This window comes from Mercenaria mercenaria, chromosome 18 (genome assembly GCF_021730395.1).
Source record: "Mercenaria mercenaria strain notata chromosome 18, MADL_Memer_1, whole genome shotgun sequence".
Classification (NCBI taxonomy): Eukaryota; Metazoa; Mollusca; class Bivalvia; order Venerida; family Veneridae; genus Mercenaria; species Mercenaria mercenaria.
The window spans coordinates 29,411,469-29,477,269 of record NC_069378.1 but is presented as its reverse complement, the minus strand read 5'-3'; the positions used below and the strand labels follow the sequence as shown (position 1 = coordinate 29,477,269).

General features: G+C 34.9%; 3 protein-coding genes across 3 annotated transcripts; 2 read left to right on the top strand and 1 right to left on the bottom strand.

Annotated features, from left to right (window-relative positions):
* Nucleotides 1-518: 518 nt before the first annotated feature.
* On the bottom strand, nucleotides 519-2,836 carry LOC128550469 (uncharacterized). Its single transcript, XM_053529617.1, has 2 exons — nucleotides 2,477-2,836; nucleotides 519-1,931 (listed from the first exon to the last, which is right to left on the bottom strand). Exons 1-2 carry the CDS (start codon nucleotides 2,605-2,607, stop codon nucleotides 611-613), a joined length of 1,452 nt encoding a protein of 483 aa, XP_053385592.1. The 5' UTR covers nucleotides 2,608-2,836; the 3' UTR covers nucleotides 519-610.
* Nucleotides 2,837-13,862: 11,026 nt separating this feature from the next.
* Nucleotides 13,863-28,509, top strand: LOC123538927 (neuronal acetylcholine receptor subunit alpha-3-like). The gene is made up of 7 exons (XM_053529753.1): nucleotides 13,863-13,877; nucleotides 20,591-20,700; nucleotides 22,254-22,359; nucleotides 23,270-23,394; nucleotides 23,747-23,862; nucleotides 24,428-24,628; nucleotides 25,608-28,509. Exons 1-7 carry the CDS (start codon nucleotides 13,863-13,865, stop codon nucleotides 25,982-25,984), a joined length of 1,050 nt encoding a protein of 349 aa, XP_053385728.1. The 3' UTR covers nucleotides 25,985-28,509.
* A 3,537-nt stretch (nucleotides 28,510-32,046) lies between these two features.
* LOC123539380 (neuronal acetylcholine receptor subunit alpha-2-like) lies at nucleotides 32,047-51,850 on the top strand. Its single transcript, XM_045323946.2, has 9 exons — nucleotides 32,047-32,382; nucleotides 33,466-33,611; nucleotides 43,666-43,710; nucleotides 45,313-45,422; nucleotides 47,513-47,618; nucleotides 48,841-48,965; nucleotides 50,023-50,138; nucleotides 50,955-51,155; nucleotides 51,362-51,850. The coding sequence occupies exons 1-9, from the start codon at nucleotides 32,319-32,321 to the stop codon at nucleotides 51,730-51,732; spliced, it is 1,284 nt and encodes a 427-aa protein (XP_045179881.2). The 5' UTR covers nucleotides 32,047-32,318; the 3' UTR covers nucleotides 51,733-51,850.
* The last annotated feature ends 13,951 nt before the right edge of the window (nucleotides 51,851-65,801 follow it).

Here is a 65,801-nt window from a genome sequence, read left to right as displayed (position 1 = left end):
AAAGGTATTTGATTAAGAAAGTTCAAATGTAACATGTGTATATTTATACTTTTGTGTGCCTTACATGTTAAACTGGTTTGAGCAGGAGGTATCCAAAATCAAATGATATTACTATCAGGTCGCAACGTATTATACTTTACAACTCCTGTTTAAATTTTTTTATGAAATTCTTGAAGGAGGTTAATTAATATCATGAAGGAGGCAACTTCAAGTAAATAGTAAATAAAAAATGAAATTATACATTTTGATTTAACTGAAAAGTTCATATAATATACCAATTCTTATATGAACACCAAATCACAGTCAACGCGTTAGAATAGGAAGCAGAGTCGTAAAAGTGAAATACATGTAACCGAAAATTCATTATCTTTTAAACAATAACATGACTAAATTATTCTGATGCTGAGAAATTAAAATAACTTACAATTTACACAAAACCGCTTATTAGGATAGAGAACCTTCACCAAACATTAATACATGTACCATTTTTGTTTGATTTAACCATATTTTATTGCCTATATATACGTGGAAATAGATATATTAAATTACAACAAAACAGAAGCAAACTCGTGCTACATACTACAGTAATTTCCTGTAAGTACTAAAGTATTTATTTTCTAGATAATGTGTACACGTGAATTTCATTTGAACTGCTTCCTATTAGCAGTTTAGAGTGTTTTCTGTCAAAAGCCAAAGCATACGGATTTTTTAATTGCTCTGAAGCTCCCAACAACTCTCCAAATTTTCTGCCATCTTTGTCAATCTGTAATACGTTCTTTGAACCCATCCCACTCGCTAAGATAATATCACCCGGCAAGACACATACTCCCCAAGGTCGTCTCAATTCAGAATCACTGAATGTCCAAATGACCTTACCGTCTTTTGACAAGGCGGTTAATTTTCCATTTTCATCGGTCACGAACATAATATGACTGGATACATTTAACGCTAATTGATTAGCTGACGTAAACAACCTATCACCATTTTCGTTCTTTTCGTATGTTCTTAACAGCACTCCAGACTTTGTGTAAATGGAAACTTGATTACTGTGACAAACAAACAATGAATCTTGCGCTGCATCATAGGAAACCCCGACTGCTGAACTGCCGACATTAAATTCTGTTTTCAGTTCCATTCGTCGTCCAATAGACACAAACTGTATCTTATTTATACCATAAGGAAGTGAAGCAACCTCTTTCGGTCCCACCCTGCACACTGAAAACGGGTTTCCGCTAACCTTAATATGATCTCGAACACCGAAGTTTCCGTCCAGCCTCGTAATTTGCAAATCTGTATAATCGGCAATCACATATGTCCCATCATCCATTGTACATATACTTGTAATTTCACAGCGCGTCGGATTTATCTTGTACCTTCCATATAAGATGGCTCTGTATTCTTTAACATCTTCAGCAGTAACTACAAAGCCCATGCTTGTTAGGTTTTCTTTCATTTCTCTATTCAATACAAATTTCAACCTTTCAGTTTTCTTTCCTGTTGTTTGCTCTCTCAAAAGTGTTTCACAATCGTTGATCGATAACTTGCTTCTTTTTACATTCACAAACAATTGGGATTCATTTTTGCTGGAAAGTTTCTGAAGATTTGTCTTTGTTGTTGAAATTGCAGTACCAAGCGTATCCAAAGCGGACTGTTCGTCTTTTCTTATATCTTCATACTTAGATGATATTTGTTGCTTTGAAGTTTCTGCAAGCTCTTCGATCTTCTTGATAAGCTCATTCTTGAAGTTTTCTATTTCTTCAGATAACTTCTCCTTTTCATGATGAAGCGTCGTCAGTTTACTTGTCTTAATTTCTTGTTCCTGTTTCATTTTTGTCAGAACATTCTCGAGTGCTTGTCTTGTGTCGCTGAGCTCCGCACTCTTCTGTATTCCTTTAGCAACATCAGGCAAGTAGTCCACATTAACACATGCCCTGTAAAGGAAATGAAAAAAAAAACATTAGCATTTGTTTACGTAGTATAATGTTAACTATTAAATGGCTGATTTTCTAGACATGCATAAATGACCCTACACTATTACAATGACATACCATTATCAACAGGAATAAGTTACTACACACGTATAAAAGTACCTCCATTATTTCAATGGCATAACCTTATCAAAAGGAATTATTTAGTAGTATGTTTCTTCATCCAGTCAAAAGCTACAGAGAAGCAGGATTCATTTTTTATTAAGGATAATTGCTATTTTGTTTATGTCCTGAAAGCTGTATTGCTTAGGCCCAGGAGCCTGTTTTACAGTAGATAATATTTATCCTTATTTCTCTCCTGACTATCGTCTTTTAAAACGCATATTTTAGTTCGATATTAATAATACGAAAGTTAGAGTTATTTGATGTACATTTAGTAGTTACTCAGCTTGATAGATATGCAGTTTGAAGCATAATAGTATACGTATAGAAAAACTAGAACACATGATGACATGTCTCTATATGTATTTATATTTTGAACTACGTACCTGTGATTAATAGCTATACAAGCTGGACAACAGACTTCGTCGTGATCTTTACAGAACATGTCGACTAATTTCCCGTGATGAAACTGCACATCTTTCTGTCGGTAGGCCCGCTGCAGCTCCGTCGTTGTCATTTCGCCCGCTTTGTCCGGACTTGTCTAAAATCTGGTGCGACCTTAACGCCGGAAATTTGTTATGATGTGACAGGCATTGAGTGCAAAAATATGATCCACAGTCAACACAGAATTTATCCGCTTCTTTTGTCCTTCCAGATTCCAAACACGGTGAACAACACGTGTCGAAACTCTCCTCTGATCCTTCAGCGATAGATTTTGTTAAATTGTCACCGGTCGCCATTTTGTGGGTGTATTGATTTGTTTTTCTACACAATGTACTTGAAACATGACCTGATAGTATTTAAACTTCCTTGTGGATGTTTTACAAGGCGCAAAATCTTAATTAATGTGCATTTTAAATCACATATTTTTGCATGTAATAAAGATTTAAAATTTTAGCCCTTTACATCCATTTTTCAGTATAAATTTAGAAATGGGAAGCACTTATCTCCAGTTGCAGTCGTTTTTTAATTGCAAGGTGCATGTGTGCATTTTGTGTTTAAATCTTACGCTGACAGTATTTGGCAAAATGGTTCACCCTAGGAAGGGATTATACAGATTATCCCAGTGGTTATTTAAAAGTTCTGTACGCTGGACGTTTCAACAGTTAATAAAACGTTAGAAACATGTGTAAATATTTGTAAATATGAGATTTTGTTTTTGTTTTCCCCGGACGGCGTAGGGGAAGGGTTAGGGTTAAACTCATTTAATTTGTAAACAAAATGAAAATCATTTCTATTCAATTGTAACACCATATCTTGATGGGAAAGTTTTCTACTGGCTACTACAAATGTTATGTCTTTTTAAAGTTAGATTTAATCTTACCTAAACACTGATGAAAAGTGTTGAGGATGCGACTACGCGCTACAGGTCAGTAAGATAATTGCTTAAATTTCAGGTTCAATATTTGATGCCGAAAAAATATGGCGCCGAAAGGTCCACTTAATAACCATATCAGCTCGAAAAAATATCTCGTGCGCTTAAAACCTTATCTCGAGCCCACGACATGTTATCTCGTGCGACCGACATCTTATCTCGTGCGCACGACATATTATCTCGTGCGCACGACATATTATCTCGTGCGCACGACATCTTATCCCGTGCGCACAACATCGTATCTCGTGCGCACGACATTTTATCTCGAGCACATAACATCTTATCTCGTGCGGCCGACATCTAATCTCATGTGCACGACATCTTATCTCGTGCGCAAGATATCTTATCTCGCGCGTTCAACATTTTATTTTGTGCGCTCGACATTATATCTCGTGCGGACGACATATTATCTCAAGCGTATGATATCTTATTTACATATATTAGTGCTCTTTATTGTATTTAGATCATGAACGAGGTGATAAATAGGGTCCTGTCTATTCAGTTGTTAAACTTCCAACAAGTTTATCACATCGTTTGGGAGAACAGTGCACAAAATTGGTCATCCATAAGTTGTCATGCTCACGAGATAAGATGTCAAGCGCACGAGATAAGATGTCGTGCGCTCGAGATAACATGTCCAAAGCACTAAGAAACATGTCGTGCGCACGAGGTAAGATGTTATGCGCACCAGATAAGATGTCGTGCACACGAGATGATAGGTATTTGCTTGAGTTTATCTTACGTGTTCATACGAAAGAGTATTAGTGCCACGTGCTTGTTTGTTTTCTTCACTCGAAGTTTCAAGATAGTATGTCGAAAATTCGAGTAGAATGAGTCAAACTCTTGAGATTCGTAAGTCGAAATTGTCTCAGCATTTTTTAAAAATTACTCTACTATACACATGTTAATCCATGTATTGCCTATGTTAGCCTCTAGAGCTACTGCAGATTTTAAACTGTACCTATATGCCCATGTGGGGGCCTCCTAGGCCAAGTGGTTAAGGTCGCTGACTTCAAATCATTTGCCCCTAACCGATGTGGGTTCAAGCCTCACTGGAGGCGATGAATTTTTCATTAGAGGAAGCCATCCAACTGGCTTACGGAAGGTCGGTGGTTCTACCCATGTGCCCATCCTTAATGAAATGATGCACGGAAGGTCACCTGGGGTCTTCCTCCATCATCCAAGCTGGAAAGTCGCCATATGACCTATAAATGTGTCGGTGTGACGTTACACCCAACAAAACAAACAAACAAACATTATACAGGATGTTTCCATGTAAAATATGGATATATGTTTCCGTCTTAGTGGGCTTGAACTAAACTACTCGGCCATCTTCTACGACCCTCTATGGCCATCGAAAGGCAACCCAAGGTACCTAATTTCAGCCAGAACATATACATCTACCGTATATATGGCAGTACGTAAGCCGAAATTTAGTCTTTCGAGGAAGACAGTCGAAACGTTAATTAATAAGATGCACTTTTCTGAAGCAAGTTAATGTACTTAAGTCAACTGACAAACTAGGGTTTGAATTATTTTCTGTAAGGACACAATACGGTCGATTTGCGCCAGGCTGGTGGTTTTATCCGGGTGGTCGCCTGCCTTGAGGGACCCAATGGTCTTTCTGAATGAGAAGGCATTTGAAATTAGCTGGTAATGTTATTAGAAGCAACAACAAAAAATATAGAACAAAGACTGGATTAATGTTTTTAATGAAGTTTCATTATGAGTTACGTGTACGATATTTGCACATTTTTACACGATATTTTTCATATTGATAGAAGATGCTGCTGATTTATTGGAATGTATACCGTCTGTTAAAATTCATCAGGTATATTTTACATACTTTCCATCAAAAATCAAGTATAAACCAATAAATATCATGAAAACTCAGACATCCATAAACTGCTCCGTTTATAATCTAAAACTGGTGTCCTTGATACAGTTACTGAGAAACCTCCACGGTTCACTGGGTTGTCTTGCCCTACCTTATGTTTTTACATGGTGATCATGCAACAACATTAATGTATCATATGTTTCAAGTAAAAGGTGACTTAAGCTTTCAGGAACTTTAATAAAAAATTCAAAACATTTACAAATGTTTATTAAATGATACGAAAAGTACAATTTTGTCCTCGTCTTCAGGGATCTTGTAAAATTTTCAAAGTATCCAAAACTCCACAGGAACCTTCATACAAATATGTGAAATATGATTTTCAACTCTATCATTTCTTCCATACGTTTCATATAATCCTAACTTTCTCTACACAGAAGAATGATACACACTTTTAATGTTCACAAACTTAAATGATTTGTTCGTCAAGATTCACAAATGTTTGTTTCATGAAAAAAGACAAAGAACGTTCCATCGGTGTATTGCCCCTATTTTTTCTGACAGTGAAAGCTAACACTAGGAAATCAGGAAACACTTAAGGACATTAATATATTTCTTTTTGTGGTCCTAAAGCCTAAAAGACATTGATATATCCAGCAAAATATCTTCTGTGCAAATTTATATTTCTGCATGCCGTTATGTTTTCAAAGTGTTTTTCCCCCCTGTAAAACATCACTTTTTGAAAAATCAATATATTGAATATATACATTACCAAAAGATAAATATAAACATATTAAATATAGAAAAAAAAAAACTCCTTTACATTTGAAATTTCAAAAAAGAGAGAGAAAAAAAACATGCATAGGCAATACAGACAAAAGAAATGGTATCAAATATAATGGTCTCCCTGATCTCCTTGTATGTACTAAACAAACGAGGAGGAACAGATAGAAGAACACAGCTGCACACCGCATTGGAATGGTCAGCCACAAAGCCTTTAAAACTTTAAAAACGCCGTCCCCATGAAGTATCGTGTACGATGCAACCAGTCTTTCAACAAAAACATGTACTATCAATTATTTATTCACTGTATGCCAAGATAAGACATTAATGATAAATGTGCATATACATGTTTCTATTTTCTAGATAACGAGTACACCTGTATTTCATTTCAACCATTTCCTTCTATAAATCTATAATTTTTCTTTTCAAATGCAAGGCCAGAGGATGTTGTATCTGTAGAAACAAGCCAATTTTCTTTCAACTGCTCTGAATTTGTAAGCCGTTATTTGAACCAAAATCGCAAACTAATATGATATCACCAGAAAGGACGCAAACGTCTTTTTGTTCGTTCAGACATGGGTCACTAAATGTACAAAGCAAAAAAAAAATGTGCTTATATATTTTTCTATTATATAGATAACGAGTTTCCTTTACTTCATTTGAGCAGTTTCCTACTATAAGCCTATACTTTTCTTTGTCAAACGCTAGAGCGAGAGGGCGTGGTATCTCTAAAAATAGTCCAATTTTCTTTCCACTGCTGTCAATTTGTAAGACGTTATCCGAAGCGTAATCACTAGCTAATATGATATCGCCAGGAAGGACACAAACGCCCGTTGGTTCCTTCAACTCTGGGTCAATAGATGTCCAAAGCGCGTCGCTGTGTTTGGTCAATGCTATCAGTTTTCTGTTCTGCCTATCGGTGACAAACATAACATCATATGATGCACTGAATGATAATTGTGTTGCGAACGATAATAGAAGTTGTTCGCCATATTCGTTTCTTTCGTATGCTCTCAACAACACTCCCGATTTCGTAAAAACAGAAACTTTATTTTGGTTACAAACAAATAAAGCATCTTGCTTTGCGTCGTAGGAAACCGATGCTGCTTGTCCATCGATATCAAATGTGGTTCCGAGTTTCATTTTCACCCCAACATCTACAAAAAGTACTTTGTACTGGAAGCTCAGCCAGTTCCATTGAATGCAAAGAAGTGTAGCAACTTGGTTTGGCCCTACTTTGCATGTCGAATACGGTTTTCCCCGAACATCAATACGACCCTCGACTGCGAAGGTTTTGTTCAGTTTCTTCAATTGCAAATGTGTATTGTCAGCAATCACCAATGCCCCGTTATCCAACACACATATTCCAGATATTTCGCAATATTTTGGGTCAGTAAGGAATCTTCCATATAATGACGCACCGTATTTCTTCACAACTTGTGCTACCTCATCAGACGACTGTACGAAACCAAAAGAAGTAAGGTTCCTTTTAATTTCGTAATTCAACACAAATTTGAACTCTTCAGTTGTTTTTCCAGCAGACAGGTCGTTCAAGAGTGCTTCACAATTTTTTTTATCAATTCTTTACTTGTTTTAACATTCATAAACAACTGGCATTCGTTTAAGTCTAACAAATTTTGCATATTCGTTATTGCTGTTGAAATGACATTTTCCAGCATATTTAAATTTTGTCCTTGCATCTTTGATACTGCGAACAAATTTGCTCCTTTGAAGTTTCAGAAAGCTCATGTATCTTTCGAATGAGCTCCGTTTTGAAGGCATCTATGTCTTCTAACAATTTATCCTTTTGCCGTTCTATGTTTCTAAGTTTACCTTTTCTTATGTCTCTTTCCTTTTCCATTCTTGTTAGTACATTCTGCAGTGAAGTTTTGGTATCTGTATACACCTGACTGTCCTGTATGCCTTTAGCTATGTCTGGCAGGGTTTCAACATGTTCACAAGCCCTGCAAATGAAAGCTTTGTATAATTTGTTAATATTTACATTTACTATGCATTTTGTATGGAAAGAAAAACAAAACGTTTATTTTCGTATAATGATTTCATAGATGCACGCACGCGCAGTCTGGCTTCATTCACGAAAAACATGAAAAAATCTTCGAAAATTCTTTCAAAATAGGACGCCTTAATTAAAACAACAACAAAAAATAAAAACAACAAACTATTAAATTATAACTTAAACTATTTTTCTGACGCTAACTAAAACCGTATCCACTCGACTGCATGTTTTTTTTTCATTGACTTCGTTTCAAATCTTCTCTGACACTTTTACTTTTTAGGAGATTTTCCAATGGGAACTGAAGCCGGGGACATAATACGCCTGTTAAGAATTGTGTAATTAAAACAAATGGCTTTAACTCACGCAGTATCAAACGAAAACCTCAGATTTGCCAACCCAACTGCAAATAAGGTAGCTATGCACATTTGATAAAACGGAAGTCATGACTTGATGTAATTATTACGGATAAAACAGAATAAATCCTGAACTCGTCGTACGGAAAGGAAAATTGTTCTATGTATAAATCTCGTGCTGTGTGTACATTTATACAAAACGGCAACGCTACTTTCTTCCAAAATATTGACACATGAAATGATTTCACATGATTCCTTCAAATCTGCTTTAGATTTCCAGATCTCTTAAATTATGGACACATTTCGTAAAAACATGCACACAAACCTATATTTCACTGGAATACCTACAGTATATACTACTCGAAGTGTCGATTTATAAGATTTATAATTGTAAAAAATCCGTTCTATTAGCAAAATGTCATCAAAACTATGTATGAAACCTTGTAGAGAATATGATCCGAACGAGCAGAACTAATGATGAGGATTTACGACAACATTAACGACAAACAAAATATTCTTCATCGCAGCATCTGAACGCGAAAGTTGTTTGCTTAATGCCTCATGATCACTCTACTTTCAAAAAGGTCATCATTCACCAATGTTAACATTGTACTAGTGTTTCATTTTTGTTACCTCAGTGAAATCAGAGGTTCAATGCATGGACGTAAAGAAATAGTAAACCATTTTTGCACTGATGTGACAACTAGACATGTATTTTTCATTTGTGCTAATGTACTCAGAAAGAACTATAAAAGGGAGATAATTGATTTGATCAGTAGGTTAAATATGACATGGAACTACATTTTGAGGGGTTACATGGCCGATTCGGTGCACTGGTTAGGGCAGGGTGACGGTATCAATTCGGAGTAAAATCATATATTTACAGAGCAAATGTTTTCTATACGCTGCATATGAAAAATAAGAGATACGGTGCTGGGTGATTACTTAGAGCTGTCACAAAGCTTATCCGCATAGGACTCAACGTAAATGAGGACCCCACACGATATTGAAAGCCTTAGTAAGTCGGGCTGCTATGACCTAAGATATACGCCAGTGGTCAATTCGTTTCAGCCTTCCGAAAGCGCAGCGGTATACGAGTCAAGGCAGGAACGAAAATCGCATTACAAGTGTGTTTTAATGTCCGGCTGCTGTGGCTTATGTGTCTCTCCCTCCCAGATACGGATGGTATACCTTTGAAGGCAATGTTCTGATCTACATTTTGAGGGGTTACATGGCCGATTCGGTGCACTGGTTAGGGCAGGGTGACGGTATCAATTCGGAGTAAAATCATATATTTACAGAGCAAATGTTTTCTATACGCTGCATATGAAAAATAAGAGATACGGTGCTGGGTGATTACTTAGAGCTGTCACAAAGCTTATCCGCATAGGACTCAACGTAAATGAGGACCTCACACGATATTGAAAGCCTTAGTAAGTCGGGCTGCTATGACCTAAGATATACGCCAGTGGTCAATTCGTTTCAGCCTTCCGAAAGCGCAGCGGTATACGAGTCAAGGCAGAAACGAAAATCGCATTACAAGTGTGTTTTAATGTCCGGCTGCTGTGGCTTATGTGTCTCTCCCTCCCAGATATGGATGGTATACCTTTGAAGGCAATGTTCTGATCTACATTTTGAGGGGTTACATGGCCGATTCGGTGCACTGGTTAGGGCAGGGTGACGGTATCAATTCGGAGTAAAATCATATATTTACAGAGCAAATGTTTTCTATACGCTGCATATGAAAAATAAGAGATACGGTGCTGGGTGATTACTTAGAGCTGTCACAAAGCTTATCCGCATAGGACTCAACGTAAATGAGGACCTCACACGATATTGAGAGCCTTAGTAAGTCGGGCTGCTATGACCTAAGATATACGCCAGTGGTCAATTCGTTTCAGCCTTCCGAAAGCGCAGCGGTATACGAGTCAAGGCAGGAACGAAAATCGCATTACAAGTGTGTTTTAATGTCCGGCTGCTGTGGCTTATGTGTCTCTCCCTCCCAGATACGGATGGTATACCTTTGAAGGCAATGTTCTGATCTACATTTTGAGGGGTTACATGGCCGATTCGGTGCACTGGTTAGGGCAGGGTGACGGTATCAATTCGGAGTAAAATCATATATTTACAGAGCAAATGTTTTCTATACGCTGCATATGAAAAATAAGAGATTCGGTGCTGGGTGATTACTTAGAGCTGTCACAAAGCTTATCCGCATAGGACTCAACGTAAATGAGGACCTCACACGATATTGAAAGCCTTAGTAAGTCGGGCTGCTATGACCTAAGATATACGCCAGTGGTCAATTCGTTTCAGCCTTCCGAAAGCGCAGCGGTATACGAGTCAAGGCAGAAACGAAAATCGCATTACAAGTGTGTTTTAATGTCCGGCTGCTGTGGCTTATGTGTCTCTCCCTCCCAGATACGGATGGTATACCTTTGAAGGCAATGTTCTGATCTACATTTTGAGGGGTTACATGGCCGATTCGGTGCACTGGTTAGGGCAGGGTGACGGTATCAATTCGGAGTAAAATCATATATTTACAGAGCAAATGTTTTCTATACGCTGCATATGAAAAATAAGAGATACGGTGCTGGGTGATTACTTTCACAAAGCTTATCCGCATAGGAGCCAACGTAAATGAGGACCTCACACGATATTGAAAGCCTTAGTAAGTCGGGCTGCTATGACCTAAGATATACGCCAGTGGTCAATTCGTTTCAGCCTTCCGAAAGCGCAGCGGTACACGAGTCAAGGCAGAAACGAAAATCGCGTTACAAGTGTGTTTTAATGTCCGGCTGCTGTGGCTTATGTGTCTCTCCCTCCCATATACGGATGGTATACCTTTGAAGGCAATATTCTGATCTGCATTTTGAGGTGTTACATGGCCGATTCGGTGCACTGGTTAGGGCAGGGTGACGGTATCAATTCGGAGTAAAATCATATATTTACAGAGCAAATGTTTTCTATACGCTGCATATAGTCAGGTGGTTTTACTGACAAAAGTGCTCTAGAAATCATTTTATGAGGGCCGGCATGTTAATGCCAGAAGACAACATATTTGCCGAAGCTTGAACCTTACCGGTTACTTTGATAGCTGTCTCCAAAAAATATGACAATGTTTTATGTAAATTAGAGGGGTCAAAAGGTCATGCTATGAAATTCTGATTTTGCAACTTTTTCGTGCAGCTGTCATTTCAATGATTATGTACTGGCATTTTTTCTGGAATTTTACCCTAAATGTATTATGAAACTATTTTTAGTCACTTAGAATTGATGCAAAGCTAAAACAGAACATGACAGATTGAAAAAAATGTCTGAAATTAGGGTCAAAGGTCGTGCACCTTATCTATTTACCTTGAGACAATGTCATCTATAGATACTATTAATATGTTATCCAAAAGTGATAAATGGAATTCATTCAAACTTCATACAAAGATTAAGGACATTAAGGAAAAGTGCTTTGTACAAGTACAATAAATCTATCTAGCTAACTTTTTGAATTATCTCCCTTTATTAAACTTACATATAACATTTCTTTTCCAAAGAATAACTCTAAATTTTACCAATCATTTTTGTTGAAATTTCACACAACGATAAAGACCACTGAAAGAAACTGAAGTGTTTAAAATCATGAGTCTATCGCGCTCATTTTTTAAATTATCTCCCTTTATAGAATGTAGTTGTCTGAACCATATCGTTAAACACTAAATGACATTACTTTCTATTCAGTGGTCTAAATAGTACTTACATGTACGTTACTGGCATCAGTTGATCGTTACAAAGCTTTTGTCAAAAGGTTTGTGGTACCCTACTTGCTTAAGGGATTGTTCAATTATATAGAAAACATATCAGCAGATGGTCACAATCAATACTATAGACATAAAGATGAATATTTACCGTATTATTTACTTGTTAAATCAGACCTCAGCTCCTTGACACTTACGTTATCATCAATATATATCATGTACAGCACAACATATGATCTTTGATAGTTGTATATTCCCTTTGTCTGCATACTTAAATTTTTGTATATAATTTAACACAGGTATCTTAAGCATTGTTATAGAATATGGGGTTCCTTTTTGGCTCATCTGATTTTTAGCTCGATTATACGAAGTATAAGGAGGGCTATCCGCCTCGACCAGGCGTCGGCGTCTTTCCGCGCCCCAACTTTGGTTAAAGTTTTTTTTAACACTTTCTCTTTTTTCTACATATCTCTGTAATTACTTGATGGATTTGATTCAAACTTATAATAGTTATTCCTCATTATCACCCATATCATCTGACCTAAGGGCCATAACTCTGATACCAATATTTCGTGATTTATCCCCCTTTTCACTTAAAGTTTCAGGTTAAAGTTTTGATGCACCTTCACTCTATCTGTGTTATTACTGAATGGATTTGATTCTAACTTAAAATAGTTGTTCAACATCATCACCCTCATCTAAACTATCAAAGCTATTGCTCTAAAACTTGCAACACTTATTAACCATCAAAGACTGACTCTGTAAAGCAAGAAACATAACTCAGTCCTTCTTTTTGCAAGAAATATGTCCCCTTTTGGACTCAGAAAATATCAGATTTCTTGCTTAAAGTTTGCGTTTAGGTCAACTTTTCTCATTAAAGGTCAAAGTCATTGCTTTAAAACTTGGAGCAGTTATTCGCCGTTTAAAGCTGCAAGTACAGTAACTCTACATTGTTTTTGCAAGAATTACGACCCCTTTTGAACTTAAAATATCATGGGTATGACAATATATCTATTATACAGAGACAAAAAAGTCAGATGAGCATCTGCACCCGTAAGGCGGTCCTCTTGTTTTATTTCAGCATGCTTTCATGGTAACATATGTACCGATACTTAAATTTACTTTTAAAAAAATGTACTGCATAACACAGGTATAATTCGATTTTATTTATATTTGTGAATTCTTATTACAAGTCGCTTTTACATAATTTTAATGAATAAAATGTCCCCTCCCACAATTTACCACACTTTGAGCAATGACTGTCTACCACTGAGTACTAGTATATAATGCTTTGTTTAGCGTACCATTTATTTCACCAAAATCTACGTTACATTAACACTTAAGATTGACAAACTTTTCAAATCTACACAATGAGCATTAGGTTACAGTGCTTAGTTAACAAGCATCTTTAAATGACTTTTGAATAATTCTTTATGTAAATTACTTTAAAGTGCATTCTTACGCCAGATGCAGCTTATTGGTACATACGTTACTTAATTATATTATGTCCTTTGTTCATTAAAACTCTGTATTGATAGACGAAGTGAGTGGCGCAGAAGTTAACAGACTGGGCTACAGCGGTCCGGGTTCCATTCAAGGTTGCGGCTGATATCCTGACCAGTGTTCAGTACTGGTACTGTTTCCAGCACTATCGGTATAGAATGTATGCTGGGAAGGTAAATATCACACCTGCCGTGGGCTCCGCTGGAAATAAGTTGTTCCATCCATTACAGGTGGGGACTTTCGTCCACTACCCACTTTAAACAAGAAACTTTTCCTTTTTAAAAACTTTGATATCAAACCAAGTAAATGTTGTGTTATATACCGATAACCTAGATGAGTTTTCATATAGGGAAGCAGTTAAATATTTCCGAATGCTTATATGAAACTCATTGCCCTATGCTGCTATTCTGCTAATTTCACATAAACGAATTATTTAACAATACTGAATATTGTTCTGTAATCATGAGATTACAAGTACCGGTACATGTACATGTTTTAGCGACTCCCACATACAGCCGACATAATACATATATTGGCTTGCAATTTTTGTTGATATATTCCAACGACGCCACTTAAATATTCACCATTATAGACAATATGACATGTGCAAAGGTCAAGGTCACATGCACCCAAATTAAGTTTTTGTTTGTAGATGAAATTACTTCCCTTTTATATCATAAAGTATAATAAATGTGTTTCTCTTCAGTTTTAGAACTAATTCAAAAATGAAATTACGATTGGTTCTGATAGATATATAAAAATGCTATTAACAATATTACATTTCCAGAATATGAACACAGACGCAAGTCACAACTTTATTGAAAGAATAAATTTTTTGGCTTTTTTTCCAATATTAACGTAACTGAATGGTTTATCAATAAAAGTAAGCATTGATGTAGTTGATAAATAATACACTTTTATATGCAAGGTTATGCATCTTTTCAGTAGGCAATATGATCATGTTTATTTACACTTATAGCGCTTACTGCGACCTTTGGACCTTTAACATATATTTGTGACATTTAAACTGATAAGCATTTGTATGATTAAACTGATTGCATTAGTCAGATAAAGAAAATTATCTTAACAAGAAATCAGAAAAATTTGTTTAAGTAGTCTCAACCCGAATTAAAACAAGTCAGAGCTGTCCGTAAGACAGCGCACTCGAATTTTCTCATTGCTTGACTCTGAATTAGAGCTTTGCCAGTAAAAAACTTTATAAAACTTTAACCAAAAACTCTAAGTTAACAAGGGGCATAACTCTGTAAAAATTCAATCAGAGTTAGGGAGTTTGTTTCTCCTAGTGTAGACTTTGTTAGTAAAAAACTATTTAAAGTTTCAAGTCAATATCTTTGACAGTAACAGAGATATTTGACTTTATAAAAAACTTTAACCAAAATTCTTAGTCAAAAAGGGGCATAACTCCATCAAAATTCAAACAGAGCTTTGTTGTTTCTCCTGGTGTAGACTTTGATAGTAAATAACCATTTTAAGTTTCAAGTCAATAGCTTTGATAGTAACAGATATATTTGACTTAATCAAAAATTTTAACCAACGGCGACGCCGACTCCGATGCTGGGGTGAGAGCAATAGCTCTACTTTTTCTTCGAAAAGTCGAGCTAATAAAGAAACGAAATGAAACATTTAAAACTTTACAATATGTCATGCCGGAAGGTGAACTTCAGCAGTATTTCATGATAAAATGTATGCAAATATTACATAAAGATTTACTGAGACGTTTGTAATCTGTAAAATAAAAGCTTTCCTAAAACTGTATATAACTAATATATACCGGACAAAATAGCTAAGTGCCCCCAATATTTATTTGCCAATATCTTAAAAAAAAACATAAAATACTTCTTGAAATTTAGTGTACATTCAAAACAATATGTAATTGATAAAATGCCGAACTTTCAACAAAACCAAAACACGTCTTCAGATATGATATTCATTCATTTTACGATTTCAACCAATTTTTGACAGGTCACAAAAAGTAAACAAGCATGTTTACAATGTGCATGTACATACTAAAAACGAAATAGATAATGAAATAACTTCGTTATCTTGCTTTTTCTAAAAACAGCATTCACCATTTGTGTCATATTTAACCATTCGCTAGAAAAAATGTTAGTATGAACAGTTCTTATTCTTACAAATGGTATTCACTTGTTCACTAAAACACAGCTTTTATGTGTTTTTGGGACTTTTTTACAAATGGGGTGAGTTAGTAAATTGAATAAAATTTATATGTTGGCGTCACTTAATATTTTTGAAATTTTATTATGTTATTAATAACACTTTGTTCTTAAAGTATGCTAAATTTTAAATTTGTATTTACAGAATTTGCAGAGATATTGGAAAAATAGCAAATGCGGTTAGCTATTTTGTTCTGTATATATACCCTATGACCTTTAACTTTTATATATGAGCATACACTACGTTTTCGAGTGCGAGTCATAATTTATATATTGAATACAAGTGTATGGTTTATTTAATCCTAATATTGTAAATCAAATCCTGTATAATGAGAAATTATTCATGAATCATTGCAGCAGTGCCAAAAATATTGTGAAAATATCAGTTTTAACGCATGACCTTTTGACCTCTATAATTTGCATATAATGGTCATATATTTTTTGGAGACAGCACCCAGATGAACCAGGGATGTTTATACTTTAATAAAGTCTTTATCTCCAAGCATTAACATTCCGGCCCTTATAAACTTTTTTCAGGGGCTAAAACCACCAGACTAATATGAAAAATAAGAGATACGGTGCTGGGTGATTACTTAGAGCTGTCACAAAGCTTATCCGCATAGGACTCAACGTAAATGAGGACCTCACACGATATTGAGAGCCTTAGTAAGTCGGGCTGCTATGACCTAAGATATACGCTGGTGGTCAATTCGTTTCAGCCTTCCGAAAGCGCAGCGGTACACGAGTCAAGGCAGAAACGAAAATCGCATTACAAGTGTGTTTTAATGTCCGGCTGCTGTGGCTTATGTGTCTCTCCCTCCCAGATATGGATGGTATACCTTTGAAGGCAATGTTCTGATCTACATTTTGAGGGGTTACATGGCCGATTCGGTGCACTGGTTAGGGCAGGGTGACGGTATCAATTCGGAGTAAAATCATATATTTACAGAGCAAATGGCCTTTCGATGAATAGAAACGATGTACAAGCTCTCAGTGTACTCAAACATATAGATCTCCCGCCATAATGAGCAATATCAATATCCATAACTTATAAATTATAAGTTATAAATAGCAATTAATAAGTTGTAAATTATAAGTAATAAGTAATAAATGTCCCTCCAGAGCTTCCGTACTTATGTCTTTTTTTATGAAAAAATATTCCGCATTGCTTTGATGTTTTTAAGCATAAACATTAAATAAAGTAAGATGAAACCTGGATAAAATACTCTAAAGAGTGGACACACAATACTAGGATTTTTAGCGTACTTATTCAAAATTACATGGTACATAAATATATGTGCTTTGAAACTTTAAGTAGACGTACTTATTTTTAAACCATAAAATTTTGTTTAGGTGTATTTTTAATAATTGAAAAGAGAAAAAAACTTAATTTATAAACTGTCACGGAAAAGCTATGTCGTCATTATGCGTGACTTGAAAATAAATACAATATCAGATAAAAAATCTTCGAATTATATTACATGTATTAATTATGATTCTATTTAAAAACAAATACAGAGTTATCGTTTGGAGCTCACGTGCTTGCACGGTTTCATTTCTTTAAATGTTTTTTTTTCAGTTTCCTGACATTATTCAAATTTCATATCTGATAAATAAAATAAATAGCCTTTAATTATTTTTAAAAATCTTAGAGAGTGAGAGAGAGAGAGAGAGAGAGAGAGAGTATAAAAACCAGTTTGCGTGTAAGAAAAGAATATAATATCTCAAAAAGAAATCAGTAAGCCTTTCATTTTGAATACTTATGAGAAGCCTGTCTTTGTCCTTTCAAAAAGATCGATTTCATTATCTATTTGCTTTAATACTTGAATAGAGCACATTTGAAATACTTCATCATGAGCGCATGTAGACTAGACATGCGAAAGCAAATTTGTTTTATTAACAAAACTACATTCTATTTGGATAACATTAATTATTTTTTTTACAATCAATTAAGCCTTAGAATTGAATTGTCAACGATATCTATATAATTATATTGGGCGAAAACTGATAAAAGGCTGGTCTATTGAAAATTTTGTTTCAGAGAAAAATATTAATAAAAATGGTATTACCTCACATAAAATGTAAAACAAATGTATTTCAAATCTGTAAAACGTCAAAAAGATTCTTGAAATTCTAGTATTTGGATAGTTCGTCAAATATCCTGGACCAGCCAAACAGTATAATAGTTTAGTGAGTGTGTATAGTATAGTGAGTGTGTATAGTTTAGTTAGAGTAGGTAGCTTGAAGGGTGTATAGTTAAGTGAGTGTGTATTTTTAGTTAGAGTAGACAGTTTGAAGTGTGTATACTTAAGTCAGTGTATATAGTATAGTTAGATTAGGTAGCTTGAAGTGTGTAAAGTTAAGTTAGTGTGTATAGTTTAGTTAGAGTAGGTAACTTGAAGTGTGTATAGTTAATTTAGTGTATATAGTATAGTTAGAGTAGACAGTTTGAAGTGTGTATAGTTAAGTTAGTGTATATAGTATAGTTAGAGTAGACAGTTTGAAGTGTGTATAGTTAAGTTAGTGTATATAGTATAGTTAGAGTAGGTAGCTTGAAGTGTGTATAGTTAAGTTAGTGCATATAGTATAGTTAGAGTAGTCAGCTTGAAGTGTGTATAGTTAAGTTAGTGTATATAGTATAGTTAGAGTAGTCAGCTTGAAGTGTGTATAGTTAAGTTAGTGTGTATAGTTAAGTGAGAATAGTCAGCTTTAAGTGTGTATAGTTAAGTTAGTGTATATAGTATAGTCAGAGTACATAGCTTGAAGTATGTAAAGGTTAAGTTAGTGTGTATTGTTTAGTTAGAGTCTGTCTTTATGTAATTGTTTCCTTTTGTAATTTTGACCCAACTTGTCCTTTCTTGTATGGGTCATTTTCATACAATTTGTTTCAGCTGTAAAAGGCTACTAGACAACGATTGAACATGGGAAAATGTTTTAATTCGGCATGGTCTTCCGAGCACTGATGTTCCAGTCTATATACTGCTTCTCCTCGAACACTTTTAAGGCTATAAAAAGGTTCCATTTTATCAAATTTTAAACTATTTATTGTCATAGCTACCAGACTTATACCGCGGAAATAACATTAAAGAACGTGCAGTATCTCTGGCCTTATGGTCCTTAAAACTTTTTACTTATAGACGACTAGTAAAACATACATACACTAGAAATTAACTGACCGATTTCTTTGCTAAGCTAAAATAGACTTACTATAATTTGGATTTTGTTTCAAATTGGTGACCTTTCATTTTAAACTAAGATACAATCTTCGATATCAGTTGTAACAGATAGTCATTTGAAATAATCTATGCGTGAAAACTGTATTCATACTTATCATTTTTTTACGTTATTCGATAACTCTCTATTGAACCCGACCTTTGTGACACGATTTTGTATTTTTATTTTAAAAAGTACTTCTTTTCAGATATATAGTATGATTTATGTACTATAGTTCAATTCATGTCATGTAAGATTTTATTCAAGTTATTTAATACTTTAGTAGAAAACGAAATACAGGCCCTACTTCGATTGTCCGGTTATCCGACCATCGCTACCGTGGTTGCAGCTATTGAATGTGTGTAATGTGTCAACCAGTCATATACCATCGATACAAATTCTGCTCGTTCTTGCTCTAAAATAGACATGCATTTGAGTTGAAATTTTGTAACAAGTTCTTTATTATCAGTCTAGTGGATAGTCTATGTTGGCACATGTAGCTATGTCATTTTAAAGACAGTTGATATATTGTTAAACAAGTATCTGTGTAAAATGACCCTTTTAAGATCGCAATCTTGTAAGGAGATATTTAACAGTTCAATGAAATTGTAAATAAAACCCTAATATCTTTGCATACACCCAGGTTTAAATATTTGTTCTATTTTGTACAGCTTGTTAATAAAGATAATTTTGGAAGGAAAACAATGAAGAAAAAAATGTAATACTTAATAAAGACACTACCTTTTTACTGTAAAAAGGGAACGTAACACCTTTGTATAGAATTCAATAAATTTCCATAACATGGAAAAGCAACAAACAAAAATCCCGAAACAAACTTAGTGAGCCCTTTTTTTGTATCGTAGAAGCTGTTCGATAATTTTGCACCTTATTTCACCGAAGAATGAAATGTGTTTGGCCACTACAAAAATCAAGTACGAGCTAGAAACTTAAAAAAAGAAGAAACTTGGTTAAAGCAATTGAATACAAAAAAATCAGTCGTGAACACAAGATATTATTATATCAAATGTGTCTATTATACATCTGGTATTCACTCGTAGAAAAATGTTCTTTCTTTACAGGATCTTAAAAGTCAAAAGTTTCAAGCGGCCGGTTGGGTTACTTTGGTAAGATAATTTTCAGTTATTTTTTTTTAAATCTTATTAGAAACACCACAAAATACACCAAAAATATAAATATATTTATTTGTTAGTAATAATTGTAAGACTTGCACTGTTTGCAGTTATATTTATAAGCATTTACAATGTATATAAAATTTCGTGAAGTTATATAATTTGACAATGTTTTGTCATGTAAAAAGTAAATTAAAGTGCATAAAAAACATATATTTATTCCTTTGACTTCGAAGGTATTTTATAAAGTAGTTATTTCTTACGTTGGAAATCCCGTTGTGTTAAGTATGAACATTTGTATTATAATTTCCGAAAGAAAAAAAAAAAAAACTTGTTATAATTATACAGGAATGGGAAGACAGCCGCTTGACCTGGGACCCGGCAGCCAATGGTAATATTGAAGAAATATTTTCGAAGCCTGGGAACATCTGGAAACCAGAACTAGTTGTAGAGAACTCGTAAGCACTGCACATTAATCTTATAACCTACTTTCCTTGTTTGTCTGGGTAAAAGTCGTTTTAACAATATTTAAGTAAGTTACCAGTGTTTTGTATTACTGCATTTTTGGTAAGTAACAGAAGCGACACAGACATAGCCATTTTACCTTCGGGTAGTCATTTCAGAAACTTGCACCTCGCCCGGGATTCGAACCAACGACTCTCATATTGAAACTATTGTATTGTCTATTGATCTAACCGGGCACATAATTCTTTAAACGGGCCTCCGTGACCGAGTGATTAAGGTCGCTGACTTTAAATCACTTACTCTTCACCGATGTGGGTTCGAGCCTCACTCGGGGTGTTGAAATCTTCATGTGAGGAAGCCATCAAGCTGGCTTACGGAAGGTCGGTGGTTCTACCCAGGCGCTCGCTCGTAATGAAATAATGAGCTTCTATCAAAGTTGGAAGTCGCCATATGACCTATAATTGTGTCGGTGCGGCGTTAAACCCAACAAAACAAACAAACAATTCTTAAAATAAAACCAGTAATTCTTTGGTGAGAAAACGCTTTATTTGAAACACTATCGAGCCCGGTCCTTTTGAAAAACAACAACAACAGTAGCGACGTTTTACAGGTAGATGTTTTGACGAGCTTACAGAGATGCGAAAAGTTACAACACAAACACTTTTAAAGTTATAAAGGTCTGCCCAAGAGTTAGACATTAGACAAACTTCAGAAAATTAATATGTTAAAACCTGTCGAAAAATATATGTATGCACTTTTACAAAATAGATCATTTGTGCTACACGTTTCGCTTTTTGACGGTATTCCGTTTGGACTATCGATATTTTTATTTCTGAATCCCGTATCTCGAAAGCCAGAATCACTAAACTACGGCGATAAAAGTAGAAAACACGATGATGAAAGTCGAAATCACAATTGTGAAAACTCGAAACTACGTTGGTTTAAGTCGAAAGCACGAAATCACGTTGATGAAAACGCGATATCATTTCTCGTTTTCACTATTATGGTTTCATGTTTCCGTCATCGTAGTTTCGACTTTCATTTTCGTACTTTCGACTTTTATCATGAAGTCGAAATGAATTTCAGTTGTGAAATAAAAGCAGATTAATTTTGTCAGTTTTCTTGTTTCCTTACAAGGAATAACCCGTTGTCCTCGCAAACAACTTCTTCACATGAAGCTGCGGGGAAGAACAATTGATCATTTAAAAAACATTTTGCCTCCTTCGGGATCGATCTCGCGATATTTTGACTTGCAATAGTGGGCGCTGAGCCAACATTTAAATAAAATACCTTGCCTACATACAAATCGTCTCACGGGTCGGAGTGTAGGACGACTCCTGTGCTGTAAATTACGTCATAACGAATAAACAAGTGTAAATTCAAAGGCTTCTGTAAGAAAATAGGGCGAACAGTTTTGTCTTATTTCTTTCTTTCAGCTGTAGAATACGATTTGCTTGTAAAATAAGCTTACCTTGACTTTAAGGAACCTCATTGTGGCAGATATGTGCATTTTGGATATTGATTAGACGGGCCTATATTGTTTCAGGTTAGAAGATCTAGGGATAATCACGGACGATGATCTTTATCTCAGGCTCAAATATGACGGCACTGTTGAGTGGGAGCCCCCTAGATTATTTATAACTCATTGTCAGGTATGCCTTCATTCAAGACCAGAAAATACAAACAAAGGATAAGTAATAAAAGAGAAGAAATTAAGAAATGTCTTGTATCAAACTAGGAACAAATTTTCAAAATACACGTATCTTGATTACGTTTGAATTTATTGTCAGAAAAGGACCTTGATGAGGGTATTTTCCGTAGTAAAGTTTGGCTTTTCTGACACCAAAACCTTTAAAAGGATTCAGTTTTGAATTATTTTTGAAGGAAAAGTACAAAATTTACAATAGTTTTAGAATATATTAATTAGTAAAAAGATATTTCAATAAAAAATTGTTAAACTGAAAAAAGAAAAAATGTTTTCATAAATGTGGTGTTACAGTTTTCCCTATCAAAGATATCTTACAAATTAAAAAACGTCCCTACTACCACCCTCAGAGACCTTTAGAATAATATATAGTTTTTATCTTGATCTTGCAAAATATGGCTGCAATTCACGACAATCCATGTTACGGGCTAGGGAGTCAAACAGTAGCCTTTTAGTTTATACTAATTTGTTTTAGCTCGATTGTGATGAAAGCTTAAAACTTATTTGAACCACTCTCGCGTCCGCTTCCTTGAAAAACCAGTACTGGTGTCATATGAGAAGTCATGGTCGTGACCACAGTGGGGCTCGAACCCACGACCTCCAGGTTGAGCGGCCGACACCTTAACCACTAGACCACCGCTCCCATTTAGCATTTTATCTAATCTTAAATAAATACCCGCTTTGCCTATTTGAGGATGTCATAGTCAAATGCTATTTTGTATTTTAATTATTTTGATGATTTATATGCTCTCAGTTTTAAATGTTTGAAACATTCTGAAATTTCTTATGCAATTGTGGAGGCATGGCCCTTTAAAATCGCTAGTAAGATAATCTCAAAAAATGCTACATTGTTCCAGGTGGACATCACGTATTACCCCTACGATAAACAGAAATGCAGTATCAATTTAGCAAGCTGGGGATACACAAGCAGTGAAGTATCTTTGGATACGATAAGTACCCCTGTCAACCTGGACGATTTTGAGTAAGTGTTTTTTTATATATGAGGAACTTAAATAAAGCTGAGCAAAATGTTGATATACTTGTTTTCACTTTAATGTATGCCTTTCTGGCCCTACATATTAAATGAAGAACTCAACTACTTAACAATGTTTGTACTACGTGACTTGTCTTATCTGACAACCTCTCACATCCGGCACTTTCATCTGCTTTCAATTAATATCGGATAAGACATGTTCTGCTGCTTTTAAGTCTCTATGCATAATATCTGTTGTTAATTAACGTAACGCTAAATTAATCATCACGGGGCTTATTTGATTTCTTTGGTTATTTGACTCGTTCAAAAGAACATCAAGCTGTGTAATTTTGTTCTGCAGGCAGCACGGGGAATGGAAGATTACATCATACAACACCGTGAAAACATTCCTAGTTGAGACATTAGATGACGGAACTGTGAGACAGTTTCCACAAATAGAATTCTGGCTTTACTTAGGTATTTGTCTTCTTTAGATCTGATATTTTTCATTATACAGTAAAACCTGTGTTAAAGACCACCTCTGAACAGAGACCACCTGGCTCTAAAGACCACATGTTTTGTTTGCCATTTTAACATTTACAGTGTATTTTAACCTGTGAAAAAAGACCACCTCCCAACAAAGACCTTATTTTGGCTCTCCCAAGACTGGTCTTTATAGACAGGTTTGACTGTAGATCGAAATCGATTCAGATAGTTTCATATCGAAACCGACAGTGCACTGTGTTCACTACAATGTATTCAGTTTAACAGATTTTGGTCTTGGCGCTTGTGTATACAATGCTTCAAAAAGCTCAGTAGCAGGGTATCCACTTCGAGTAAGGAAGGTCGTGGGTTCAATCACAGGGCCTGGTCGTGCCGTAAAAAAACGTCATAAAAAAAAACGGCACTCGGATTTAAAAATTGCATCACGAGATAAAAAGTCATAATGAAATAGAAATATATTCTTACGTAAACACGTACCTTGTTGTATGCATTGATTAATCTAAAGATGATTTCAGTTAATAAGTTATTTTCGTTTCAGAGCGGCGATCAGCATATTATAATTTGAATGTCGTCATGCCGGTATTTGTGACGTCACTTCTCGTGGCTTTGACATTTATAGTTCCTGTGGAATGTGGGGAGAAATTATCTTACATACTGACGGTGTTCCTCTCCATTGCCGTGCTCCTAACCCTTGTTGCTGATTCGATACCATCGACATCCATAACAACTTCCGTTTTAGGTTTGGAGGATAACTTAAATCTTTCAATCATGATTTCACAAAGAAATAATTAACAAACAAGCAATTTGCAAATCGACATGTAACTGTCCGTTTTTTCATGAAATCATGTTATGCCCTGGTGACTACACGCATATTGGTTAAAGATTTGAAGTAAGCGTTTTTGTTGATAAATGAGATCTCATTTAGTTATCTCGAGAATTAGCAAGCATTTAAGATTCAGAGCTTTGTTAAAAATTCATGGGTGTTAGTGTAATCTTACTGACATTATATATTCTCAAAATAGACTCTGTTGAGTGCAAATAATTATCACGGAGGGGGAGCCAACATATGTATTCCCAAATGGGCACCGCTTAAAACCATATGTTGTACTTCCGGTAGTACATATATGGTAAACATTTCACAGAAAAACAGGGGAGATTTTTATTTGGTGAGTGAATATTGTGAAAATGACATTGTTTTGCCAAAATATCGCGATCCGTTATTAAACTCGAAAAAAAAACTGCAACTTTTAATTTCCGGTAGATGCCTCATAATGACGCAATTTCCGCGTGATTACCTAGTCTTTGTATACCGCATATGATATGAAGAGAAAGTAATCCACGGAAAATGCCCATTGTCATAAGGGTTCACTATCTTCAAAGCATAGGCAACTCTGTGTATGTGCATCTTGATACAAGTTTAGGCAAATCGTAATGTGACTTGGAAGCTTTACAATGTTTCATTGGCTTACAATTATTATTGTTAAGGGGAAGTTACTCTAGATTCTTCTATCTGTTATTTTTTTGAGGATGGGGAAATATCACTTTGAGAGGTTCTAACTTTGGGGTATGGTGCTTTGTTTAGTTTATATCATTATACTCAAAAAAGTCACATTATCAAACGAACAAAGTTTAAGCTTTCTAATCTAGCAATATTATAATGAAAATTCAACAAAGCTACGTCTGTATGGCTTTATTTAGAGTCATGTTTTACCTTTCAGGACTTTATCTCGCCCTGGTGACAATTCTCTCGGGATTCGGAATACTTCTGACTGTCATTATTCTTATATTATTCCACAAGAAAGGATATGCAAAATCGAAGTCGTGCATTATGGTAATAACTCGCTTTGCGGCAAAATTCACGTGCTCATCAAACGTGTCACTGGACAGCCTTAAGAATAGAGTGACGCCAGCACCAGAAGAGGAAGAAGCCGAGAAAGACATTTCGCAATCTGATGTCACGAATGACGTCACATGGAGGGATGTGGCCATTGTCCTGGACAGATTCTGTTTCCTTGTTTTCACGCTGGTTACCGTCCTCATGAACCTTTCATTTGTTATTGCTCTTGTTGCTGGAGGAAAAGCAACTGACCCCTGACCTATAGAAAAATTCCACTTTGTCTTGCCATTATCTTTTTAACGATAATTCATTTATCATTGTTACTGTTTCTGGGGATATTCCCCACATGTAACATCCATCCGTCCATCCATTTATCCATCCGACTGAGAACTGATCCATCACCGCATCCAGTAGTACATCCTAAAAAACCTTACGGATAGAATTCCGGTTTGGCGTAAGGTAGGTCAGCACTTTATGAAAATAATCTAAGATTCTTTCTGTGGATGTAGGTGCGGATTGGAATATCCAGCCCGGGGGTCACCTGTTGACGCGGTAACTCAGCAATAAAATAAAAAAATAGCTTTTTCATAGAACTATTTTTAACAGCGGTGTATTTAAACAAAGCGCGGGTAACAGTTCCAGTTTTTGATATTACCTGAAGTTTAAGTTTTCCAGAACTGGTGAAAAAAAACCCGGAAAGTTCCGTCCAGTATTACCAACTCCTGTTCAAAAAGCATAGTTTGCTATATAAAGACAAAATGTGCTTTAGTAGCCGTAGTACACGAGGAAATACAACACATATCATTACATCTTGTATATCAGTAGAGGGCTTCAGGATTTTCCAACGGACTTCCTGTGTATAAGATGACTCTCGTGCTGTAAATGACTTGTAACGAATTACATTTATGTAATAGATTTATGCAGTATTTTTTAACGTAAAACCGGATAAAAATTAGATAGCTTGATATTTCACGGCTGCTAAACCCTAGCGCCACCACCAAAAAGTGGTGATAAGGAAAAGAGCTATCGGCATTTCCGTGGTGCAGCTATCACCAGTTTCAGACTATAAATGTTTACATTCTGTCCTTTATTTTAATTGATGAAAATTATTTTAAAAATCGGAGAATGTAGTTCCGTGTAAGAACACTTTTACTACAGGATGACCGTAAATTCATTAAAATATTATAAAAATTGTGGTGTAAAGAGCTTTTCTTTTAATTCGCGTAATCGACTTTTTGATATCTGTCTGTATTCTATTCGAGCTGTAATTTGATGCATAGACACTCTATCAGAACATTATTGCGCATGCAATTGGTCTAAATATGTACGATACTTACACAGGCAAACATTAGCAGTAATGAAATCTCCCTTAAAAGAAATATTCCAGTATTTTTTAAAAGTGGTGGCGCTGTCGCATCAGTGATGGCGCTATAACAGCAGTGGTGGCGCTGTGACTATGGTATACGTTTCAGTTCAATTGCTGCTACCAACGTACACATCTACTTTGTTTAAGATCTAACCAAATTGAACAGTTTTATTTCTCATATAACCAAAACATCTCCAATCAATAAAATAAACCACACACAGAGAAGACAACAGTTCTCGTAGCTAAGCATTTCCGAAATAAAAGTGTCTACAACATAATATTCCCTATGGCCATTTTCGCCCGAGAAATGTATCGTTATACATATCTAATCAGCTGAACTCCATCTGCATTGAATCTTTCTATTACATCTAGAAACATCATACCTGTAGCATCAGCATTTTCCTGACCGCGAAACTCAAATTTTACATTTTCTTTTTCAAATATTTCCAGAACATCTATTGATATATCTGAAATTGTTTACTCTTTGTTTAAAAAAAAAGGAATCAGTCAACTTATCTGTCTTTACATGCCCCAAATTAATACAATTATGTGTCACATTCTTCCATTTCGCTAATATTTTCAAGTACTTCTCCAAATTCATTTTCATGGTTGGAATCGTCTCATTTCTTGAAGTGTTTCTTGATTTGAAAGTGACTGACATGTCAAAAGTTTTGTGTTATTTGACATGTGATTTCAGTTTTATGACCTATTTTTTTGATCGGTGAACAAACTAACCCTTAGCCTGCTAAATTTCTATAATGGACTGGTCCATCATTCAATTTGGGCAATACCATTTATTATTCGAAGGGGTGTTTACTGAAAATTTACTGACTGAATAGCGAACAGTGCAGACCATGATCAGACTGCACGGATGTGCAGGCTGATCTTGGTCTGCACTGGTCGCAAAGGCAGAATTACTTGTCGCCAGCAGGCAAAGGGTTAAACCCGTTTTGAGTGACTGTATTTTGGAGGAGTATTTGTTCTTATTGTAGAACTTGCCTTCAGTGGGATGATTCTGTTCATTTGAATTAATCCCTTCGGAGAAAAAGGCTTGGCAAGATATTGTTCTTCTTTTAACTTGTTATAGAAGAGGTCTACTTTCCCCTTGAGACTTCTCATTTGCAACGGATAAACTGTGTCTCAGTGCATAATAGTTGAATATACATGTATAAAAGTTTTACAATGTGATCAAAACGTTAATTGTTCAATCGTTATTCACACACACGATTCTCTTAATTCTAAAATAATTTAAGACTTATTTGTAGTCAGACCTTCTAACGCTAACCGCCCGTCACAGCGCCACCATTACTGTATAGTGCCATCACCAGTGCGAAAGCGCCACCACTTTCAAAAATGCTGGTGTATTTCTTATCCGGGAGATTTTATTTATACTAATGCATGTCTGTGTGAGTATCATACACATTTAGACCATTCGCATGCGCGATAATGTTCCTATAGTGTGTCTATGCATTGAAATTTAGTTGGAATGCATACAGATGTCAAAATTTACAAACGTCGGAATCAGGAGAAAAGCTCTTGACATCATAATTTACATAATATCTTAAAGAAATTACAGTCAACCTATAGTAAAAATGTTCTTACATTCTCCGGTTTTTGAAATAAGTTATATCAACGAAAATGTAACGTAAAATATAAATTGTAGTCTACTGTTTACATTTTGAAATCGGCGATAGCTGCACCACGGAAATGTCGATAGGTCTTTTCCTTATCACCACTTTTTGGTGGTGGCGCTAGGGTTAAGTAGCCGTGTAATGTGGGTGTTAAAATAAAAAAAAAATAAATAAAAAAAAAAAAACACTGACAAGAAGAAAGTAATATTTCAGTTTTGAATTTTCTTACCAACGGTCGTGTGATTTTCTTGGTCGCGTGGTATTTGTCACGTGGTATTTGTGTGACGGCAATGGGATTAATGTGGTTCGAGGGGGATCCAAAAACTGTTCCTCCTACGGCAAATGATTTAAAAATATCATTTAGTTATAACCTTAACTGGTTCACAAAACTTACTTTCGTATCTCCTAAATAGTTGGTATTTCAAGACAGCACTTGTAATAATGTAATGCTTTATAAAGAAACTTTTTATTTTGAATGTTATATGATTAAATGTGTATAACGAGCACAAAATCTTTCAAAAGCGATGTTTACTTAATCATTTTCATACAAATTGTGCTGTAATCTTTCATCATAACATTTAAGGTACGGCTCAGGTACGGATCGATACGGATGACTACGTTGCTATCCGTGGCTAGACGTAGCTATCCGCACCGTATGTGTGACTGGGGTATAAACCAGTTGTTTAAAGGCAAACGTGGCACAAATTTAAATAGGACGAAATAGAATTAGTATGAGCTAAACGTAACCTGAAACTGAGAGCTGTGGAGATTATGCCAGGCGGTTCAACTTGTATTTGACTGTACACAAATGATTGATGAATAATATTACATTTTATTACATGTTTTAACGTGAATTATCGAAATATTAGAGTGAAATATATCTGGTATTTTCGCAGTGAAAAATATCACATTCATTTTTCATTGGTAAGAAACTATAAAATGGGTACATTTAATCAAAATTAAAAGAATCTTTTGTTTGTTTTACATATAAGATAAAAATATCTTCCACCATGAACATCATATTTTACATTTTCACTCCTGGCTATAGGCCTACCACTCGTGAAAATACTGCATCTGGTGTTCACTTGTGAAAGACATTTCAATCTTACTCTGAACCAAACAAATATCCTCTATGTATAGCAGAACAGCTTCGATTTTCATAAAATGCGATTAAATAATAATTTCATTATGTCTTTCTTATTTGACTGGTTCAGTGAATTGAAGAAATTTAGAAAATTCGAATGAACAGAATATGAATTCAGTAATAATCATTAACCTTCTTTATTTCTGCTAAATTTTGTGTGTAAATCTTAACGTTAACATTTTTTTAAGCGTGATATAAGAATTTTAAGTCTTTTTTTAAGATTTTAAAAAAGAATTTTGTGATTTGAAGATGAGCCGTAAAACTAAAATTCTTGCAATAGGTGATACCGTTTAAGACGGATCTTCTGACATTAAGAACGTACGCTAGAATTTCCTGTGTATGAGATGGGCGAAATTTTTCCCAATAATAGAATTACTTCAAACTTTGGGTGTTGAAGGACAATCATCTAAGAAACAAAATATGCAATAAAAATCATAGGTCACCGGTATTAAAAAAAAGTTATCTTCCCTTGAAAACAACATTTTTTGGGGGGAAAATGACGTTATCAAGGGCAGATAACTCTTTTTCAATACTGGTGACCTATGATTTTTAATGCATATTTTTGTTCCTTCAATATCCAAAGTTTGAAGAAATTTTACCTCGTTTTCTAGTGTACGTCTTTAAATAACTGCACAGTTGTTTCATGTAGCTCCACAGAGATTTGCGGCGATTTTTATACAAACATGCAACGAGGAATAAACATGCAAATTAAGTCAACATAAAAACAAGTTAAAATAACTTCAGGTGAAATGTACCTATTTGTCTTAAATGTGCGTGCATGGACTCATTGAAGGTTTATAAGTACTGTCTGCGTGGTCGGTTTATCCAGAAACAGCCATGTATGTGAGTGTTTTATTATAGTGGTGCATATACTATAACGGTGATTCCGTGTAAGAGAGTAGGTGCGCGAATGAGTACAGAGCTGAATGAATAAGTAAGATAGAGAAAGCTATAGCCAGACATGGGTAAATGTGCAATAAGTAGTAAGACAGTATTTCTGTATCCTAGGCCAATAACGAGAAGCGGACACAATAACCGGTTGTCGGACCGTCAGATTTTTGACGTCATTTTACCCTGTGTCGCCGTGATCAAACATTATCAAACATTCGTTAACGTAAAACTTTTATATGGCTAACTAATTCAAGCGATCGAGTCATCGTTTAGGTACATACAAGCTGTTGCAGAGATAGATTTACCCGTGCCAATAACCACTTCAGGCCAACTACTGCCGTTTATATATTCGTTTATATTCTCGGGTAAGTTAAAGTTGAAGCTGAAACATCGATACGTTTTTATATTGGTGTTTGAATTTCAAATCGAATGTGTGACGTCACTTGTGGCGTCATTTGAATGCGTGTTGGGGATTTTATAAAGTTTATTAGAGCGGACGCAGTGGTTCATTGGTAACACTGTCTGACTACGAAACTAGGGGTCGTGAGTTCGAGCCCCCGCTCCTCCAACTAAAAATTACTAACACTGGGATAAGTATTCCGTGTATAGGTGCTTTACACCTGGCCCGCTAAAGAACCAGGGAAGCTTCTGGAATTGGGGCGTCTAACTCTTCTGTATTTTGCACTATCCTCCCACTGACATTACTAACAGCCTTCTGGAGGAGTCGCCTATATCGGTTACCGATGGCGACTATAAATAAGCTTACAAAACAAACAAACAATAATATTTATTAAGTTGTATTCATATCAAGTGATGAACGTGGGCAAAAGATTAAATGTATAACATTTCTTTCTTTATTTCTTTATTTATTTTGTTGGGTTTCACGTCGCACCGACACAATTATATATACAATATTAACATTAGCAGATACATTATGTAATAAAAAGATTATTAGTTTGTTATTAAGAAATATGAACTCGGAAAAAAATAGTTCTTTGTGTAAAGTTAATAACCTATAAAGTATAAAATGTAACCACTCGACCAGCTTGGCCTATATGTCTTTTAGTCTGAAATACTGTGAAATCATTTTTATTCGCGTAGGACGAATTTTCGCGTATTTCGCGCTAGGACCGATGCGCGAATTAAAGACCGCGCTAATATTACTTTTAACTTTATTTTTCATTTCTACAATTGAAAATGCGCGAATAAAAGCCCGCGCGAAACAGTCCTTTTTCACATTTGCGCGAAATTTCATGCCAGCGATATATATATCACAGTATATATAGAATTACATAAACTTGCATTTTAAACGAAATTTAAACTGATCGACAGACTGCACATATTGTATCAAAATATCAAATACAAGACGCATACACAATATCTTAATTCATGTACATTTAATGTAACCTGTATATCTGTGCTTATATCGATATATCTAAAATAAACTGGATACTCATTAATTATTTAAAGTCGGTTAATCAAAAGAATGTGCAAAATTTGTTTGATTAAACATGCGAACAAGATATAGATCACTGTTAGAAATTAGAAAAAAAAAGAAAAATGAAACGGTTGATATTTTGCCATTTATATGTTGGACATATAGTTATAATTCTGTCTAAAATATGTAAGTATAATTTCTTCATCTTTACAAGTAAAGTTTTGAATTTTCGAACTTGTTTATTTATTTTTATATAATTGCTTTAGGCGTAGAAAAAATGTTTGTTTTCAGTATCCCGACGTGCCCTAAATTTTTGGCCCGATCCCAAATGTTTTATGGCCTTGGAGAAGTTTTTTATTCAAGTTTTAAACAAAAAGTTGCAAAACTGCACTTTTATGCTTTAAACATGATCAGTGATGTTAGAAATCAACTTACTGATGTTCTAAAGACATAACCCCCTTATATGTATTCATTTTTTCATAATTTCCGAAAAGTTCCACTTGATAAAAAAAAGTTTAAAAAAAGTAAAAAAAAAAAAAAAAAAAAAAAAAAAAAAGAAATACCGACGACCTACCTACCCTATTTTTTTTTAGCATGTTACTGGAAACAAACAATCTTTTCTTAGACCTTATAAAAATAATAAATATATCATTTATAAATCTAAGGTTGTGAAGTAAGTGAAATAACTTGTATGTATTTTTATCTATTCATCATCTTTACAAATTTTTAGAGTACTTAAAATGTTATATGAATGTTGTTCGCTATCTGAATCTCATCCATTTACAATTTATCACCGTTTTTTTTATGTATAAAAGAAACCAGTCCTTGCTGTGATTTTGTGAAAGATTTTTTCGAACCTCTGACAAACTGCTGATATTTTTTTTTGGTTTCATAACGCTGACATAATTTTTGAAATCCCACCATTATTGAAAAAGTTACAGCAGTTTGAAATTATCATATGGGTAAATGACGTCATAAATGTGAGATAATATTTAAAATAGAAACCATAGTTCCGTAAGTTATAGTGATAAAATATAAATTATATCCGCCATTTTCTTTAAGTTGCCATGGAAATGGCTGTCATTTGAATATCCATCAATTTCGCACTTTGAATCCGAAAATTATTTCACTGCCTGAAACGCCTAGAACGATTTAAGCCATAGAAGACTGAATGAACATTATAAAACACGTTAAAAAGAATTTGTCATGATAGTTTAATCTTAGAAAGGCATATATTGGCACCATATTAGCGAAACAAAATATTTTCAGTGGTCATAGAGGCAGTTTATAGCGCAGCAAAGGAAACAGAAATCAGAGGTGAAGAAATTAAAATCGCTTCCTATGATATGATATCACGACCGAGTGCTCAAACCACAGTCAGAGTAGGAATCAGTGTGTTAGCCATTGACGAACTGGTAAGTGGTATCTGGCTTCCTATGATATGATATCACGACTGTCAGAGTAGGAATCAGTGTGTTAACCATTGACGAACTGGTAAGTGGTATCTGGCTTCCTATGATAAGATATCACGACTGTCAGAGTAGGAATCAGTGTGTTAGCCACAGACACTTGGGGTTCGGACCCCCACCCACCCCCACTCTCCTCCGCCCTTGGTTAAGTTTAGCCAATAGTTTTTAGCATTTTACCATGTACTGAGCTTAGATGACGATCATAAAACGCATTTTGTAACATTTCAGCGTGTTTAAAAAAAATGTATGTTTTTCCATCAATGCTCTCAATACTACAAGATATGAAACATCGCACAGACACTATGGAAACAATAGCCAATTAAACTTTTAAATAAACCCCTACCAATGAATAAGTGGTATCATTCGAAGTGTGTGTTACCATTCTGTCAAATGACACCGGTCCTGACAAATATCGTTTGTATTCTGACGAGAAATCAATAAATACTATGAATCAGTTAATCTAAATTTTATGGAACACTTCCTTGTGAATTGATCCCTGCTTTGTACAGCGCATATCGTTACCGGGTATCAAAATTAATACCGTTACGACTACATTATACCGGATTATCGCTTCATCAAGTGTTACACGAGGTTTGTTTACATAGCGGAAAAACTGGTTTGTTGCACCTTGGACAGGTATTTCTATCGGAGCACTCCAGAGTAAGTAAAAACGTATTTTTAAAAGTTGTCAATTATGTTAAGTGCTAGCCAAGGTTTATTTTACTCGGCTGCAATAAATGGCCACAATATTATTTTAACTGGACAAGGTGGGACGGGGAAATCATACGTCCTGTCTAAGTTTGCAGAAGATATAGCCAAGAAAGAAAAGGTAATTTCCATTACATGCAGTACAGGCATTGCTGCAGCACAAAGTCATAACTGAGAAACCCCCATTTTAATTTGAAACCAAGGGAGATAATTTGATATAATCAGTCCATAGTTATCTACCCAGGTAGTCTAAGTCCAACTTATGACAATCATGAAATTTCAAATGAGTCCTATAAATACTTACTGAGATAAATTCATTTTTTAACCAGGGGAGGTAATCATACAGAGTACATGCCTTTACAACAATAAATTAGAAAAGTAAGTAAAATAGAAATTTCTTATCATGGAAGACATAACTAACGTTTCAAATCAATCTCATTAGAAGCTGCTAGGTATATTCATTTACATACAAAAAAAAAGGGGGGTAATTTATCATAAATTCAGTCAATATGTATCTTTACTGATTGTCCAAGTCCATCTGATATCATAAATGAAATTTCAGATCAGTATTTTCATTAGTTACGGAGAAATATACATTTTAATTTGAAATAAGGGAAGGTAATTTGACATAAAATCAGTCCATAGTTATCTATCCTGATTATCTGAGTCCAGCTAATGACAATAATAATATTTCAAATGAGTCCTTTAAGAACTTACTGATATAAATCCATTTTGATTAAAATCAGAAGAGGTAATCATATACAAAATAACTCCAGAACCTATGACTTGATTTGACAGATTCATCATGGACTCCAAAAATTATTGTTGTTAGAGATATTTTGCAAGTTTATATCAAATCAAACCATTAATGAAGTCCCTATAGGGATAGAAAGGCCAAAATGGCAAATATTGCACCTTTAAGGGGCCATAACTCTGGAACCCATTGTGGGATCTGGCCAGTTTTCGAAAAGAATCGAGATATTATGCCAATACAAGTTGTGTGCATGTTTGATTAAAGATAATCTCAAAATGTGGTCTCTATCATGTTCACAAGCAAAACAATAGCAAATTTTGGCCCATTAAGGGACCATAACTCTGAAACCCATGATGTGATCTGACCAGTTTTCAAAAGGGACCTAGATATTTTGCCAAATACAAATTGTGTGCAAGTTTATTAAAGTTTATTGCAAACCGTGGTCTCTGTCGTGTTAATAGCCAAAAATTGCAAATTCTGGCACTTTAAGAGGCCATAACTCTTGAACCCATGATGGGATCTGACCAGTTTTCGAAGGAATCGAGCTATTAAGCCGATACAGATTTTGTACAAGTTTGATTAAAGTTGATTTCAAAATGTTGTCTCGATCAAGTTCTCAAGCAAAAAACATCTTAGCAAATTCTGGCTCTTTAAGGGGGCATAACTCTGGAACCCATGATAGGATCTGGCCGGTTTTCGAAAGGAACCGAGATACTATATCCATACAAGTTGAGTGCAAGTTTGATAAAGATCAAATACAAAATGTGGTCTCCATCGTGTTCACAAAGAAATTGTGGACGGACGACGGACGGACGGACGATTATCACAAAAGCACTATGTGACAGGTGAGCTAAAAGTGGGATCAGTTTCAGTTATGTTTCTTTCACAATATACACCATACTCAGGAGGTGTCATAAAAAATAGTGGCTTAATATGCTATGATGACGCAAAGGGGATTTCATACTGATCAGGGTGTTCGGCAAGGTTCATGCTTGGGCCGCAATGTTCAGTGCATATATATCTCTTTATGGAAGATGATACTACAATATACATGCCACTTATATGAAACAATAAAAACACTTAAAAATTAACCGAATTACTTAAAACTTACAACTGCACAATGTACACATGCATATGCAATTCAATCCCCTCAAATGTTTTAAGTTGTAAAATATACCCTGGCACTACCGTCTAAAATCATATATAAATTTGCTGCCAAACTAACATATTAACGCCTCTGAAAAAGGTTAAACGGTACGACAGGACAGGTATCTCCATATATACATAAACCTCAAGGCCTGTGTGCAATCCACGTTTTATATTCATTCAACAAAAAAGTACAGCTTAATTGCACGAAGCAATATATATTTTATAACTAGGAGAACGATTAAGATTTTTAACACATTATAAAGTACTTACCAAGATATGCAGTTACGTGCTTTCCACATTTTCTGCCCGTTTATCGTCGTACACAAAATTGGACTATCGGCGACAGTAAGTAGTGATAATCTGGTTTGACATAGTCGTAAGCGTATTAATTTTGGTACCCGGTTTATGACATGCGCTAAACAAAGCGGGGGTCCAGCGCAAGCAAGTGTTCCCATTGTTCGTCCTATGTTTCATATCTTGTAGTATTGAGAGCATTGATGGTAAAATATACATTTTTTTAAAACACGCTGAAATGTTACAAAATGCGTTTTATGATCGTCATCTAAGCTCAATACATAGTAAAATGCTAAAACCTATTGGCTAAACTCAACCAAGGGCGGAGGAGAGTGGGGGTGGGTGGGGGTCCGAACCCCAAGTGTCTGTGGTGTTAGCCATTGACGAACTGGTAAGTGGTATCTGGCTTTTTATGATATGATATTGTTGAGCGCAAATAACCAATCTGCGCTATTTACCAAACGCGCAGCGCATATAACAAATTTTTGTACGTTGGTTATATGCGCAACGATTTACCAATCGTTGCGCAGGATAAATTTAACATGCACGATTTACCAAATGCGCAGCGCAAATAACAAATGTAACTTTATATATCAGAAATTTGCATTTCGTGTTTGATAAATCATGCAGTTGGTCAATTTATTAATAAATATAGATGTCAAATGCTGAATATCTCGGTACTTAAATTAGGTGTAATAAATTTGTTTCTACATCAGTAAATTCACGGCAGTCGGTCACCAGGTGGCAATACCTCCAATCTTATACAAGATGCAATAAAACCCAAACATGCGTGAAGGTGTGATTTCCTCCAGCTTGCACACGTCGTCCCCTGGTACGTTTTAGGCTATTTTTATAATTTTCTACTTCACCCGAGCACACACTTAGCAAAATATCGTTTTTATTATAATGAAATATTTTGAAATTTCCCAATAATATTCTTCCTGCCAATGGGAGCATATCTCTCAACATGTCTAAGATAAAAGATGAAATAAAAAAGTCACAGAATTAAAAGAAAATTCTTACAGATCTTATCTATATTATTATTATTATTATTTTATAGTACAAAATCGATTGAATAAAGAGTAGGCCTTTGATTACAGACTAAAACTATAGAGTTTTTTTTATAAATCTAAATGGATCTATAATGTTACACCTGTAACTTGCGTGGGAGGTCGGTCCTGCGCTAATAGCAAAGTTTGAAATAACACTGTATTTCAGATATATTTCATTCATAAAACATACTATTTATGTAATTTTCAAATGAATACAGTAGAAAAATGAATAGAAAAAAGAGTGATTTCTGTCATAACGAGAACGAAATACTACATTTTTTATCTGCGCAAGATGTGTGTCTGCGCTAATAACAAATCTGGAAATTACTCTGATAACTTGAATATCTTTTATAAATCATATTAACTTTTACTTTGATTTACGATTACAGACTAAAACTATAGGGTTTTTTTACAAATCAAAATGGATCTATAATGTTACACCTGTAACTTGCGTGGCAGGTCGGTCCTGTGCTAATAGCAAAGTTTGAAATTATACTGTATTTCAAACATATTTCATTCATAAAACATACTATTTATGTAACTTTCAAATGAATACTGTAGAAAAATGAATAGAAAAAGAGTGATTTCTGTCATAACGAGAACGAAATATTACATTTTTTATCTGCGCAAGATGTGTGTGTGCGCTAATAATAAATCTGGAAATTACTCTGATAACTTGAATATCTTTTATAAATCATATTAACTTTTACTTTGATTTACGATTACAGACTAAAACTATAGGGTTTTTTACAAATCAAAATGGATCTATAATATTACCCCTGTAACTTGCGTGGCAGGTCGGTCCAGCGCTAATAGCAAAGTTTGAAAAATATACTGTATTTCAAACATATTTCATTCATAAAACATACTATTTATGTAACTTTCAAATGAATACTGTAGAAAAATGAATAGAAAAAGAGTGATTTCTGTCATAACGAGAACGAAATATTACATTTTTTATCTGCGCAAGATGTGTGTGTGCGCTAATAATAAATCTGGAAATTACTCTGATAACTTGAATATCTTTTATAAATCATATTAACTTTTACTTTGATTTACGATTACAGACTAAAACTATAGGGTTTTTTACAAATCAAAATGGATCTATAATGTTACCCCTGTAACTTGCGTGGCAGGTCGGTCCTGCGCTAATAGCAAAGTTTGAAATTACACTGTATTTCAAACATATTTTATTCATAAAACATACTATTTATGTAACTTTCAATTGAATACTGTAGAAAAATGAATATCGTGAGAGTGTTTTAACTGAGGCAGGCATCTTAGAATGAAACATATAAAGTGACAAAAAATTGCACAGATAACACACCGTGATATAGTACAGTTGATTTCCATGTTTACTTGTTTACTATCACTGCACTTAATTACATCAGACTTAAGTATACCGGTATTGCATTTAGAAGCAACTTTCATCTGGATTGTAATGAGATGCATTATCAGTTGTACAGGTTACTGAATAAATTCAACAAAACAGGAATATTTCTTTGCTATCTGGTCATTTGGACATACGGGGTTACAACAGAAAACCGTAAAAGTGATCTTTTCTAAACTTTATTCTATTTACTATCTTTCACTACTATCAAATGTATTGCTTAATGCTTTGAAAGGTTAAGGAAATAAACACTATTTTCTAATACTGAACATTCACAGGAATTCGCTACAGACGATATATCATCAAAGCAAGATAATATATACATTTCCATAGATCGCCTGTCCATATATTTTGCACTTTATATGATCATCCTTTTCATAATCTACAAGTTATCAGGATTATTTTCAGATTTTTTATTAGCGCAGGGCAAACACATCTTGCACAGATAACAAATGTAATATTTCGTTCTCGTTATGACGGAAATCACGCTTCTTTCTATTTTTTTTCTACTCCAAAAACATTTTTATGAAGTTACATAAATAGTATATTTTAGAATTGAAATATGTTTGAAATATCAACGTCAGTTCAGAAATTGCTATTAGCGCAGGAACAACATCCCGCGCAGGCTACGGATGAAACATTATATTCAGATTTTCAAAAGCTACATTTTAGATTGTAATCGAAAAACGAAGTAAAAGTTAAAATGGTTTATAAAAGATATTCAAGTTATTGGAGTAATTTTCAGACTTCTATTAGCGCAGGACACACATCTTGCACACCTAAAAAATGTAAAATTTCGTTCACATTTTGATGAATTTTATTAGTTATTCATTCTATTTATCTCACTATAAAACATTAAACAATTATATAAGTATAAAAGATCTGTAAGTTCGTCTTTTAATTCTGCTTATTTTTGTTTTATTTTTAATCTTGGTCATGTCAAAGATATGCTCACGTCGGTAAAAAGAATTGCGCTTTTTCAATATGATGAAAAGAAAAGCGATATGGTGAAATGTGGTAAGTGTGTGGCAATTCAGTCTGTTATGTAAGTCTCCTTTATGTTCTATATTCGGTATAAAATGACTGCGTGTGATCGAATGAAGTAAAATACTTTAGTTATTATAAAAAGAATAGAGAGGACGATGTGGCTATCCGAAGGAAATCACACCTTCACGCATGTTTGAGTTTTATTGCATATTGTATTATATTGCAGGTATTGAAACCAGGTGACCGACTCCCATGAATTTAATGATGTTGAAATAAATTTATGACACATTTTTAAAACCAAGATTTGCAATATCAGTCTGTAATTGTTAAACAATGTAAAAGTTAGCATGGTTTATGGCAGATATGCATATTATCAGAGTAATTTCCAGATTTTCTATTAGCGCAGGATCGACATCCCGCACAGGCTACAGCGTTTAATAGCTAAAAAAACGTATAAAAATAAATAAAAAAATACTTGTGTTATTAAATATACTTGGGATGTTTTGTATCATTTTAACGTTTTTAACACCTATGACAAATGACTCTTAATACCGTCGTCAACAGAAATTTATAGGCCATAAACTACCAGGGACGTGAGAATGTCATTGAAATTACCGCATAAATACGCTCATTTACTTTAAAAAAATGTTTTTCTTTTTCTTTACAAATTCACACGTTTACGCGTGCCTGATCACCGTCAGTTTTACAATTTTATGTAGGCCTACAAGTCTAACACTCTAATGATATTCAGTTTTATCGGGAGATATCTTCTATATGTTAAAAGCGCAGACTCATTTACCAAACGCGCAAGACAGTTGCCCTGCGCATATAAGAAATATATAAGGTTGCCCGATTTACAAATCGTTGCGCAGATAACAAATTGGTTATTATGATACCCCCTGCAAAAGTATGAAGGGGATTTTGTAACACCCTGTCATTTTTCAGCGAAGGGGATTTTGATCAAGGGGATTTTGATTTGGACGAACTTATATTTTTCGACCGAGCGTTCTGACTACAGTAAAAACGGGAATTAGTGTTAGTTCAGTTTATCGATAAAATCACGTGAGTGAGACCAGTACTCCTCAACAAAATAGTTACTGATCAATTATCAGCAGAACTATAGCCGCACACACCTACATCAAATAATAAATATTCATAATCGATCTGCTCAGCTGAACACTATCGTAAATTATTTAATAGGACATTTAGGCAAAATTGTATCATGTATGTCGCTTTGCAAAATTTAGGACGTACTTCGGAGCCTATAACAAAATATAGTTTATATATTATAACAGATAACCACAGCAATCTGACCAGCGAGTAAAAGCCCCATAGAACAGAGAGAGAGAGAGAGAGAGAGAGAGAGGTCTCTTTAAGAAACAGACATATATGGCTAACTTAACCTGACTCTTGGTTCTTTAACGGGTCCGGTAGGAAGCATCGATACACGCAAATCCCTCCTTCCTGGAAGAATAAGTACTGGCCTCTTAGATGGGTGGGAGACACTCGGGAGCATCAGTACCAGTACCAGGATTTTTGACGATGCCCTCTTCGCCATCGTCTCACTGTATTGTTGGGAATATCTATGTCACGTAATATATCAATCAAATGTACACAAAGGAGTTAAAGGTTATTAAAAAGTTAACCAACACTATATTTTCAAGACCAGATTTGCTACAAAATATGAAAATCAAAATCAAACGTCATTATAATGTTAATTATACAAAGGTTATTGTTCGCCAAAAACAAAGATGCAATTGTTTTAGATTAATGATGTGCTCTGGTTTAACCTTGCTTTGATTTTCGAAGATATTATTTGTTAAATAATTTTCTACAATTGTACCTACCGAATTAATTGTTAAAATAATTGACAAATTAATAACAATGTTTAGATTATCGTCAGATAGCTTTATTGTATTAAATTATTGATGACTAACGGTATTTTTTTCATTCACAAAAATAGTCATTCAATTGCAAGGCCTATTAACATACGCAGGTCCTAAAAACTGCTTTTTCCATTTTTCCTCCAACTATATGCATATATCTCGTTCTTATGTGTTGAAATAGAATAAAACGTATTTTAACACCGAACTCTGTGCTTGCGACCGTGCCTGCGTGCGTACGTGTGTATATACATTTTAGGTGTGTATGCGGCGGTATGAGGCGGGCTCTTCTCTAGACTTAAGGGAACATTTTCGGAATACAGAAATTACTTTAGTTTTCAAAATAAGTTTTTGTTTTAATTATCTGTCTTCTGCAACCGTGCTAAGTATATATTTAGTCTAGATAGTTCTTTAGACTTGCTTTTTACACAAATTCACAGAGTATTTTTTGTTTAGCATACATTGCTTTCAAGTTTACAAGTTTATTTACAATTCTAACACGACCAGCAAATAACCTACATACATGTAGAGCAAAATCTATGTCGGGTTATTTTGCAATAAACCACTCGCGTGCAATGACGTCATCCGATCCAGGTGCGTAGCACGGTCGTAAAAAGTAGTTACCATTTTTTCTAACACTGTTGATACTAGTATGTCGTGTTAGAATCGAAATAATAAGTTCCCAAGTGTGATTTATCGTAGAATACGGCCTTCGCGATATATTCTTACGCATAAGAACGAAAAACTCTGGTTATTCTACGATAAACCACGTTTGGAACTTATTATTTCTTAAATAAGCATGAGTCCCACTTTATGTGGGCAGCATCAGCATATACCTTTCTATAATACATACATTCAGTAATATATCACATGACAAAAAGGAAAACGGCTACAAATTGTTCATATATAGGGCTATACAATGATTGATTTCTTATATATAAACACAATAATACACTTTACAGTAAAATATCTTCTTTGCTCTATGAAAGATAATAATTTCTCTAAGAATGAACCCGTATGTGTTTCCTCTTATTATTATTGTTGTTGTTGTTGTTCTTCTTCTTATTATTATATAAATGTTTATAGTATTATAAATATGTTTTATTATAAATATGTATTAACTCCTAGCTGCCTAAACATGTAGAGACGAAAGCTTTAGACGAGCAAGAAAGTTAGATACAAGAGAATAATCTAAAATAACTTGACCACCTGTGCCAGCAGTCTAACTGTACAATCGAAAGTCAGGTTAGACTGCTGATGTAGTCAGCCATTTTTCTACATATATATTTTAAAAAAGCGCTAAGTAATATATACTTAACTGGTAAGATATATATATGTGTGGTGTCAATTGGTCACAGGTATGTTTGAAAATTAATTAGATTTTCCACACATTATGCTAAGTTTTTTTTTCAGTTTGATATGGTTATCTGTCGTAAACAAATCAATAAACTTTATCATATTAAGTCTTGTTCTTATATGTCTATCAATATATTTATCTCGATCAGTATTAAACAATGGACAAATTAAAAAATAATGGTACTCATCTCCTATTTCGTGACAATTTCTACATTTTCTTTCGTTCTGTGGTATATTTCTCCATCGACCAGTTTCTATTGGTAAACGATGATTTCTAGTTATAAATCTAAACCAAAGTTTTACTGAAATAAGGTAATAGTCAAGTTACTAATATATGGGCTACGAGAGGAACTTGCTTTATAATACTTGTAAATACCATTACATTAATATTATGTAGCAATTAAGAAGTATTTGACACCTCTTTCAGGACTTGAAGAATCAAAAGTTTTCTGCTGCAGGATGGCTTTCATTTGTAAGTAAATTTAATAATTACATGAATGAAAAGGAAACACATTGTAAATTTATCAAAATGTTTAAACCGTTTTAATCCAAATTCCTGTTATCACTCTAGTGGAATTAATGGATGGTCTAGGTCTTAAGCTATTGTGAATATTGTTTTTTCAAGAACCTGTTATAAGTTTAAGATATTTTAACTTTAAAGGCAAGGTCAAAAACATTAAGAGTTGAAGCAATGTTTTTTTTCATGTTATTTTAAAAGTAAACTTGCGTATTTTTTTTAAAAAAAATAAATTTTCAAAAAGTTATTAACTAAAAGATGGATCGAGTGTTTCATGTCAAAGAGAAGCCAGCGTGTCTTTTTTGCGACCTATTCTTTCCCTTCCATGGTTTTAGGACCGTTGCTTTTCCTTCACGATATTAACGACCTCGAGAAAGTTGTGTTCCATAACAGGCCTATTTGCAAATCATCAGAATTACTCAATACCGGAAGCAAATCCTGGCCAAACACACAAATCATTTGTGAATCACGGGAGACGATATGGGTGTCAATAACATCACATAGACTAAACCGAAAAAGAGGCCAACAACAGTGTCGACTTCATACGACTAAACGTTACCAGATAGTATACTGAAAACCCACCAAAACTACACACATATTTGAAATTGTACATGCATTCCAGCGGAAACATTAAAGTATTGAACCGCGCAGCTATTTCCTAGTCGGTAACACTACTACAAGCAGCAGCCGACTTAGCACAGGAACCACTACAGAGGTCCGATACTAGAACGGTTATGATGCACAGTCACGTAATCCATAGCCTTGTGGAAACTTATCAACATCTATCTCTACTTTCCACTCGAGGCTATACCCTGACACATGGCTCCATTCTGTAGTGCGGATCTATACCGCCACTTACTCTTCCGGTCAGTCAGCCGGCTGTTATATTAGTATGATAAAGTCCCAAAGCACATCACCACAGCCTACATACACTGTAAACCATTAAATGAGGTTAGAAGAAGGAGAAGGCGGAGAAGGAGGAGATGGAGGAGGAAGAGGTGGTGGAGGAGGAGAAGGAGATGGAGGAGGAGGAGGTGGAGGAGGAGGAGGAGGCGATGGAGAAGGTGGATACGGATGAGGAGGAGGAGGAGGAGGAGGAGGGGGAGGTGGAAGAGGAGGAGGAGACGGATGAGGTGGTGGAGGAGGTGGAGGAGAAGAATGAGGAGGAGGTGATGGTGGAGGAGCAGGTAGCGAAGGAGGAAGAGAAAAGAAAGTAGAAGAGGAAACGGACAAGAAGGAGATTGAAACTAAGTCGTATAATGTATGCTTGAATGGATTGCTGTACTGTACATGTACATGTTTTAAACAAACTTTAAAATTAACAAACATAAAATTATGGTATAAAATTCCTTAAAATAACCACTTAAACTGTTAGAAATATGTAGGCCTTACTATTATACTAAACTGACCTGTAAACGCCTCTTCCATATTTTGGCAAAATCTTTCTATAAATTACTAACAGTGCAATTATGAAAGCATTGGAAGTTCCGTTTAGTATAATACATGTATGTTAATGTCTACGGAATTAATATTCAATTTATTTTCTTAACTGAACAGGAATGGAACGATTCGCGTATAGAATGGGACCCGTCCGCGAAGGACGATATTGAAGAAATATTTTCAAAGCCCGCAGACATCTGGAAACCAGAACTTGTTATAGATAACTCGTATGTATATTTAATATCTCTTTCAGTATTACAGAAAATGTATATAACGATTCTTCAAAAAATAAAACCCAACCAAAGTTCACGCGTGCTTGTACCGGCTTAAGTGGACCTGTGTCATACATGAAGAAACATTGAATAGAAGACTCAATGAGAATAAAGGACCAGGGCATTTAACAACATAAAGTCCAAGAAATACAGTGCCTTTAAGTAGAGGTTAAAGCTTAGAAAAATACTATTTCAAAGAAAAGGTTATCTTATAAAAGGGAGGTTATCGACAGTCAAAGTTTTACAACACTTAATTTTCGGTTCCGCTTTAGAGGACAGGTTAAATGAACTAGTATAATGTTTGCACAATATATTAATTTACGTAAAATCTGACTGCAGTAGAAGCGTATATGGTTTAAATCAAGATTCAATTGAACAAACGCTGATGGGTGTTAACTTTTCTTTTACGAAAAGGTGGGAAACTGCATCCATCTTAACAACATTCACAAACAATTTTATATTATTTGTGTGAAATGCTGACTTTTGGTATAAACGTTTGGTCATCTTTATTCCGCACAAAAAGGTGAAAGTTCCAGTTGCTGCAACAAATTCCAGTGCCTTTTTAACGTATTAATTGAGCCAAACGGAAATTATAAGACAAGTGCAAGTCCTGTTAATTGCAACAAAGATGTTTTCTTTCAAACGAACACACTGTAAAATCAGTTCAAAAGCGACACCCAAAATTGTAATGGAGGTTTATGACAATAGTTTCTATGGCAAATTCTGTGATGCAATTATTTAATGATTAAAATTTTACCGAAATACCAAGCACAAATCTGTCACGTGATTTCAGCAAAGCAATGCAATGACGTTGAGGAAAAATGTTCAACAGATTTTAATAAAATGAAAGGCGTCGAAGACAGAAAAAATGGGTGCTTTCCTCGCCACAAAACGTCTTCCAGATATTCTTGATACTTTTCTCAAACCAAATGTTTTCCTCACGTACCAAATGTTTATGTAACGTACACACTGGACTTTGGGGCGATGTGATTAAAGACAACATTGATTAAAAGTGGCAGACGTTTTGTGTCGAGGAAAGCACTCGTTCTTCTGTTTTCGACGCTTGTTATTTTATGAAAATCCACCAATTAACAAGGAAATTACAAACAAAAATATTACATTAATCGAGAGATTTTCCTCGTGTGTACGATATCAAAAAGTTACATGGGTTGGCCACCCTATACTCTGGAAATGTTGTTTTAAGGTATTAGATCACTAATAGAGAACCTCCTTTTTGAAGAGTATTCAATTCCTACCATAAACCTACTTTTACTGCAATTCTTAGGGGTGCGTAGGTTCAAGCCCTACTGGGACCAAATATTTTTTCTTCTTATTTTCCTTTTTTCTTGTAAGTTTTTACTTCTTTCAAGACTTATTATTGATTTCTTGTACAAAAATGAAAAAAAAAATGAATCTTATAAGCGATTTCTTGGTGTTCAAAGTGAATTTACTACTTAAATAGAAGGGGTAGAGTTACACATATTTAAAAATATTGAGTTACACGCGGTGAAAGTTCTCTATTTTGCTTTCACTCTTAGATTATATATTGTGGAAGAAATTTAGGTAGGTTTTGCCTCTGCCCTAAGGTTATTTTTAAATGGAGTAAGACAAATTCAAAACAGAAACACAGCATTCGACCTTATTTTTTCAATGTTGAAGTATGAATTCTGTCTCATTAAATTCGTTTACTTGAGGCACCATAGAAAAAATGATATTGACATTTTTATTTTGTGTTTTATAATTGTTTACCAATAGTCTGATGTTTCTTTTATTAAAATAAATGGTAAAATGAGTTATCTGTAAACGTTTTGGATAGTGGCTATCACTTTGAAATTTGTCTCTACTTGAGTTTGAGGAGATACCATAAGGGTAAAAGTTGTTTAAAAATTGCAAAATAGTGCAAAATACGGTTACCTTTTAGAATATACCAAGCAAAGGCCATTTTATAAACATTACTATTAGTGCTCTAATACCTTAAGCGTATGTCATGATTCTTATGAAATGTAAATCAAATTGGCTGATGCTTGTTTTTTTGTTGTCTCCAGAGTTGAAAATGTTGGAGTGATATCTAACAGTGATCTTTACCTGCGTGTGAAATCTACAGGCGTAGTGGAATGGGAGCCACCAATGTTGTTTGTGACCCACTGTGAGGTAACTCATAAAATACAATTGTCCATTGGCAAACGTTGCAGTGTTTCTCAAATCTAATTGAAATAGGTAACTTTTACTAAACAATATGTAATGCAAAATGACTATCGTAGACTGAAAGTTTGACTGTTACTTTGTTCCTAAACAGAGAAACATTTTTTCATCAGACACGTTCAGCACTCGGTTACGCTCGCGTTTTCTTAAAATGGCAGCCAGTCTTTCAAAGCTTTTTTTTTTGTCCAAAACTAAATAACTTGGCTTACCAGTAGGAATTGGCTGAACGAAGGCAGGGATTGTTGTACGTAGTTTAAGAGAAAGTATTAATATAGGTAAGACAAGCACACAGACGTAATAGGGTTAATTCGGCCAAAACTAGTCTTGTGTGGTAAGGTCGATAAAAGTTTCTAATTAGATCCTGATGCGAAAATCAGGATGAAAGAAGACAATTGAGCCGCGCCATGAGAAAACCAACATAGTGCATTTGCGACCAGCATGGATCCAGACCAGCCTGCGCATCCGTACAGTCTGGTCAGGATCGATGCTGTTCGCTAACGGTTTCTCTGTTTGCAATAGGCTTTGAAAGCGGACAGCATGGATCCTGACCAGACTGCGCGGATGTACAGGATGGTTTGGATCCATGCTTGTCGCAAATGCGCTATGTTGGTTTTCTCATGGTGCGGCTCACATTACTTCACTCGTGTCAGGCAATAAGCGTGTGATACTTACATTCACGTGTGTTTGAGTTATTGTTACTTAGAATGCAGAAGTAAAATATTTATTCTGCAGACCAATCTCTAAAATGGGGCAGTGTTGGGTTACATGACTACAATTAATTTGCCATTTTACTGCGTGATCGACAACACCTTTTTGGTTGAAAAGATGTCATGTTGAAAATATATCTATGACTGGGTGAATTTCCAAAAAGTAAACCATTATGTTTTTGAATTGTATAAGGTACAAGAACATTTCTATTGATATATAGCCGTGTCTGTGATAAGACAATATGACTATATTATTGCCTGTATGGACATATGGGGAATATCCGGCTTTAGGGTAACCGTTTAGGCGGTGAAAGGGCTCACTTGAGGTCGTGCCAGGTAGTTACCCTACAGCCAGTTAATTCCTATGTGCATGTACATCCAGTGATAGATTTTTTCTTGCTTGCCATATTCAGCAAAACAAAATTTTGTTAACTATCAAGCAAGATTTTTTTTTTTATTTTCAGGTAGACATAACGTATTACCCATATGATAAGCAATCTTGTAGTATTAACATTGTAAGCTGGGGATATACGAAGGACGAAATTACTCTAGACACCCTTAGCACTCCAGTGAATTTGGTGGACTTTGAGTAAGTCTGGTTTCAATATATATTTATTTGTTGGGTTTAACGTCGCCCCGACACAGTTATAGGTAATTTGACAACTTTCCAGCTTTGAGGAAGACCCCAGGTGCCCAACCGTGCATTATTTCATCACGAGCGGGCACCAGGGTAGAACCACCGACCTTCCGTAAGCCAGCTGGATGGCTCGAACCCACATCGATGAGGGGCAAGTGATTTGAAGTCAGCGACCTTAACCACTCGGCCACGGAGGCCCCAGTCTGGTTTCAAGGTTTATAAAACTAGTACATATATCTTACTATGAATGCTGCATTACTATTGGCCAGTTTCAAATGTTTGCTGATATTAAGCCAATCAAATATTGAGATTTTGAATCTGATCTCCAGGGTCAGTTTTATAACCTTGAATTCGATTTGATGTTCATGTCCCCGCTGTCGAAGGCCCGGGAAGCGTATAATCTTTGAAATGTCTGTCCGTCAGTCCATCCATCACCCTTTCTTATGTACTAAACTGTTCCTACAGTTTCCATTCAATTCAAATGAAGTTTAGTATACTCAACAACATGAAGCGGGCATGCGCATATTGCCCGGATTTCCATGTCTGAATTTTTCTATTCTTATTGCCCTTTTTGGACACTGAGAAATTACAACTACATTTGTGCATTGTGTACTATACCCCTTGTACAGTTTCTGTCCAATTCAAATGAAACGTGGTATACATCATCAACATAAACATACATGTTTGTATGGCTGGGACATGCATGTCCGATGACTTTTTCCGATTAATAACACTTTCTTGGATTTAAATACATTGTGTACTCAACTCCTTCAGTTTCCATTAAACATTGTTAAATTCAAATGAAACTCCTTATGAAGTAGACATGACATACGCATTTAAGGACTTTCATGTAAGACTATTTTTCTTCAGTTATGTCCCTTTTTGAACATTTCCATACACATGTATTATAACTACATTTGTACCTTGTTTACTTAACTCCTTATGGAGTTAAAATTTCCCTCCAATTCAACTGAAACTGATAATTTCAGGTTATGCTTCTCTATTCCAGGAAGCATGGCCAATGGGAAATCCTATCGTCACGAGCAGAAAAATCTGAACTTACAGAAATACTTGAAGACGGAAGTACGAGGAAATTTCCACAGATCGCCTTCTGGCTCAATTTAAGTATGGTCTGAATTTTCCCCAAATGAGCCGCGCCATGAGAAAACCAACATAGTGCATCCGCACAGTCTGGTCAGGATCCATGCTGTTCGCTAACGGTTTCTCTAATTGCAATAGGCTTTGAAAGCGAACAGCATGAATCCCGACCAGACTGCGCGGATGCACTATGTTGGTTTTCTCATGGCGCGGCTCATATAAACCTTTACTGTACACACAGATTTCTTGATTAAAGTTTCCACAACTCTATATATGAGGCATGTTCCTATATAACTATTCACATTGATCAAGGAACAAAAAAGTTGAATATTGATTTTAAAAAAAACACATCAGGACCCGTTGCAAATATTCGATTTGATTAACCTATGGCTTTACAAAAGGACCTCTTTCCAACATTTTTTTCCCCAGATTTTATGAGTCAGTGTGTCATATACTGCAGTTGTATACAAATATGGGAACGATGCCATTTAATGATGGCGATTGACCACAGGTTCTCCTTAAATCATGATCTAAGACAGTGATGAGCTTCTGCAAGGTTTGGCTACCAGAAGGCACAGAGATTGAAAGTCAACGAGGTTGCTATTCTTCACGCAGGATGAAGTATTGCATTTATTTCTACCTAAATGTTTCCACCCATTACTTTTCGCGTAAAGGCTTCTTTCCTGTATTTTCAACCATTGTGACGTTATTTTGTTCAAGAAATTATTCCACGTGACCGATATCCTCTTTTCAAACATGCTTTTGTTTTAATACTTTGTCTTATATCTAAATTACCATGATAGAAGTAAATATGTTTCAAGTTAATTATATAATGTCTTTCAGGGCGACGGTCCAATTTCTACAACTTAAATGTCGTCATGCCAGTATTTCTGACGTCACTTCTGGTGGCACTGACGTTTATAGTTCCGTTAGATTCCGGAGAGAAGCTGTCATACATACTGACCGTTTTCCTGGCTATTACCGTCCTCCTGACGCTTGTGGCTGATTCGATGCCACCTACATCAATATCAACTTCAGTTTTAGGTAAATGAAGAACAGGCCCCGCCCACCGTTATTTTTTCTGTTCTTATTCGCATACTTTTCTAAATGAAATTCATTTGTAAATTGAGAAATTGATATTAGTTTTGCGTGCTTTGTTTGCAAATAAAACACGGTTTTGAGTTCAGATGCGTAGCAATCCAGTCAAGAAGGCCGTCTAACCTACTAAATCACATTCAATTTTATTACAGGGCTATATCTTGCTATAGTCACCGTTCTAGCTGCATTCGGAATACTTCTAACGGTTATCGTTCTCATCTTGTTTCACAAAGACGGAAGTCCGGAATCGCAATCTCTGGCCATGCGTATCATTTGGTTTGCGGCAAAAACCACGTGTGCATCTAGCGTTCTGCGCAAGCGCAATATCAACAGAGTAAAACCAATGGAAGATGAGGATGGCAAAAGTGAGGAAGCTGTTGATACAGTTTACGAAGCCGATTGGAAGGAAGTCGCCGCCATATTGGACAGATTTTGTTTTATGATATTTTCTATAGTGACAGTCGTTATGAACGTATCTTTCGTTGTAGCACTTACAGCAGGAGGGAAAACTTCGGACCCTTAGTATTGAAAAACTGACAATTTACATATTTTGATGGTGTACATGTATATGAAATAGGCCATTATTAACTGCTTTATTCATTTTGAGTTTCACTTACCACAAATTAGAAAGTTAGAAAGCATTATTACTGATTAATTCAATATGATCCTCTTACAAAAAGTGACAACACGAGGATTTTTTCTTTGCCTCTTAAGGTAGTGGACCTGTAATGACAATCGTCAATTTCCGTGTGATTACGTATCCTCCGTAAGCGGTTTCGGCACTCTTCGGCCATGTCAGAAAACAATTTTACATAATAACCGGAGAATGCCGAAATCACATACGGAGAATACGTGAACGAACGGAAATTGACGATTGTCATTACGGGTCCACTAACATATAGAAGATAAGAGACAATGAAAAAAAAATATCGCGAAGCGCGACAATACGATGGCGAAGCGCAAAAGTACGATGGACTGTCACCATCGTACTGTCGTGCTTTGTCATCGTACTGTCGCGCTTCGCGATCGCACCTTCGCGCTTTGCGTTCCTAGGGAGAAGGCACGGGACCTAAAGAAACACATCATTTGCATGTTCTTTTATCATGAGTGCCCGACATAAACTTTTGCAGACAATTCGAGCACGATTTTACACTGTGATAAATGCTGTATGCTCATGCATATATTAATAGCTGTTTTTTCCCTCCATCTTGTATGCAGAATAGACTATAACACATCTTTTGCAGACAATTCGAACACGACTTTTCACTGTGCTAAATGCTCTATGTTCATGCATATATTGTATTGCTACAATATCAGCATGTTTTAAAAATGCACTTTTTAACCATCAATGCTCTTTTAAACTGGGCATCTGTGAAATTGACACTAGGAAACAAAAGTTGATTTAGCATTTAAATACGCACCTACCTCTGAATCCCTGGTATCAGTCGATGGGTCTGTAACCATTCTATCAAATGTCACCGATCTTGACAACTGACATTCGGGTTCTGGCGACAAATTAATTTTACTTTTATGAAACACTTCTGTGTGTGTGTGTGTGCGTGTGTGTGTGTGTGTGTGTGTGTGTAAACGCTGCCAACTGGGTAATTTCGTATGAATACACACCAACGTACTGGGGATACGCCTCGAACCGGGGAATTCCCCAGTTCATTTTAACAATACCACGTTATTCCTAACCTTCAAATTAGTCATACCTCGAAATTTGAGCTGATTCTTAGCGATAGAAATTTATTCCCCGGTACGTGGGTTCTGGTCATAGACATATCTCACACACAATCAGAATTTTACAACGGTGTGTATCTTTCGCTATTTACTGCAGTTCCCCAGTTTACCTGTATACAACTCGTAGTACATACACACAAAGGTTTAAATTATTTTCACTAATTTAACATAATGATTTCGTCATTATAAGCTTATGAGTGAAAAGATTATGTTGATTAATTCATCAATTACCAATTAAATATCTTTTTACGTTCACCAGACAGTATTATATATTTATGTTATCGCATATCTTTTTCGGCTTATTGTGTTATGCGCTTTTATTTCTAAGTTAATGGCTTGATTTGACAATACTTATGTTAAACTGAGAATATTATAATACACAGGAACACTACTCAAAATATACATTCTATATATATTCATCGCATTTAACAAACTTTCAACTTCAGGCGCGGTGCTGAAATATACTACTTCCTTTTGAATTACCGTGCTGCATTTGAAAAAATAAATTTAGTATTACCTCCAAAGATGTTCATATATTCAGCTCATAATGCAATTACCTATGTAAATTTAACAGTAATTAATACAGCAAAGCCAGAGAATTTTAATACAGTTTCGTTATTTGTAAAAAAAAGAACAACAACATTTGTACATTAACTTATTGATATTATTTACTACACATCAAAAAAATGCATATGAGGATCTGACTCCAGTACGTTTAAAATACTGATTAAGAACACGTGAAAATAATAATATATCATACAGTAGCTAACTCATGCAATTATCTTAACACAGGATTTTCATGCTATTTTCGCGCTGATTTTGTTCAGCAATCGCAATGTTTTGAAATCTATGATGTAAAAATGTTCCAAAAGTAAAAACGATACTAATACCTCTCAAAAACCTGTGCTGCATTTGAAACAGCATTTGTTATGTCATTACCTCCTACGATGTTTATACATGTATAAGCAGCTGTCAACTTGTTACGCAATTATCTACGTATGTTGAAGGGTAGTGAATACTACAAAGCCGAAATAGTTTAATACAGTTTTATTTTATTAAGTATTTGTCAAATTTAGAGACCACATTAATCATAACATTAGTACATTATCTGATTGATTTTATCTACTACACATCAAAGAAAATGTCACAAGGATCTGACTCCAATACATTCTTAAAACTGTTTAAACACTTGGAAATTCTAAAGCCTAGATCATAGCTAACTCGTGCATTTACCTTAACACGGGAATTTCATGCTATTTTTGCGCGATTTTTGTTTAGTGATCGCCAAGTCTAGAAATTCATGATAGAAAAATGTTTCAACAAAGCATAGGCTATAAAGTGGTTGTACATGTCTGAAATAATTGTAGTTTACGACGGTTCAAATAAAATGATAATTCTGCGGCTGCACGGGTTTAGGATCATTTGGCAAAAAATATAGAAACCGTGAGACATCAATTAAACACATGGGAATCACAGCAAAACAATTCTCATGCAAAAAAAAATAATAAAAAAATAAAAATAAATAAATAAAATAAAATTTGATGTTCACATAACGAACAGATATATCCTACAGAAAAATTGTCCCCAGATTCTGAGACCTGAAGCACACTATTTTAAAACTTATATCATGAATTTGCTATATTTTAATAAGCGTCTTATCTTTATAAACTGTCGCTTTTAGCATTATAAAATTTATTAAATTGTTACACAAAAACCATTGACGTGTAAAGTTTGAAAGCTCAAAGTCTCAGTGCGTTACTGACATACCAAGGGTAATTTTTACAATGCATATGCTCATTAACTAAAAGGAGTTTTTTCTGTCACTGACATTCCTATCACTCTACAATAAGTATAAGTATGAGTATGACATACAATTATATCTGCGCATGATATTTTCTTCAACTTCAGGTCCGTAGAAGTTCATTTTGATCAAAACAACGTTTTAAGAAATTTTGTTGTTGGACGGCGTGGGAACGACCTCACTCACCTACTTATCAGTTTTGTTATTCAGCGATATATCACACCGTGCGTTTATTGCGGTAACATTTTATGCGGTATTTTGGGGAAATAAAGAACGAAAACTATTGATGATTGAACTGACAGTGCTGATGAAATAGAAACAATCACAGTATTCTACAGATGGGTTCCCGAGGTATTAGAAAATACAATATGTAACGCATCGTATGAATTCACAACTTATTATACATGTACTAATCGTTTGATTGAAACTTGAAAACAGAGAAATTTTATAACGATTGAATGATTTTATTGAATATAAAGCTTTTAAATACATAACGATATTATTCGTTGTTACATATATTGTTTTTTCATACTTCACTCATGTAACTGACCGACACAAAATAAGACATTTCCCTATTCGGTGACACATTAACACATTATTTATTATGGGTGCAAGTATATTTCTCTTTAGTTTTGACAGTGGCAATATATAATAATCATAAAAATACTTACGATATAAATGTTTTTATTAAAACAACAATATCATGAATTTAAAATACCTATGACTGATTTCATTTTAATCTTCCTTGATCAGAACGATTTTTACACGAGCATTCCGTTTCTGCATGTACTTTGTTTTGAAAGAGTACTGATAAACTTTGCGGTAAATTCAGCTGTTGCTTCAGTTTTCAGTCTCCTACCTGTAATGTTTTACTTTATATACATTTTCGTGATCGAAACTCCAGATAGTTTTGTTTGCAATTAAATCATGTTCAGTTTCTAAAGGAAAAATCGTCACAAAATTGGGAAAATGACTTTCCGAGTGTGGGATTCGGACACACGACCTTCACAAATTTTGAAAGATTAACTATGTAAAGTCAACGTTTTACTGAAGCCTGGTTTTCTAAAAAAAAATGGACAAAAACAAAACCTTTATATGGGAAAATAGTTTGGAAACAAAATAACTATGACTGGAAATGCTGTAAACTTTGTTTAAGTCTTTTTTAATATTGATTGCTATTTTCCCGGGCAAGAAATAACGATTTTCATGCAAAAGTCAGGGACTGCGAGTCATTGCGGAGTTTGAATTAAGATTCCCCGATTTTTATTTCCTGTTTCCGCATATCGAACCTAAAATTTTACTTTGCATTTAAATAAGCGCAAAATTCCTTTTTCTAAGAAAATCAAGTTTTCGTTAACCTGTTATCGGAGAGAAAAGCGCAAATAAAAATAAATGTTTTGTTTCTGTCATTCTTCCTGATTTAGCGTCATGTGATTGCCTCAGTTCTACCTTATTCAAATTAATTACCTACTAGAGCTACTATTGTTTTCGTCTCAAGCCTGAGTCATGAGTTGATATTCTACTCTGGGAACGTCATTTTTGTAATGCCTTATCTTTTTGAAACTTATCATTATTAAATAGCAAACGGTACTATAGATTAAATCATGATAATGTATACAATGTATATATAATAATACACAGTTTAAATGTAGGAACACAACAACTGAAAAATATACTGAATATTACGCCGATTGGGAGATTATCCAAATAAGTTGTCTGCGTTTTTGTTGTATGCATGATTTCGTTAATCCAAATGGTTTTTAAAGGAACCACACTTATATGTTTGACTGTTAATTCTGTCTTTTGAACGAGTAGAATCGAAGGAAAAATAAACTGTCTGCTTAGCACAGATTTAAGGGCGGATCCAGGGATTGGGGAATTTTTTCTCGCTCGCTACGCGAGTATAGGTAAATCATCATTTGTTCTGGGTGAAAATATAAATATGCATTTTTTCTCGCTCGCTATGCTCGCATAGGCAATTTGTCTTTTGTTTGGGTAAAACAATGCATTTTTTCTTGCTCGCTACGCTCGCACAATAAAAGTCCGACAAGTTTGCATGAGCTACTATAAAGCTTTTTATTTTACGTTAATAAACTTTAGTAACCCCTCACCATAAAAATCCTCAGAAATCGGGCTTAGAAATTCCATTCCGAGATACTTAAGCAAGAATAAGTCTGACGAGTCATTAAAATATGGACTATACGTAGCATTTTATTTGGGATAATTTTATCATAGAACCTGTCCCTTTTCAATACCAAAAAAAGCACCTCAGAACGCCAAGAATGCCCCAGATGGATCTATTGTTTTCAAAATGTTCCGGTGGGGTGGGTTGGGTGGGGGTGGGGCGGGGAGGGGGAGATGGGGACATGCCCACGGACCCTCCTAGTTGTTCTACTACAAATATTTTGCACCCCTTACACTAAATCCTGTATCCGCCCTGAGATTTGTGAATGCCTAATTAAATTTTTTAGTTAAAACGTAAAGAAGGAACTAAAACATACAATATTACTTATTCTTGCAAACCAGACGGGGATTTCCGGTATCTTTACCGGTGCTGGAAAAGTCCATCTTACACCCCGGGGTGGTGTAAGATGACTCTCGTGCTGTAAATGACGTATAAGAACTACATATATGTAAAAGATTTGTGTAGTAATTTATATTCTATTTAAAAAACGGAATGAAAATTCAATACCTTGACAGTTCCTATTGGTTCCTGATAGTATATTTCTCGATTCAAATCACGTTATTTTATCAAAAATTCATAACATTACGCTGCAACTGGTAAAACAAAACCGGAACTAAACATTGTTGTTTGTTTTGAAACGTCATGACGTCTTTCCTGTTTACGAACGTTGGTTTCCCGCGCTTTGTTTAAATATACTGCCATAAGAAATAATTTTAAAAAAGAAAGCTGTTCAATTGATTTTATTTTTTTTATTATTTCTTGAAACCGGTATGCAAGAAATAAATTCTACCACTGGTTATAGGTGCAGATGGAAATATCCGGCTCTCGGGTAACTGTTTAGGCGGTAACTCGGCAGAGAGCCTCGTTACCGCCTAAACAGTTACCCTCGAGGCCGGATATTCCTATCTGCACCTACAACCAGTGAAAAAAAATTATAATATCAAAGTTCAAAAGTTGCTGTAGGCAATGGAAAGTGATTTAAGCACACAACTGATAAAACCAGATACTGTTTTGTGCTTTATAATGTCTCTGCATCATGAGTCTGGTTTGTTCTTCGATTGTTCTATGTCTTGTCATAAAAAGTTATTTTAATATTAACATTTGACATAGACAATTTTTGATTGAATGTCGAATGACTGACGTGCTACATGTACCTACATACAGAATATAAAACTTTCTCTATTCACACCCTATAAACGACTGTATTTCCCCTCTTCCTCTTGCGAGTGATCAAAACAATAAACTGACAGCTAAACGTTGAAAAACAGCATTTTAAAGTGACTGATTAGCTTTAAAGGTATATATATATTCATTTTATTAGAACCTGAACATGACTTGTTTCTGTATATAATGTGCTAGTCTGATGACAGGTAGAATTATAGCAAAAACCCGATTGATCACTGATTTTGTCCAGAAATTATACATTGTCGGCGTCACAAGTACTTATTTTCTTGCTGGAAGAATGACCTATATGTAAATTCCACTGTTTCATGGATAAAGAAACAATACTAGTTTGGTAAAATGAAATAAAATCATTGATAAATTCCTCGAATTTGTTTATAACCGTAAAGGAAAGAAGATTCAGTGCTATTCCTGACTGTATGCATGCTTGCTAATTTCTGTACAAGTGCTTGCGAGTTCGGTAGATAGACTGTATACCTGTTTGTGAGTGACTTCTTTACAAAATGTCGGCGTTTCCTATGCTCCTGTAGTATTTCTTCATATTTAGAACCCGCAAACATGTTTGAAGGAGGGTGGATAAAGCAGTCACCATGCGGTCTGTCTGTTCGATCTGTTTGTAATATGTGTCCTCATATATTTGGTCGTGCAATTACTTCAATGGCTAATTGCACCTACCTCTCTCAAAGTTTTCATACAAACATCGGCCATATGTAGTTAATGCCCATCTTATTACTTTCCTTTTTCTTTTTAAAGTTACACTTAAAGGAGAAACATGGTCTGTGTTTCGTGTCAGTGCTATAACTTCTTATACATTAAGGATTTGAAATAACTTGGCACAAATGTCACCATCATGAGACCGTAAATGCGACGATGTCTCATACAAGACTATATTTTCTAGAATTTCAAACCAACTAATATATAATCGCAACTGCAATTAATAACATGTGAGAATAGAACAGTAAATGGGATGAAGCGACGCCAGATTGAATCACTAATCCTTTGTGGATCGCTTTCTTGACAGCGTCGCACAGTAATCAGCTTTATTTTAGGTTTGTCTTTGTATTTGCCATAAACACATGCACTTAACATGAACCTTGTCTTATTTTACTGAAAATACATTCTGAAATGAAATAAGTCCCATTTTACAAGCAGAAGTGCCATTAGAGGAAAAAAATGAGTCTATTACCTCACCTGAGCAAGAAGTGCTCTAAAGAGCTTTTGTGATTACCCTGTGTCCGTCGTCGTCGTTGTCGGTATTTTTCTCGATATCTGGAGTAATGATGTTATTTACCTTTGTACAAGAACAAGGTAGCATTAATAACCCTGACAATTACAGGGGCATAACTATATTAAGCTTTTTGGAAAGTTGTTCACATCTTTATAAAACACTAGGTTAAACACTTTTGAGGTCAATAACATATTGTGTAAGAACAGGCTGGATTTAGAAAACATTATAGCCCTGTTGATCATATATTTTCTTTAAAATGTTAATAGATATGTATTTTGTCAATAATAAAAAAACTCTACTGTGCTTTTTTGGATTAACCAAATTTCCCTCAACTCAGTCAATCGTATTGCACTGCGGCGAAAGATTCTAAGTTACAATATTGATGGTAAATGTTTTAAAATTATTCTCAACATGTATGATAAAGCGAAGTCTTGTGTAAAATCAAACAATACTCCATCTGAATTTTTTGTGATACAGGAGTTAGACAAGGTGAAAACCTTTTTCCTATTCTATTTTTTTTTTTATTCTGGAATGATTAATAGCTTTTTGTCTAGTAAATTTCATAGTCTTCAGTTATTTTCTGATAATGCTAGTCATATGTAAGTGATAACGATTTGAAGTTTTCTTCTTCAAGTTATATTTGCTATTGTATGCTGATGACACAGTAACCTTACAGAGACCCCTAATGACCTCCAGTCAGCTTTTAATGCTATGTCAGAGTATTGCACCTCATAGGGGCTAAAGTTGTTATATTTTTGAAAAATAAGAGAGGTATACGTAATGCTTCAGTATTTCAATTTGAGAGTGGTAATATTTTAAAAATTGCTGGCTACTTCTCATACCTAGGTATTCAATTTTCATTCAATGGCAAGTACGGTAGAACTGAGGCTCATTTAGTTGATCAAGCACGCAAAGCTATGTTTGCAGTTATTAGTAAATTCAGGAGTTTTTGAAGTAAGTTTATAAGCTCCAAGGAAAATAAAATTTGTAATATTTTGTACAGAACTTCTCTCACTGTCTCAGGGGCAAAACAAGAAATTTAACTGGTTATGTTATTTTAAAGAAAGTCTTGATTCTCTTGGTATATCTAATTAGTCGTTAGATCAGAAGATTCGCTCTTGTAACTCCTTCTAAAATGGTGTTAACACTTGAATTAAAGATCAGTTTATATAAAACTGGAACTATTCAGTTAATAACCCAAGCAAATGTTTAAATTATAGAATGTATAAACACGAATTTGTATTTGAAAAATATTTCAAGCTTTTACATTTTGACCTTAGCATTTCACTTTGTAAATTCAGATGCATGAATCATTTGCCAATAGAAAAAGGTAGATTTGAAAACAATGCAGGAGAACAAAGTACTTGTCATTTGTGTAATTGTAACATATTTAGGAGATGAATTTCCTTTTATTACAAATATATATTTCAAAGTTGATAAAAAAATGTAATATATTTTTTTTCTATCAACAAAATATACATCTATATATTTAATATATAGATGAATATTATTTTAAATATCCAGATACTCTCAAATTGTCTGACCTTATGAACAATTACAATAAGAAATACTTTGTTAAAACGACTGTTTTCTGTAAAAAAAATGATGTCTACTTTTAGATAAATAGTTAGTTCTCATCCTCCACATCATCAGTTACTCTGCAACGATTTGTCCGATTTTACATGCCAATCTGATTTTGTTACTAATGACTTGTTATTGTTACAATTGTTGTCAGAGGTCCTTATGGCCTTGACTTGATTAATAACTGTAAACTGTAAAAAGCAATGAAAACGACCAAATCCGCAAGGACATATTCCTGGCGTGTGTGCTTATCACTATCAAATGCAAACACTTCTAACATCAGAAATAGCGGTAAATCTTGACAGTCAGTAAACATGTCGCTGTATTTGTAACGATAACATGTTTATCAAAGTTTATTATTGAGAAACGGTTTAAACCATTAGGCCATTCGGCTAATTTTGCTGCTTTTGAATCTTGTTGACTGATTCACCATGAAGTTAACTCTGAATTACTAATAAGGACTTAATCGACTTTTCCGATAATATATTCGTTATCCTTTCTACTTATACTTCATCCGCAGGATACTTGCGGTGAAATATTTTGTTTGTTGTTTTAAATCAGAGGATCATTTTCTTGCAGACGGACAGACAGAACGGGGTCAACCTATAGTCCTCTCCTGTCTCATCTCACTGATATTTTGAAATCGTAAGGTAACATTACTTCGTGCGATTTCCATAGGGAATCGACGATTAATTCTTGCAAGACATGGTAGGGACCTTGTGTAATACATCAGTTTCTAATTCGTATTTTATGATAGTATATGAGTGTAAAGCCAACTCTGAAAACTTGCATGTAAACGATGCTGAAGCATTCAATTAATTATTTAATTAAGTAGGATAGCGAGTCCACAGACACTCGAATCCAACCACCCCAATGGATTAGTATAAACATCGCATGGTGGGGTCGACATTTTAAAGGCAGTATAAACATGACGACTGATGAAAAGAAACAATTCTATATGCATATTTTTATTCATTTACGCATTTCAAGGACATAAATCGCCTTTATGTAATCGCAAGATGAATACAGTATCATTCGCAATACGAATTCAGATCAAATATCAAAATTGGCAAGCCGCATAACAGTAAATGTTTTTTTTACCGACTAGAGAAAAATAAATTCATTCAAAAACGCAACAGAAACAAAACATTTTATTTACAAACATTTATGGAGTATGCAACTTATTATAGAAAACAAAATGGATAATTGGATTACAAATCAATTTGGCGTGATATTCATCAATTTCTTGACATCGTCGAGAGAATTTCAGCAATGAGTGTGATCAGTCCAACATTTTTAAACATTACCTGTCAGTTGCATCTATTATATCATCATATACACATATTTATGTTAGACTTACCGTTTAACTTAAATACACATAGAGTGTAAAGCCAAATAATGAATTTAATGACGATTCGTACCTATTCCGTGTCATTTTATTGTTTTGATCACTCGCAAGAGGAAGCGGGGGATACAGTCGTTTATAGGGTGTGCTATTGTCTGACCGCCTCTGTTTTCGGTTGGTTAGAATCGCTGACTTAAAATCACTCGTAAGTACTCACTGATTAAGGGGCATGGGTTCAATCGTTGCTACCGACCAGGTCTTTTTATGTAAGAAAGATGACAGCTTGAGTACTAGTACTTGATCTTTCCAGGAACGATTGTTGGGTAAACTGCCCACCTGACATAACTGAAATAGTGTTTAAAATGGCGTAAAACCCACAAAATCAAGTTATGTCCCTCGGTTGTCTTTTCTCATATATATGATATGTAACAGGAGCTTCCACATTCACCATTTTAATAGCTAGTTCCTCGTTTCAACTTTACACACGTACCCGGTTAGTTATACACTTGTACCTCATTTAGTCTTTACACTAACTCCACGTTTTGTTGAAACACACAATTCCACATTTCGTCTATACACAAACACCCGGTTTGTTACACATTCACCTCAGTTGGTTTAAACACAAAATTCCCCGCTCTGAATGTGAAAAATCCCATTGCTGAACAATTGAAGATAGCTTTAATCTAAAGCCTCGGATAATTTTGAGATCATAAGAATAAGAGTTGATAGAAATATAACTGTAGCTCCAGTAATAAAGAAGTTCCCAGTTGGTAGGTTTATAGCTTACATCCCCGATTGGTTGCGTTTACATGTATGTGTGTGTGTGTGTGTGTGCGTGCGCGTTTGCGTGTGTACGTGTGCGTTTGCGTGTGCGCGCGTGTGTGTGTATTGAAGTTATTTACCCTCGCCACCGGTATATTACCATATGGGCGAGCATGACAACAATTATGTATGTATCAACTTTTGTTACTTTCGTTGTTATCTTATTTGCCATGTGTTAGAGTGTGACCATAAATATCCACCCGAGGCAAGTGTTTTAGACCCACAGTGAGTTGATATTAAGATGGGATAACTCCCATAACATAGAATTTAAGACTTGTATTTAAAACTTTTACAATCTTAAACTTAAAAGTACTATATGTTCCAACATTTACAATCTTAAAATTTTAAAACACTTCTCTGCGAATTGATCCCTGCTTTGTACTGCGCATATCGTAGGCTGGTACCAAAATTGGATTTTTATCATAGGAAGTGATGGTCCGGTTTAATATAGTCGTAAGCGTATTAATTTTTGAACCCGGTTTATGACACGCACTGTACAAAGCGGGGGTTCCAGCGCCAGAAAGAGTTCCCAGTGTCAGTTGCACAGGTGCCAATGGCATGGATGATAAAAAAAGTGCATTTTTAAAACATGCAGAAATTGTAACAAAGTCCGTATTATGTCCTTTACCTACGCTCAGTACGTGTTATAATGCTAAAAATACTGGTTATTAGTTGACAGGGATGGGGGAAGGTGGGTTTGGGGGATGGGGTTGGGGTCCTGATCCTAAGTGTCTGTGCCCATGTAGCGACAAGCCTTTATGCCTGTCTTACTCGAAACAATCGTAAATACGGACCCGTGACTGACTCCAATATCGCGTGTTAATCGACTACCAGAGACCAAAAATTCTTTCACTTCTTTTTTTTTATTTTCTTCATTAGTGGCCTCATACTTCAACCCAGTCTGGGCTTTGAATGTACACCACAAATATTCTGAAGATGCTTTTTTAAATATAATTCTGTACTCGTTTTCCTTTAGAAAAATTCAATGTCATTGTAAGAGGGCTGCTCCTTTATCGTAAACGTGGCCATGACTTAATGAATGATTGTGAGCTACGCGACGTCATGATAAATGACATAAGGTTAATAATCCCATTTATGTTCAAGAACTACCTTAGTTCTACCAAAATATCGGACGAAAAACATGAATAGTGATACTTTATTTAAGTAATTTTCGCCTGAATGAGATGACCGCGTGTTAACATCGTTGGCATGGCGGGAGAAATTTGTTTAATAAAATAATTTTTCAATATACATAAAATGTAGCAAATTTGTCAAAATGTATAATTAAGTACTGTAAATGCAGTAAAAAGTTATGAAAACAAAATCACTTCTTGGGTTTGTTTACATTACTGACTAATCAGAACGGACAAACATAACCTTATTCCCACTTATACGATCACCTTATTCCCAGTAAGTTACCTGTACCTTTTTGAATTGGTGGTTTCTGACTGTTAAGTTATTCTCACGGGCTGTCACCATTTTATTGACTTTTTTGGCTACGTTAGGTATATGTGAAGTATCGATACACCTGGGGCCGTATTCGTAAAGCATCTAAAATATAAGTTTTGACTTAAACTGAAGATTTTACTAAAGTTTGTGGTGATTTCAGCCTAAGTCTAAGTAAAAAACTTAAGTCCTATTCATAAAACAGCTTAAACTTAAGATACGTAAGAAATGACTTAAGTCAGAAAACAAAATAGCGTCGTGAGTACGATTAAAGTGTTGTTTTTCAGATAAAACCACTTTAAACATAATTGTGCATGTTGTATCTGTCTGAAATTAATGTTGTTTTTTTTTAATGTTTTCGTCCACAATAAAAGCCAAGAATTACTTATTACGTTGTTTTATGAATAACAAATATACTTAAGTAAAATAAATTTCTTACTTAAGTAATACTAAGTAAATAATTAATTTCTTATACTTATACTTAAGATGCTTTATGAATACGGCCCCTGGTCAATTCATAACTGAGTTATGACTAAATTCGCGCTATTTATTGGATGACCTTCGTATGTAAATAATATTAGTCAAAAGCGTCAGTCAAAATAGTTTTGAAATGATTAAGATGTCACTGCATGAGACCAAATACTTTTCTCAAACACTTCTCCCAAATGTTTTTAATGGATCAAATGCGTACATAAGGTACAGCCTGGAATTTTAGGCTGGTCCGTTTCTGGGGTTCAACTAATTCCATCATAAACTTTTTGGTGCGGAATAATTAGTATGTAAGGAAATGAAACACGGAAAGAAAGTCCTCGAAAATATCATGGCACATTTTTAAGATATTGCTTCTTGAATTCTGAAGTAGATCTAACGTATTTAACCCTTAGACTGCTGGCGGCAAGTAATTCTGCCTTTGCGACCAGTGCAGACCAAGATCAGCCTGCATATCCGTGCAGTCTGATCATGGTCTGCACTGTTCGCTATTCAGTTTGTAAATTTTTAGTAAACACCCCTTCAAATGATAAATGGTACTGCCCAAATTGGAAGATGGACTAGTCCATAATAGAAATTTAGCATGGTAAGGGTTAAGCTGTTACTGGGGACCATATGCTGTATTATTTTACTACTGATATATAATGGCGTAAATGTTTGCTTTGAATATCAGAAAAAATGATTTCTAGCATGTACTCATAGGATACGTTTAGTACTAAAATGCGTTGGAGTGTCAAAACTGAGAACATAGGTGTCAAATTTCAGGAACATTT

What these genes read in the sequence shown, in the direction of transcription:
- LOC128550469 (XM_053529617.1), bottom strand. Translation starts at nt 2,607, where the DNA reads ATGACAACGACGGAGCTGCAGCGGGCCTACCGACAGAAAGATGTGCAG. An exon ending in TGTATAGCTATTAATCACAG is followed by an intron (nt 1,932 to 2,476) that starts GTACGTAGTTCA and finishes TTTCCTTTACAG; the next exon opens with GGCATGTGTTAATGTGGACT.
- LOC123539380 (XM_045323946.2), top strand. Translation starts at nt 32,319, where the DNA reads ATGAAACGGTTGATATTTTGCCATTTATATGTTGGACATATAGTTATA. An exon ending in TGTTTGTGACCCACTGTGAG is followed by an intron (nt 47,619 to 48,840) that starts GTAACTCATAAA and finishes TTTTATTTTCAG; the next exon opens with GTAGACATAACGTATTACCC. An exon ending in AATATCAACTTCAGTTTTAG is followed by an intron (nt 51,156 to 51,361) that starts GTAAATGAAGAA and finishes ATTTTATTACAG; the next exon opens with GGCTATATCTTGCTATAGTC.
- LOC123538927 (XM_053529753.1), top strand. An exon ending in GTCAACCTGGACGATTTTGA is followed by an intron (nt 23,395 to 23,746) that starts GTAAGTGTTTTT and finishes TTTGTTCTGCAG; the next exon opens with GCAGCACGGGGAATGGAAGA. An exon ending in CATAACAACTTCCGTTTTAG is followed by an intron (nt 24,629 to 25,607) that starts GTTTGGAGGATA and finishes TTTACCTTTCAG; the next exon opens with GACTTTATCTCGCCCTGGTG.